A 72,089-nucleotide genomic window follows, 5' to 3' on the forward strand; every position below is an offset into this window, starting at 1 on the left:
CTTCATCCTTTCCTCCTCTGTTCCCTGGCCCCCAACCCCACCCGTTTCCCTCCTGTAAGTGAAATGCCTATCCTTCACTCCCAGTTGTTTCCAAGAGACTGATTTTACCAGAGCAATACATGTCTGTTTTGTTTGTTTGTTTGTTTGTTTGTTTGTTTTTTTTACTTCTTCCTTCTCTTCTTTCTCCTAATAGGCTTGGGAAGACCCTTAGGGATGTACATTTGTATCCAGATATCTGATGTCATATTATAGATATTGTTACAAAAAGTATTCACAGACAATAGCGCCTTCCTGAACTCTTTACTATGTCAACAAAGTTGTGTAAGAGCAATGGTGGCCTGGGTTTAATGAGGGGGTTTAATGGGTTTAAGCCCACCTACTGCCAGCCCTATGGCCTGGGTTAAATTCAGTCTCTTAGCACTTTTAGCACGACATTGAGAATAAAATACCTGCTCTAGCTACTTCCAAGGGTTTTTTTTTTTTTTTGAAATAATGTGTGAGAAAACCCCTTGTAGTGTGTTTATACATAAAAATAAAATGATCATTATGAAAACTTAAAAACAGAAATCTGAGTCATTAGTCAGTAGAAAAGAACTTTGGAAAATTATAGAAGCTTCCTTTCACCAAATATAGAACAGAGTTTTGTCTAGGTTACCTGGATAGCACTCACGATTCATTTTGCGTCAGAAGACCCTAAATTCAGTGTCAGGCTTCTTTTCTGACCATGAGTTTCCTACACTTTGTTTGTTTGTTTGTTTGTTTATCACCAGCATTTGCATCTGGCAGCCTTAAAACACCCACTTCCCGTGAAGCTGTGGTCTCTAATTCCACCCACAAATAAATGAGCTCCTTAAGAAGGAAGACTGAGGAGCACACGCTTGTCACCTTGGGCTGATCATTTAATTTCCCACGTGCAGCTCTAAGAAATCTCCTGGAACTGCAAGAAAGGTGAAGCCTGGGCATCTGGTAGCCAGGTCATCCTCTGCACCCTCTCCCCCACGTTTGTAGGTCTTTTTCATCCCTGCAGTGGGAAGGAGAGCTCAGGCATTCCCTGGCCCCACCGCCTCTCTGCAGCGCCCTTGATGGGTTTAATGAGGCGGAACACCGTGAAGGGGATGTGAACTGGTCCAAATGATTGATGAAGCCAGGGGCAAAGCCCAGGCGTTTCCAGATAAAGCCCCATACAGCCCATGATAAAGGCAGGATAGTGGCAGGGCTGGGCTCCTTCAAAAGCTGTGGCCCAAACGCATTGAGACGAAACAGAGAGGGAAGGTGCTCTGTTGTTACCTAATCAGTTCATGCACTAAGCCACCAGCCGCAGAGAGCAGAGGAGGGTTGCAGAGGAAGTGGGGAGGGTGAAAGGCGAGTCTCTGCTCCTTTTCTCTCTCTCTCTCTCTCTCTCTCTCTCTCTCTCTCTCTCTCTCACACACACACACACACACACACACACACACACACACACCATGGCTGCCTCTCACTCCTTCTCCCTTAGCAAAGACTAGATCAGGCTCAGCCTCTGCAGATATCTGGGTACTCTGTGTGGGACCAGGATATCCCCTTTCCAGGGCCCAGAGAGAGGGAGCAGAGGAAGGCCCCATAAGAGCAAAATGTAACTGGTCCGTCCTTGGCAGGCCATGCTTAGTGTGAGGGCAGCTTCTGGTTCCCTTCCTAGGAATTAGAAGGCAGTTCTCAAAACAGCAGTTTCTAGTCATTGAAAGTGAGGGAAAGAGAGCCAGAAAAGTCTCAGACCTACACAGGAATCAGAGTGAAAAAATATTTTTCTCTTTCAATGTTATAAACAACTAAACTGAAATAAGGGTCATTAGCTTAATGTAAAAACAAAACCAATTATTATTTTTTCTATACCTTTATTTTCTAAAGGATGGTGTCCTATAGTTTCTACAACAAACCAACCAACAAAGAAGGTAACAGCCATTCGGCCAAAGTTATTTGGAGCGTACAACACCTGGAGAAGCAGTAGTTGCAAAATGTCATAAATATGCTTATGGCAGGTGACACTCCAGTTAAGCTGCTTCTAAGCTCACTAAGGAACTGAGTGAGAGTGGCTTCCTGGGGCTGTTGGGGAAACACAGTATCTTTTTTCCTGCAAGGCATGTCAATTCATATGCACTTATAGGTATGGAAGTGTTAGGGAACATTTGCATCCAAGTAATAAAAGTTTTGGGTTTTAGTAGGGGCATACTTTTGACACAGTTGTCCATACATAACCTTTACCTGTAAGCTTTAGTCACTGCTAGAATTTGTCTTCAACTTCTTCAATGGCCATAACTATATTTTATGTTTAAAAGACTACTCCAAATGGTGCAGGTACCCATAAGATTTGAGAGCCCTGGAGATGAGATGGTTAAGGAAAGCACCCCCCCCCGCCATTTTTAAAAGAAACTCACCTGAACATTAGACTTCTACCGTAGCAGATAGCATTTGTATAATATGCAAATTTATTGTATTTTCACTATTTATGCCTCTCAAATACAGGTCATTCCTTCTTCTTTTGTCCCTGAGCTTTCAACTTAGAAGGCAAACTCCTGGGGTATAGGTATCTATTGAATTATCATGTATTGCATTCCAAGGAAGTAGAACTTAATAAATAAATCATGTGATTTATCTATTATCATTTAAAATAGAAAAGATGGAAAATTATGGTTTAGTACCTTTGGATGAGGAAAGATGTTTAAAAATTAATCTTTTCTTTGATCATAAAAGAGTACATAGTATTTTTAAAGGTTTCTGAACATAGTATTTTAAAATTCTTTAGAAAAGAAAATCTGAGGATCAAATTTCTTAACAATATTCCTTGACTATTCCTTTGAAAATCTTCCCCAATTTATTGTGTTCAAGTGAATCCTTTTCTTTCATTCTTGAGCTCCTGAATATTACATGCTCCCAGAAACCTTTCGGGGAAGAAGAGGCCTGGAAATTTTAATGTTGAACACAATTAGGAGCAAGTTGCAGAGGAGATTAGAGAGAAACCCTAATATCTTTTTTCTTTAAATTTTTTAAACATTTTAATCTTTTTTTAAATTTTAGATTCAAGTTAGTTACCATACAGTGTAGTATTGGTTTCAGGAGTAGAATTTAGTGATTCATCATTTCCATATCACACCCAGCGCTCATCCCAACAAGTGCCCTCCTTAAGGCCCATCACCCTAATTTAGTTCATCCCCCCCCCCACCTCCCCTCCAGCAAGCCTCAGTGTGTTCTCTAAGAGTCTCGTATGGTTTGCCTCCCTCTCTGTTTTTATCTTCTTTTATTTTTCCTTCCCTTCCCCTATGGTCGTGAGAAACCATGATATCTTAAAGCAACATTGGACTGCAGTCAGTGTCTTCTACATGAAAGCTTTGTGGCCATATCATGCGTCAAATCGGGCTGTAGCACTGAGATAGTTATCCATATAATTCAGCCGAATAGACATTTGTTGAGTGTAAACACTTTTCCCTAAAAGTAACTTTACAGTGATTTGCTCTTGAAAAGTGTACATCTCTACGCACATTGAGCAGAAAAAGGAAAGACTTTGAGCCCAAACTCTCTAATTTTTCCCACTGAGTTGATTTTGTTGATTAAATAATTGCTCAGCTCTCTCACCTTCTCCTTGCCCACGAACAAGATAAATGGCAAGCTTTTTGGAATAAAAAGCTGTCGTGTATCTCTGGGTCCTTAATATCAAGTAGAGTATCTAGCATTAATTCTAAGGGTAGAGCCAATTGAGTTTCCCCAAAGTTGGCCTAAATTTCTGACAGAGGGTCCCAGGAGCTTTAAGGGGAAGGAACTCCCACAGCGGTACTGGGGGACTTGAGGGCAATATATTTACAGAAATGACTCAAGATGAAGCACCGTTAACTTTTTATGCAATTGTTTTCTAATACACGTTGGAAATATGTATGCACCTTCCAGGTGGACTTTAATTAGTGGCTCTAAGAAAAGCTCTTATTGTCTTTTTTAATATTTAAAGTTTCTACGGTTTAAGTGGGTTTTAAGAAAAATTACAGAGTAGGTTTGTGCCCACGAGTGAATCAGCACTTTCGTACCTTAAATACTAAAAAGTAAAATGATTTCAAAATGGGAAGAAGATACAGGGAAATATCCCAGCATTACCTTAAATGTACATGATTATTTGTATTTAGAAAATGTCTTGTTGTAATCACAAGATCTTAATCATGAACAAATTTCATAATTTTTTTTTAAAAAGCCTCTACCAGACATTGTAAAATATGTCTCTATTTCGTTTCTTCTCCCACTTTAATTCAAGTTTTGTTTTTTCATTAAAAAAGAAAATAGTTGATTATTACCTCCTCATTTACTTTGTTTTAAGGAAGGTCAAGGGAATGAATCTAAAATTGCATTTAAATTTTGCAGGGGCTGGGTTTTTACTTAATTTTCTTTTCATGATAAATATTATTTTATTAGCTTGTCCAAGCATCATTACTAAGGTTATATACACATTTGCATAGCTTTTTCTTAATGCTTATAATTTTCCAGGAATATTTTATTAGCTTAAAAGTGCACAGTGAAAAATTTTGCTCTTCCTCTGAAAACCGGCTGGCTGTGGAATAAAAATGATGAAACTTTTTATGTGCTTAGTCCTCACTGGATCTCAAGGGAAATCTGGAAAGAAATGACGAAATAACTAGCTATAGTGACTGAAAAATTGCATTTGTTCAAATGTAGGATGGAATTTCATAAACATTGGGATTCACATAACTATTTATATGACTATAGAGTTTCATAAGCAGGAAGTATTGATGTTTGATATTTACATGGCTATAGTTTTGGTACATCTGTTTGATAGTGATACAGGTGGATTTTGTTTATATATTTAGATGAGGCCATAGATAGCTGCATTCATATTCCTTTTATTTTTATTTCTTGCAACTTCTATGGTAAAAGCAAATCAAAACAAAAGAACCTCCTGGTCTTAATTCAAGTCCAAATTCCTTAGACCTCTTGATAAAGCTGTAAGGGGTCATTAAGTTAAATACACTAGCAAGATAGAAAAGTTTGGCTCTTAGAGTCCACTATGTTTATCCATTTTGCGAATAGCAACATTTCTGCCCAGCTTCTAAAATATACTTTCAAATTAATTTGTAAAAGAGGTTAGTCATTATTAATGTCTTACAAAGACCTTAGCTATGTAGTTGTTTAAATACATCGTCCATTCAAACTTGGAAGCTTCACGTTCAAACGATTCATGTTCCTTTGAGCATATAAAACATGCCCCATAGTTTCAAAGGCCATCCAACTATTTATTGCTTTTGAAAAGAAATGTCACTCACAACCTAGTTTTCGAATATTCTAGATATACTTTTGTGAGACTCTTTATTATATGGTTTTCCCACAGGTCTTTAAAAAAACACTATCTCATTTTCTCCATAAACTATCTTCTCAGTAAGTCCTACCCTATTGATGGAAAATGTTTCTCTACATATTCTTGGTCTTTCCTGTGATTTTCATTACATATTCTGGTTTAGAAACGTCTTTAAAAATTTAAACAGTTCTTTAAGAAGAGCGCAGTGCCCAGTGGAAGTGAATAAAATGCACAACAAAGATTAGCTGGAAAGTGTTCAGTGTGCCTTGTATGCCTTGCTTTCTTCAGAAGCCACTCCTGTCAGTGGTCAGTTATAATAAAGGAAGAACAAAGTTCCTTGATGTATACTGAAAAAAAGCTGCCTGCAGTTCCTTTCAATTGCTCCGTTGGCCAGGCAGGCCGGCCTCCAGCCAGAAGCCAGCAGGCAAAATTTAACAGCCACGCTTCAAAATGTTAGTAGCAGCGATCAATGCGTCCATAACTCTTAGCCCTCTAGATATGGGGTCATCTTTCAATACTACCCCACTGTCATATACAACATTTGTCTTGTCCCACATTCAACTGATGGTGTCAAACTATGGAGTGACTATATAATACACATATACAATAGCACAATGAAAGCAATAATCTCCAACCCAGTTTCTTTATTTATTTGAGTGCTATTACAAAGTTTCCTGCAGTAAGGAGAAGCTGGGGAGGCTGCGACATGTTCCAGCCCCGCAGTGGCCTGCAAAGGACTCGAAGCCCTGGGGGGCTGAAGTATAGAATGCGATTGCTTTGGTGTTATCCAAGCATCCGGCTTTTCCATTACTTTGGTAGCCTGTTTTGTTTTCTTAAATTCTGGTAGTCACTACTTATATTACATAGAATCTATTTTCTTACTTGCAAAAGTATATTATGCTAATGTTTATGTATTATGGCTAGAGATACAATAGGTTATATAAACAGCCATTTTACTCACCTTGATTTTTAAGTTCAACGGATTCTTCAACCAAAATGAATCCTATATACAAAAGTACATCTCATCTTGTTGTAACTAAATCAGACTTACAAAATCACAGTGAGATATTGCAGGTATACTTGAGAATTTTTTTTTTTTCAAGTTGATTTTTCCTATGTATAAAAGCCTTCAAGAAAATAAGCTGGTTTTGGAGAATGATTGCATTTTTCTTTTGAATATACACCTGCCATAACGAGTGAAATGTCAACAAGTCAATAGAGAGCATTTAATTTTTTAGTCACTGGAAAGGTTGATGAGGCATTTAGACACGAGCCGGAATGACTGGATAAAATAATATTGGGAGGTACTGCACTCAATTTAGAAATATTGCACGAAGCAGGGATTTATTATGCTAAGCAATAGCAACCATTTAAAAGCCGTGATAAAACACCCTTGCGATTAGGATTTGTATAAAGCTGGTTAATTTTGTCAGACAACGATTTCATTTTGTGGTTCTATTGCAGTGTTTCTGAGCAACGGAGCCCACTTTTGCCATGGTGACGTTATGAGGAAGATGACAGAGAAAGAAATGGGCTTCAGGAGAGTGGTGTTCTTTTGAACAGTCAGAAGAAATGCTTTGTTCAAGAATGTATGCAGGTATATGATGAATGTGGAAGTGACCATCAAAAACAAATTGCATGGGGAGGGTGAAGAGAATCTTAACCCAGATGTGACAAATAATGTGTAATTCTTATCCCTAAGAGTCACTAAGAGCAGAGGGAGTCTCCTTTAGAGTGGGTTCAGAAAGATAACGAATCTCGTAAATATCTTCACAAAAGTCCATTCTCTTTCAACAGGCAAACAATGTTCTTTGTAACACAGCTACCAAGTACGTGGGGTTTTCAGCCACACTGTAATATTTTTATAGCCCCGCAGTCACCATCTATTCCATATACACAAACATCCGCGTACCCAGAAAATAATTGTGGATAATTCAATGTTCAGATTCGATAATGGATGCTCAAATAAATATGAGAATTCCAAGCAAATTTGTGCAAATGAAAAAAGATTTCCTCTGACATAATGGCATGGTGCAAGGCTGTGTGTAATGAGCTGTAATTTGTCTGGAAGAGCATTTTAAAGGGGTTGATCCATCCACTGGAAGGCCAGCAGCCGCTCCTACTCTTGCAACAGTGAGCTGGCCTGCCTCGTCTCAGAGGAAATTACACCACAAGCAGGCCAAATTTCTGACAACTTCCATAAATTATTTCAGATTTTCATATTTCAAATTTCATCTGCATTCATCATGTGAGTTTGACTGGGGAAAAATGTCTAGGAGGGGCTCTGCTAGCATTCAATGCAGCAGTCCCAGGAGCCTGCCCTGGGACTAGATAATTGAATTTCGTTTTGATTAGATTATTCTTGCTGCAGTCTACTGCCAATCTGAAGTATTGTGCCTTCTCTTCTACTTAACCTTCCTGCCCCGTGCCTGCTCCAGCCTGCATGCAGCTCTCTGTATTGCAGAATATATTTGAACAATCAAAGTTAGGAGTTATTATTTTGCTTCCCATTGTCCATCCTTATAAAAGCACACATCTTTCACGGGGCTCCCTCTTCCCAGAAATCAGATTACTTCTTTTTTTTAGTTTGTAATATTGTTTACCATTTTCAGTGGAAAGTGCCCTGTAATTTAGGTGGAAAATCTAAAATCATTACTAAATCTCAGGATGATGCAATAGCTCATAAATGAGGATCATCCTTAAAACAACTATAATCATCACCAGGCGATACACAAGAGACGGAAAACAGGTAAATAATGAATACACCCATCCATTAAAGTAAAAATCTATTGGAAACCAAAGTTGTTTTTCAACCCTTTACCTAATGGTCAATGAAGAAAATCCTCTGTAATCGGTCTTCAAAAGCAGGACATTAGAAATTCAGGATATAAACTCTTGTAAACATGCAAAAGCATAACCATGATTAACTTATAAGAAACACTGGTGCGATAACAAAATAATCTGGGAAACAGACTCAGTAAGGTTCTTAAAAATTCTCTCAAATTAAATTTGAATACATGAAATGATGATTAACAGTAAATATAGACCATGGGTACTTTGAAATGCATGATCACCATTTCCCCCTATTTTTAGAAAATGACTATATTTATGTAAGATTCAATAACCAAGGAACACCAAAAATGCTTGTCGCTTACTAAGTTAGAGGCAGGATTATTAGAAACATAGATAAATAAACAAAGCTAATGTTGCTCTTTAAGTAATATCTATCACTTCCTCCTTATTGAGTTATTTCTTTAAACAATATAAGTTTTTCTGATGCTATGTGTCTGAACTGAGGACTTTAGGTTCTTTATTGTTCTCCATTTTGATGAAAAAAATTGAATTGGGGTCTGTTATATTGAATTTTGTTCAGTAAATATACTGAAATCATATTTTTGTTAGATACTATCAATAAATCCAGTATAAGAAAAGTAATAAGATACAAATATGAACAGGACCTTTGCAAAGGAAATATTACAAAGAGAGTGCTCCCAGAAAATATATTAGGAAATGTGTTTTTTCCCTTGTGCCAGGAGAAAATGCAGAAAGAAGGACATGAAACTGTGTTATTTTTAATACAGATTCCGTGCTTGAAATAAAAACAGTTCTAACTGCTAGATCACATGGTTCAATAAAATCGTTTCTTGAGTATTGCAGTTAAAAAAGTACAGTAGAGGCACATATCTTTTTTTTATATCAGGAAAAAGATATCACACTTGATAAATAATGATGACTTCCCAGATTATAAAAATTCTGAAATTAAAAAAAATTTTTTAATGTTTAGTTTTGAGAGAGAAAGAAAGAGAGAGAGAGACAGAGCATGAGGCGGGGCAGCTGGGGGGGGGGAAGGGCAGAGAGGGAGGGAGACACAGAATCTGAAGCAGGCTCCAGGCTCCCAGCTGTCAGCACAGAGCCTTACAGGGGGCTCGAACTCTCGAGTCGTGAGATCATGACCTGGGCTGAAGTCAGATGCCCAACCGACTGGGCCAACCAGGTGCCCGAGAATTCTGAAATTTTTACTGTCCATGTTTAATATACCCATGTGGGTATATAAGTCTTTATTATTTCTTAAAATCAACTTTATAATAGCATATGTGGCTAAATCATCTATATGCAGAACCCCATTATATTCTGTCAGTAATACTTTAGGAAGAAAGGTACAAAGATTTAATAAAATCTAATCTAATACGGATAAATCTTTTGATGCAATAGATGGTTTTGTTCTCTCTAGTTTTTGGAGATGTTGAGGGTCAAGAGAAAAACATTGAACATGTTAAATGTCATCTGCCCCCCAACTTGTTTCATTGAATCAATACTTTGGGACAGGGAAAGACACTGTAGACTAAACTGACTTGAAGCAACTTCACTCTGTGAAGAGTCATAATTGACTTAGTAATCCCCTACTCTCCTGTGAAGTCAGATACTGGGTGTAGGTCACTTGGGAGGCTAAAAGTTGCCATGGTGTCTTCATTTCTTTTTTAAAGTTTATTTATTTTTAAGTAATCTCTACACCCGACGTGGGGCTTGAACTCATGATCCCCAAGACCACGAGTCACATGCTTTCCCAACTGGGCCAGCCAGGTGCCCCGGTGTCTTTGCTTTTATACATCAATATGGAAACAAGCAACCTAAACCCAGAAAACTTTACCGGCATTCACTATTAGGTTAGATCTTTGAACGTGGATATTAGTGGCAGTTGTTAAATAACTCTCCAATAAATAAAATGTGAAAAGAAAAAAAAATGTAACTCAGTATTTGCAGCTTGTCTTACGGTTCTAAAACTGGTTCTAATAAAATTAAATGCGTGCATTTTTAAAGTTCTATCTAATCACTCTCTTGAAAATCTTTGTGACTTAATGTTGAAGTCACTGTGCCATTTGGCAACGAAGACTGGCAATTAAGCTTTTTGTACCCAGTATTCAAATTTGAGAATGTCACTTTATTACTTTGATTTTTAATTATGGACCATGTCAGCAGAAAGCCTTCCATTGAGTGCAGTAAGAGAAAAAAAAAAAAAAAAAAAAAAAACCAACAACCTTCTTTCCTGGAAATGGCAGTCAATGAAGAGAAAAGCAGCATTCCTAGAAATGTATAATTTATGACTGAAGCAAGAGGCTCCTGTGGGGTGATCGTAAAGGTAGTTTTAAACAAGGATGGAGACTTGGGGGAGTATTCACATGGCTGGGTGCCTTTGGCAACAGGGTTGGCTTCTGATGCTGGGACTAGCCTAACCACTTCAAACCTTGTAAGCTGAGCTGTTGAAGAAATGCGATTCATTATATATCTACGTAGTAGAAGGGTAAATTATCCTTTTTGATAGGCAAGAATTATGTTGCTCCTAAGAAAATGTAAAGCCATGTTGGGCCATTGCCCCAGGTAGGAGCATTCTAGCTTTCAGTTAAAAACGTTAATGGCCCTCAGCCCCCACTCCCTATGATTTAGATGTTGCTACATTGCCTACATTGCATAACTCCCGCGGCCCCATTCATATTACATGGAGCTGTGCTCTTCTCATTTTCATAATATACAGTGAGAATGGCGCCCCCTAGTGTTGTGGAACAGAGAGGCTCCTGTGAAAGCCGTTCGTGTTCTCTGTTCTCTTCATACAAAGGAGAGAAAATAGAAATGGGAAGAGAGAAAGGAACGGTTGGATTCCATATTTTTCCCCCCTCAAAGGTAGCTCCTAGCTTGCTCTTCCCCACTCCATGTAGACTTTTCCAACATGGAGAAATACTTATGACCCATCTGGATCTGTCTAGATGAGGGAGTGGGAGTATGAGAGGCTAGCCCAGCTGCGTTCTGAGGTGATCCCTCATGTCTACGTCTTGTGTGGACTCAGAGAACCCTCAGTTGCTGAATCCGACAGGTATCTCTCCATGTGTCTGAGTGGTGTCGCTGCAGAAGCCCCAGAAGCTGAACAGACCAAAAAGTTCTTCTCGAGGATCAGAGAGAGGCTTTCTTATCTTCAGAGGGATGTATTTAGGCCAGAAAAATCTGGCTCCTAGCATGGAGATTTGGGTTCCTGGTAGAAGTAGCTCATTATTTGAAAAGATTGTCACCTAAGGAAATGTGGCAACTGATTTATGTTTAAACCTCTGGCTAAGAGAAGAGGCCATAGGGCGAATGAGATGCCTATCAGAAGAAGCAACCTTCTTGGGATTTACTTCCCTCATCTGTAAAATGGAATGACTGGATCAGATTATGTCTTGACTTGTGAAATGTGTTGAAAGTAATTGGAAATAAGTCAAAGTGTAGAGGTTTGTGAAGTTTAATTTTACCTTCAAATTAAATGCAAGCAATTTTGCATTCGTGTACTCTTGATTTGCTTTCTTGAAGAGAGGAGACATCATAGTGAATTACAGCCAAATGTCCTAGGAATGGAAGTGTGTCAGCCACGAGAGTATCATCTGCTGAGAACACAACAGTGTGAACACCGTTGATAACCAGGAGACCTCTAAGCATCTTCCATCAGTGTGTGATGTCAGTGTGACAATCAGTGGGCACAGGTCAGTTCCTCGACACATCTGTAAATCAGGTAACTGCATCTTGGGTATTTCCCTGCTCTGCTTTCCGGGCATTTCACTTGCCCTTCCCCCATACATCTATGCTATCTATCCCTTCTGTCTCTACCCTCAGCCTTCACCTTGCCTTTGCCTCTTTCTTTCGTCAAAATGAAATTGACCCACTGCATGTGGTATATTCCAGGCTAGTTTTGTAAGGCGTGGTTCCTGTAATCCTGGTAGTGCTCAGGATTATTTTGGATGGCCCCTGCACAGATACTCGAAAAGTAATCGTTAAGGCTTTCTTTTAAATTGTATTAGAAGCTTACTCTGTATATGACAGTTGTGATTCTGGGATATTATTGCTCAGGGCTAAGCTAAAGTAGGAATATGCATGTTCTAAAAATAAGTCAATTCAAATAAAATTAAATTGTGGAAGAAATCATGCAGGTGGTACATCAAGGACTGAAGTTGGGAAACCTTTGGGTAGATTCATTTTTGCTAAAGAAATAGAAAATTATTTAGGGAGCTTTATTCCTACCCCAAGTAATAGAAAATCTCAAAATAACAGTGGCCGTAGTAACAGAAATGGAAACAGTCTGCTTGAGGTTTTTCAGATCTCTAAGGTGATATGAATTTGAGCTACAAACTATTGTGAGGGCCAGCTTTTGGTTATGAAATATCAGGGGGAGATTTCTCCTTAACCTCTTCCACTCAGTGCCAAGGTTCAAGAGAGGCATTTTTCTCACCATTCTCTTTGAGAACAAGTTTATTTCTTTTTTAAAAAATTAAAAAAAACTTTTAAATTTATGTTTGAAGGAGAGAGAGAGACAGAGCATGAGCGGGGAAGGAGCAGAGAGAGAGGGAGACCCAGAATCTGAAGCAGGCTCCAGGCTCTGAGCTGTCAGTACAGAGCCCGACGTGGGGCTCGAACCCACGAACTGTGATATCATGACTGAGCCGCAGTCAAACTGTGAGATCACGAGCTGAGCCATAGTCGGACGCTCAACCCACTGAGCCACCCAGGTGCCCCGAGAAAAAGTTTATTTCTAAGTTTGCTCTCGCTTGGGCACTTTGTCTCTCATACTCCATGTCCCACAAGGCCATGAGTCTCCAAGCCTCAAATCATGTGGGCTCAGCAGATACTTCCAGGGGGAATTTAACTTCAGAACCCTAAGTACTTTTCTGGATTTCTGCTTTCTCAGTTAATTTTGACCTCTGAATAGTCTTTACTTATTTTACTTATTGATACATTTAAAATTCAAAAAAAAACCTTATAAAAGAACACTCACAGATGGTTGGGGGGGGGATGGAAATTGGTACAACCACTTTGGAAAGTTCTTTGACAGCGTGTACTGAGGCTAAACCTAGGTGCATTTTAAGATATGTACCCGATAGAAATATATATTGCAAATTCATATGCAAAAGACAACTTGTAAGAATGTTCATTGCATTCTTATTCATAACAGACTAGGAAGTATACAAATCCTCATCAACGGGAGAATGGCTAAGTAGATAGTGGCGTATTTATCCTCTGCATAGTACTTACACCCCTATACAGAGCTTGGGAATGAACAAAGAGATTACATACAATGACATGCATGTGTCTCACAAGCATAACTAAACAATCTAGACACAAAAGAGAACATACAATGTGATTTCATTTATAAAAAAAATTCAAAATCAGCACATTGATCTATGCTGTTAGAGGTCGGGGTGGCGATTACCCTTGGAGGATTCGTAACTGGAAGGGAGCATAAGGGAAGTGTCTTCAACGTTGAAACCTATTTCTTGTTCTGGTTGCCCGTTACACAGATCTGTTCAGTTTGCAAAAGTTCCCTGATCTGCACACCTAAGATATCTGCATTTTCTGGAATATATGTTATACTTTTCTAAACAGGAAAAATACTTTATACATCACTTTGGATTCTTTCTAGTGGGAAGAGTGGCCAGGTAAGTGCCCTGCCATACTGCAGGTAATGAAAGGAGACAGTGTTTATTTGGCCTGTCATTGTATCACCAGCATCCAGCACAACACTAGACCCATAATAAGTGCTCAATAAATATTTTTAGAAGCCATACATTGGGGGCTCAGTGTTTTTAAACACCTAATTACCACTTGACCAGGTTTCTTTATTAAAAAAAAAAACAGGAAAGAACTGATATATGCCTTTAGAAATTCAATGCCTTATTTGAAAACATGTGGGCTGACCAGATTATCCTACTTTATTCACTCTCAGATGGTTATATGGCATAAAGTGAGGAAGGTTCAAATCGTTTCTCAATTTAAAAGAGAACAGACCGCTCCTAGGATTGGGTATGGATGAAAGGAATTCTAAAGTAAGTTCTTTTTATTTTGGATATTTTGCCCTTTGAGATGTCAATTTTTTGAACAAAGAGTAAAAGTAATTTCCCTAATGGGAAGAAAAGGAAAAAAAGAGTCTTTAGAAAAGTTCAAATTATATTTAGACATGAAGGACATTTACTTGAGGAAGTTAAAACTTATAACAGAAAACGTTATGGCTCTGCGGGGAAACCTCAGTAAGTAGCTGTGCGACCTTGACCAAGCCTCCCATCCTCTCTGTTTCCAGTTTTCTCATTAGTAAAAGGAGAAACAAGCTCTAGGTTTCTTTCAAAACTAAAATTCTATAATTGTGCAATTTCACCTAATTGTAGGACAAGTTGGCTTGAATTGCTTCAAAAACATGAATTACAAATCATTGAAAAGGAAAGATGCCTTTGTTAACCTTAACGAAATACAATATGATTTACGATAAATTTTATGTTACTTAGTAGAGGCCTTTTTAAAGGGCTTGCTTGATTAAAGAGGATTTATAACTAGAATATTAATTGTTTAAATTTTCCTCCGCATTTTTGCAAGTGCCATTGTGGCAGAAACCAGCTAGCTGTCCATTGAACCTGTTTTCTCTTCTTCCTGGGCACATAGCTGGACTCTGTTTCTAGCCTCCTTTACAGTGAGGCACGGTCGTATGCGTTCTGGCTGGCGGAGCATTGGCGGAAGTGATACCCACCGCTTCCAGGCCTGGCCCGGGGACACTGCATACCCGGGAGTCTCTAGGCTCCTCCCCTTCATCTGAAGCATCATAACCTTAGAAGCCACATGTTGACAATAAGAGGGCCACAAGGTGAAGGGATTCGGGCCCGAATTGTCACTTGGAGGAGAGCTGCTGAACAATCAGGATCACCTGTTTTGCCCTTTCCGAGAGCAGGAAATAAATATCCATCATGTCTCATTGATTGTACAGTTTGAGCTTCCAACCATTAACGTACGTTTAACTAAACAAACCCTCACAAAATGTGTCTTAAGAAGAGAAACTAGGGGCGCCTGGGTGGCGCAGTCGGTTAAGCGTCCGACTTCAGCCAGGTCACGATCTTGCGGTCCGTGAGTTCGAGCCCCGCGTCGGGCTCTGGGCTGATGGCTCAGAGCCTGGAGCCTGTTTCCGATTCTGTGTCTTCCTCTCTCTCTGCCCCTCCCCCGTTCATGCTCTGTCTCTCTCTGTCCCAAAAATAAATAAACGTTGAAAAAAAAATTAAAAAAAAAAAAAGAAGAGAAACTAGGGGTGCCTGGGTGGCTCAGTCGGTTGGGCCTCTGACTTCAGCTCAGGTCATGATCTCGGGCCCGTGAGTTTGACCCCCGTGTCGGGCTCTGTGCTGCCAGCTCGGAGCCTGGAGCCTGCTTCAGACTCTGTGTCTCCCTCTCTCACTGCCCCTCCCCTGCTCTCACTCTGTTTCTTTCACTCTTAAAAGTAAATAAACATTAAAAAAAAATTAAAAAAAAAAAAAAAAAAAGAGAAACTGCAGGGGCGCCAGCGTGGCTCAGTTGGTTGAGTGTCGGACTCTTGATTTTGGCTCAGGTTGTGATCTCACGGTTGGTGGGTTCAAGCCCCACATCGGGCTCCACGCTGACAGTGCGGAGCCTGCATGGGATTCTGTCTCTCTCCCTCTCACTCTGCCCCTCCTGTGTGCTCTCTCTCTCAAAATGAGTGAGATAAACCTTTTAAAAAAAGAGAGAAACTGCAGATTGAGGAGAGTACAAGTTCTCAGTTTATAAAAGTTCATTGAGCTGTACACACGCAATATAAATTTTTTTTCTGAATTAAAAATACTTTTCTAAAAGGGAAAAAAACCTTTAAGTTAAATTTCTGACTTTTGCAATCAAAACAATAAGAAAATGGCGGAGCTGACATTTATATTTCTATAAAGAATGGATTTGTTAACAAGATAAAGTATTGCTTTCCCAACATTCTCCAGGAACTGGACCAATGTTGACAATATTAGCATTAGGAAGGCACCAAGGTATGGTGGTGAGACCAGAGACTTTGGATTGAGTTAGGTTGAATTCAAGTCCTGGTTTTACCACCCAGTGCCTCAACTTTCGCATCTCTAAAATGGAGCTAATAATATGCGCCTTGTTAGGTTGTTAGTAGTAGAACGTATGGCTAAAAGGGTGAAGTTGGGGTTAGGTTGTTTAGGGTTGAATCCTGACTCTGCCATGTACTATTGGGCTTGGGTGAAATACTTCAATTCTCTATGCTTCAGTTTCTTGATCTGGAAGATGGGGACAATCCCTTGGAGAGTTCATGTGAGAACAAAATGAGTTAATACATGCAAAATGCTTATAGCAGCACCTGCCACAAAGATGTATGTGTTTGTTTTATTGTTAGTGCTGCAAAGATTAACTAGAACATGGACAAAAATTTCCCCTCATTGTAGACACTCATTAAATGCAACAATGCATTATTCAAAGATGGTTGGCAACACTTGTTTGTACATAAAAATGACACTAGCTTGGTTTGACACTTTCCACATGCACAATACACCATCATCCAGAAATTTCATTTTAACCCATTTTGGTTTATCCAATATGTGCTGGTCCGATGTGAAATAATTTGATTCCATTATTTAACAGGTTATTGCACTGAGGAAAAATAAAGCATATGGAAAGAAATCTGTCTTTTCCAAGACCAAGAGTTGAGGGCTTATGTGTCATGTTTCCCTCCTCATGTTTAGCCCTATGCATCCAACTCTTATGATAAAGGCCAGAGAGGCTTGCGCCCTTAGCTGGGAAAATCGATAGACTCATCCTTCTGATAGGCCAGACTATCCTTTTTGATTGTGTCATTTATCAGTAAAACTTTTTATTTATTTATTTATTTATTAAACGTTTATTTATTTATTTATTTATTTTTTCAACGTTTATTTATTTTTGGGACAGAGAGAGACAGAGCATGAACGGGGGAGGGGCAGAGAGAGAGGGAGACACAGAATCGGAAACAGGCTCCAGGCTCTGAGCCATCAGCCCAGAGCCTGACGCGGGGCTCGAACTCACGGACCGCGAGATCGTGACCTGGCTGAAGTCGGACGCTTAACCGACTGCACGACCCAGGCGCCCCAAACGTTTATTTATTTTTGAGACAGAGAGAGACAGAGCACGAACGGGGGAGGGTCAGAGAGAGAGGGAGACACAGAATCTGAAACAGGCTCCAGGCTCTGAGCTGTCAGCACAGTGCCCGACGCGGGGCTCAAACTCACGGACCGTGAGATCATGACCCGAGCCGAAGTCGGACCTTAATGGACCAAGCCACCCAGGTGCCCCTAAAATTATTTTTTTTTAATTTAAAAAGTTTGGGGTGCCTGGGTGGCTCAGTCGGTTGGGCGTCCGACTTCGGCTCGGGTCATGATCTCACGGTCCGTGAGTTCGAGCCCCGCGTCGGGCTCTGTGCTGACAGCTCAGAGCCTGGAGCCTGTTTCAGATTCTGTGTCTCCCTCTCTCTCTGACCCTCCCCCGTTCGTGCTCTGTCTCTCTCTGTCTCAAAAATAAATAAACGTTAAAAAAAATTTTTTTTTAACGTTTATTTTTGAGAGAAAGAGAGAGAGAGAGAGGAGACAGAGCACAAGCGGGGGAGGGCCAGAGAGAGGGGGAGACCCAGAATATGAAGCAGGCTCCAGGCTCTGAGCTGTCAAAACAGAGCCCAGCATGGGCCTGGAACTCACAGTCTGTGAGATCATGACCTGAGCCGAAGCCGGACGCTTAACTGACTGAGCCACCCAGGCGCCCCATCAGCAAAACTTTTTAAAGCATGCACTCTCAAAATCATATGTAAATGATGTCCACTTAGTATTCATATGAAAGTATATATATTTATATACCACAGACTACTGTTCTTTTATAGTATTAAATCACAAGACATATACAAAAGTAACAATTTTAGCATGAGGAAACAAAAGTCGCCTGTAGCACAAGATACATTGCTCATCCTGATGACTTGATACTCTTCAGCAGCCAGTATCTCAAGGCTCAATACATGCTTAGGGTGAGAGTCCGTGTTAAGGAGAGTGTATGTTAACCCATACTGAAAATAGGATATTTCTTGATAATTTTAAAATTGTTTAGCTGACTTTTGTCAGGCCTGATTATATCATCTTAAAGACAAGACAAAACAAAACACCTGTTGTACCTGAAGAGCCTTTCTAGTAGAAGCAGAGTGAACGTTGCCATTTTCAAATTGTTTGTGCCTGGTTTGTTGGCACGCCCTTCCGTTAGTGATTTCTCCCTTTAAGGTACATTTCCACTTTTCTAGCTGAATTAACACTAGAAAATATCATTCGTGGTCTGTTAAACTGGGCATACGGTAAATTGCAATATGCTTCAATATACCATCAGCAAACAATCATGAGAAGAGCCCTCTGAATGCTCTTGCCCTTTCCCTGGGAGAGACCTATTAAATGTAAGAATCTCTGAATGAGGGACCAAACACAACAGCAATGCCAACCCACATTTTACATGTTACTGAAGTTACATTTCTGGCTTTTAAAGTGAAAACTACGAGTACAAGCAGAGGTTTTAGTATTTTCTTCCTGTGTATCCAAAGGGTCACATGGGGCCCTCATCTCATTTTTGTCCGCCCATGGGGTAGACTGCCCTGATTCATTCTCTTGCAACATCCTGGCTAGGGAAGCAGTTGAAGAGCATTCTTCCATGCCAAAGAATAGTATCCTTCCATCTTTGGTAGCATCTGAAGAAGGTTTCTTTCCTAATGGGTGAGAGAATTTTACACTCTGCAGTATATATAGTACTTGTAGTTGAAATCTTAGCAATGGAGTAAGAAAAAACTGAGCCCCCCCCCCCCCATTGAAAAATTGACCCGTGGAGGCTGGTGACACAGTGGCCAAGAGCTTGGCCTCGGGCATCAGTCAGACGTCGATCCCAGTCCTGGCTCTAGTGCTTATCATTGGGTGACATGGGGTAAGTTAATCAATTTTTTTTTAAGTTTATTTGTTTCTTTTGAGAGAGACACAGATAGTGCAAGTGGAGGAGGGGCAGAAAGAGAGGGAGACAGAGTCCCAAGCAGGTCCCGCTCTGTTAGCACGGAGCCCGATGTGGGGCTCGAACCCACAACACTGGGAGATCATGACCTGAGCGGAAACCAAGAGTCGGAGGCTTAACTGACTGAGCCACCCAAGCGCCCCAAGTTAATCAATCTTAACTTCAATTTCCCCAACCAAAAAAGTGATAATACCTACTATATCAGTTAGGATAGATGATAGGTTTCTGTGTGTGTGTGTGTGTGTGTGTGTGTGTGTGTGTGTGTGAAAGAGAGAGAGAATGCTCAAACTTCAGTGGCTTAAAACATACAATTTTATTCCTTTTTCATGTACACTGGGTTCTGATCTCATGATCAAAGTTTCAGTTACTGCTATTAAGTCTGCTTCTAACCAGAGGGAAGGAGGAAAAGAAAAAGGGAAGCCACACCACTTTTCTTTTAAGAGTAGGACTTGGGGGGCACCTGGATGGCCCAGGGGTTAAAAGTTCAATTTTGGCTCATGTCATGATCTCTCAATTCGTGGGTTCCAGCCCTGCATCAGGCTGTCTGCTCTCAGTGCAGAGCCCGCTTCGGATCTTCTGTCTCCCTCGCTCTCTGCCCTTCCCCCACTTCTCAAAAATAAATAAACATTTAATGTAGCTCTTGGAGAAGTCAACTGTTAAAAAAAAAAATTTAAAAACCCAGCATGAGTCGGAAGTTGTTTAAATTCCATTGGCTGGGGCGCCTGGGTGGCTCAGTTGGTTAAGCGTCCGACTTTGGCTCAGGTCATGATCTCGCGGTTCGTGAGTTTGAGCCCTGTGTCGGGCTCTGTGCTGACAGCTCAGAGCCTGGAGCCTGTTTCAGATTCTGTGTCTCCCTCTCTCTCTCTGACCCTCCCCCGTTCCTGCTCTGTCTCTTTCTGTCTCAAAAAAAGTAAATAAACGTTAAAAAAAAATTCCATTGGCCAAACCTTAGCCACAGGGCCACAACCAACTGCAAAGAAGCCTGGAAAATGTGGTATTTGCTGATAGCCATGTGCCTAGCTCCTGGTTTCTAATTACTAAAGGAAGTCAGGAAAAATGGTCATTGGGGCACAACTGGCTGTCTCTCAAGTACCTGCCTCTTAGGATAGTTGTAGGGATCAAATAGCATTTAGCACAGAAATGGTCTCATGGCTAAGCAACAAACCCAAAGATTATCATGATCATCATCATTATTATTATTATTAATCTTTGAGTCTTTTTTTCCCTTAAGCAAAATGAATACTGGTTGACTGTCCCATTCCGTAAACAGCATTGAGTACTGAAGTATGTCAAGAATGTCCTGCCTATGTCATGAGTAGTAAGTATGGAAACAATAGTGACATAAGTGAAGGCACTTTATGATTGTTACTCATTTGCAACGAATCATTCATCTTACTTTCGTGTTGGGATTTTCTGAGTGGCCTAGTTGTATCACAACTAGAAAAAAGACAAAAAGAGAGGTTCTTTTACTGGGGCTACGAAAAATAAAAGTACCAGGAAATAGGCTGATGTGGGGAGAGCTTGAGGGACTGGGGTGAGAAGCAATGGGGCAAGATGGAAATGGCCCGGATTGCCGACCCAGGCACACCTCATGCATCGGTCAGCTTGTGCTGTGTAAGTCCCAGCACGGGGTTTTACGATATTTCTTAATTTCACATCTACAGGCTGGCAATAGCTCTGCTTGGTTTTGCTCACATATCTTCATTCTAGTACTTCTGTCTAAGGCACGTTATTGTGGCAGATGGCAGGAGCCTAAGAGGTCAAGCTAATAGTATGCAGGTGCATTTGGAGCTTTTTTGTTTGTTGTCTCCCAGGTTTATTGAGATATCATTAACACATAACATTATATAAGTTTAAGGTGTGCAATGTGTTGATTTGATACATGTGTATAGTGCAAAACCTCCATCCCATCCCATAATTACCATCTTTTTTTGTGGTGAGAACATTTAAGATGCACTCTCTTAACAACATTCAAGTATTTGATACAGTATTATTAGCTACAATCGCTGTGCTGTATATTAGATCCCCAAATTTGTTAATTTTAGAGCTGGAAGCTTGACTTTTTTTTTAGGTTTTAATTTATTTATTTTAGGGGGGAGGGGCCGAGAGGGAGAGAGGGAGAAAGAGAATGCCTAGCAGGTTCTGCATCATCAGAGTGGAGCCCAACATGGGGCTTGACATGGGGCTCAAACCCAAGAATCGTGAGGTCATGACCTGAGCCAAAATCAGGAGTTGGACACTCAACCTTCTGAGCCACCCAGGCGTCCCTGGAAGTTTGACTTTTCAAGATTCCACATATAAGTCACATGGTACAGTAGCTGTCTTTTTCCATCTGACTTATCTCACTTAGCATAATGCCCTTAAATTTCATCCAAGTTATTGCAAATGGCAAGATTTCCTTCTTTCTCAAGACTGAATAATATTCCACTGTGTGTGTGTGTGTGTGTGTGTGTGTGTGTGTGTGTGTGTATACATTTCTTTATCCATGCATCCATCGATGGACACTTACATTGTTTCCATATCTTGGCTATTCTGAGTGATGCTGCAGTAAACATGCGAGTGCAGATATCTTTATGAGATTGGAGCCCCTCTTTGGCTTTGGCATATCCACTCACATTTTTTGACTAAAGCGAGTCATATGTCCAAGCCCAAAGTTAATAGCATAGAGAAATATTTTCTATCTTCAAGGAAGCACTGTGAGGGTAGGAAAGGAATAAAGAATTGTGAATAGGGGCACCCAGGTGGCTCAGTCGGTTAGGCATCCAACTTCGGCTCAGGTCATGTTCTCTCAGTTTGTGAGTTTGAGCCCCGCGTCCGGCTCTGTGCTGACAGCTCAGAGCCTGGAGTCTGCTTTGGATTCTGTGTCTCCCTCTCTCTCTGCTCCTCTCCCTGTTCATGCTCTCTCTCTCTCTCAAAAATAAATAAACATTAAAAATTAAAAAAAAGAATTGTGAATAAATAATATGGTCTACAACTCCCGAGTCTGAATTCTTAACTAGCTGATATGATCAAGGCATGAGGCACTTAGTCTTTCTGAGCTTCATCTATGAATTGGGATGATACTCATAACCCATAGAACTATGTTCACTATATGAGATAACCCTATAAAGCAGAGTTTCCCGATGGTGTGTCACAAATGGATCACAAGAGTGGCATGATACTGTATTTTTCAGATGACAGACCAGCTGCATGAGGCCTGGAGCTTCCAGATCCTCTCAGCCTGTGCACTAGCTGCACAAATAGTATCATTTTCTGCATTTTTTGATGTGAAAAATGTGAGGAAGCACTGGAAACCAAAGCACCTAAATGGTGCCTGGCTCTTGGTTAAGTTTTAAACCAGAGGCAGCTGTCATTACTGATAAATGGAGAGAAGACTGGGGAATTCTGCGGTTTGGATGGCAGTGAAGACATCAGTGGGGATCACTGACAGCAGAGAATCTCGCCCTCACCGTGGCTTCAAAAAACTCTACTTGATGCTTTGCTGGTTTCCTCTCTGTGACCCTGTAAGGGTCGTAACCTCTCCTCCCCCACTCCAGCAATTTGAGAAAATCCTGGGAAAGAGGATGCGAAGACAATGTCCAGAGCCCGTGCTCTGTGTGACCAGAGTTGAAAGTTGAATCTAAAAATATGTCTTGCTATAGAACACCAATTGTGGCTGTTTCTATAGGCATTCCGCAGCTTATTACGAATCTACCCCAAAAGAATTCCTGGAATTGTGTTCGTCTGTGAGTGGCTGGGAAGACACAGCTCCATTTTTGGTCTGGCATGTGGTCGAGGCAGTCTTGCTTTGGTTTGAAGTTGGAGCTCCTCACTGCCTCTCTGCAGCCAGTGTTTGGGTCTTTCTCATTAGGAACCTATGCTGGCGGCTGAGATAGTCTTTCCTCACTGCCAAGGACATGAGTATTCTCAGTGTAGACCAAAAACTCAGGCAACAGCCTAAGTCATTTGAAAACGTCGCTAGTCCCCCCCCCCCCGCCCCCATCCCCAAAACGTCTCTAGTCCTTAGGCTACTTATATCGCCAGACAAAGCATGTGCCATTATTTTACTCTTATGTTTTTCCACTACCCCGCGTAGATATAGTCAGGGTCTAGTGTCCTAAAATAAATGTAGCAGTTGAGAATAACACAAAGAACCAAAGTTTTTAAACTAGAAAAGTCAAATCCAATTTTCATGTTATTTCAAAAACACAGCTTTGACACATAAAGTAATTTCCATAGCATGACTGACCATTGGTTTGCCTGACGTGGATTTAACTTTCTTTTATTCTTGACTTCAACAGACGTTTACTGAAAGCCTTTTATGTGTGAGATGCTGGAGATACAACAATAAATAAGGCATAGGCTCTGGCCCCAAGGAGCTTACATAGTGGGAAGAGCCTGTTAACTAAAATCAACATTATCCTGAAATCCTCAGTGTCAACCACTGCTCTAATATCTTGTACTGAATAGAAAAAACCGCATAACAATTCTCTAGTAATTAAGCGGCACTTTCGACACATTTCAAAAGTGTTGGTAACGAAGTAAATCCCTCTCTCCAAGCTCATGACTTGTAATGAGAGTCTCTGGTTATCTTTCTGTGGAGGAAGAAAAACACTTGGTCAGCAGTGTTGTGAAGGCAAGAGGGAAATGGACATTTTCATGACTGCTGATAGGGGTTTAAATTGGTTCAGGCTTTCAGGAACAGCAATCTGGCAATATGTAAATGCCCTACAAAGGAAGATTCTTTAAATTGTGGAACACTGCACAAGGGAATACTATGTGAACCATAAAAATGATGCTCCAGATAGATAATGGAATGAAATATGTTGTTGGGTGAGAAAAATGCAAAACAGGAGACACAGTATAATTCCAATTGTGTGTGTGTGTTAAGTATTTATATACATAGACCAAACCTAGAAAATGATAATGTGGGTGTGTTAAAGGTGGTTGTTTCTGAGTCTTGGGATTACAAGTGATTTTTTTGATTTGGAAAGTGCTTTTCAACACCTCTTGAATTTCCTACAAAGGACATGTATTGCTATCGTAATCAGAGGTGGCAGGGGAAGGTTTTGGATTTTTGTTGGTTTTGTTTTTTAAGAAATAAATAAAGTCTGGATCAGGTCATGTTTGCTCCAAGGCCCTAGGCAGGTGTGGGGAGGTGTGTGTGTGTGTGTGTGCCTGTATGTGTGTGCACCTGTATGTGTGAATAATTCCAAGTAAAAATATTTATAGTATGTGGCAGAATTAAAACCAGAAGCTTGGTAGTTGATGGGATTTCTACTAATGCAGACTTTGCCAAACTAGGCTTATGGAAGAGGCAGCTTCACATATTTTTTTTTAAATTTGTGTAAGCAATGAAATGAAGGGAAATTTAGCACACTCTCTGGGAGAGGATGAGCTCAGCTCTCCTAGACAAATCATGCTGTCTTTGGTGATTTTTCATTGGAAATCTGGAAAAGAAGCAGCTGGGAGTCTGCTTGCTGGGCTTGTGTTAGAGTTAGCTCATGTCTTCCCTCACATTATTGAATTTATGGAGTTCAAGAGAGCTGATCTTTAAGATTTCTAAACAAACTTGATTGTTTTTTTTTAATGTTTATTTATTTATGAGAGAGAGAAAGGCAGAGCATGAGCGGAAGAGAGACAGAGAGAGGGAGACACAGAATCTGAAGCAGGCTCCAGGCTCTGAGCTGTCAGCACAGAGACTGATGTGGGGCTTGAATTTGTGAACCATGAGACCATAACCTGAACTGAAGTTGGAGGCTTAACTCACTGAACCACCCAGGTGCCCCTAAACTTGATTCCTTTATTTTAAATACTGATTTTTTAAAAAAAAATCATCATATATTTTAAACATACTTGAAACAAATAGAAAACTATGGAAAGAGCACCAGCCTTATATACTGCCTTATTTTCTTCAGATGCCCCCCAATATAAATATTATAGATACAGCTGAAGCCATTATTGAACCCCAATTCTACTTCTGAACCTTCCTCCTTGGTGGTGACCATACTCATTATTTCAGTGGTTATCATTCCCATGCATATTTAGTCATTTTTTTCTACATATTTTGTATAAGTAAACATCCAAACTTTTTCTTCAGTTTTTACTCAACTTTTTGAGGGGCATTTTTTCTAAATTCCTGCAATTTACCTCTTTTGGTCACTGCTTCTGAGATTTATCCTTGTTTGTAGATGTCACTGTAAATTTATCCCTTTTGGCTGTTGTATAGTATCCCATTGTATAAATTCGCCACAATGTATTTTTCCCTTCTTCCATTGAGGGACCCTTGGGTTGTTTGCAATTTTGTTTTTGTTTTTGTTATTTCCAACAATGCTGCAATGAACATGGGTAAACTGGTGTCCTTGTCTAGGGTGTAAACCTACAAGCGGGATGTCTGAGGGTTCTTGCAAATCTTTGGAATCATCGGTCATTCTTTACATTCTTGCAAATCTGAAGAGTGTGATATGGCATCTCATTGTTATTTAATTTGATGTCCCTAATTAATACTGAGGATGCCCTTCTTTCTATATGTTTATTGGCTATTGAGATTTCTTCTCCTGTTATTGATGTTTATATTCTTTGATTACTTTCTGTTTTTAAAGGTTTATTTATTTTTGAGAGAAAGAGACAGAGCTTGAGCGGGGGAGGGGAAGAAAGAGAGGGAGACACAGAATCTGAAGCAGGCTACAGGCTCTGAGCTGTCAGCACAGAGCCTGAAGCTGGGCTCAAACTCATGAACCATGGGATCATGACCTGAACTGAATTCAGACGCTTAACCGACTGAGCCATCTAGGCACCCCTGATTACTTTGTTAATGGGTTGTTAGTCTTTTTCTTCTTGGCTTATTCTCATCTTAGCTTTAAATAAATAAGAGAAAGAAATCCATCCATCCATTTAAAATATTGTTTGAATGAAAGTTGGGGGCAGATACCATGAAAGAAGTATGGAAAATGCATAATCTCCTATATACAAATACTTGATGTATAATACTCTTTTTGATGATGAGAAGAAAAAGCTTCAGGGGTGCCTGGGTGGCTCAGTAAGTTAAGCACCTGACTTTTGATTTCGGCTCAGGTCATGATCTCACAGCCCTGAGACTGAGCTCTGCCTCAAGCTCCTCCGCTGACAGGAGGAGCCTGCTTGGGATTCTCTCTCTCTCTCCTCCTCTCCCACTCATGCTCTCTCTGTCTCTCAAAATAAATAAACTTAAAAAAGAGAGAGAGAGAAAGCTTCTTTTAACCTCAGGTGAGTGTTGTATTAGGATGAACCTTTTCTTCATTTACATTTTTGTTCTTGAGGCTTATATCAGACTATTGCTAATAATAATACACAATTATGTGGTTACGTTTATTGCTTCGTTGTCCCTTAATTGTCAAAATGAACACACCTTCTAGAGTCTCAAATCAGAAAATAAAGGAAGATGGCCACGCTCCCCCAAGGTTATCTTGCACTCATTATGCAGCAGCACATGTGGGATGGATGGTCAGGGGTGCGCAGAGAATGACTAATGCATTAATAAGGCTTACATGTACCCCCCGCCCCCCCCCCCATAATTGCATTCCTTTCATTAGCTTTTACCCAGCTGCTCTGAGTTGCACAAACAAAATATTGTGTAAGATCAGCCCATTGATGGTAAATTCAGAACAATTTTTGTAAAACTCTTGCCAAGTTACATACTGACCCCAGGGTCTTTAAACCAGCCAAAAAAATGTGAAGCAAAAACTGAATTAAATCTATTATCACAAATTTGTGCCCCCTAATCTGATGAGACTTCCAGATGTCCAGCCTGAGACCATCTGCTGAATGTCTGTGGGCACACACTCCCAAAACATGTGCATGGATAAGAGTAACAGATCGAGGGCTTGAAGCTCTAAACTCTAAGCAGTTCCTGCTCAGACATAAAAGCAGACAAAGAAAAACAAGTAAGAGAGGTATTGGGTTGTTGTTGTTGTTGTTGTTGTTGTTGTTGTTGTTTTAAACCATTATTTGGTTTCTGTTGAATCCATCAGTTGTTTTATTCTTGGAGTCAAGTGGCTTTTTCAACATATCATAAGACTGCCTCATTTCTCTCAAAGATTACAGACTGTGTGATTTCAAATATTTTAAAAAGTAACAACACTTCTGGGAGTCAGCTGCTGACTTAGACTTGGTTATTATTCTGGGTAGTATGTTTTGTTCATTATGGTATCTCTGTATTATTTCAGGAGTCTGAGAAAACAGACTCTCAGAAGGAGTTATACGTACAGAAGTTTTACTGGGGGGTTGCTCTTGGGAACAAAATTAGTGAGAAAGTAGGGGAAGCAGGGTTAGGCAGTGGGGGGTCAGGAGTTAGACTGAGGGGCAGGGGCAACAGGGGAGCCATTCCTGGGGAGCTTTACAGCTTGATTGGCGTGACAATTAATTTTATGTTGATTTGGCTAGGCTGTGGTGCCCAGTTGTTTGGTCAAACACCAGGCTAGATGTTGCTGTGAAGGTTTTTTTGTTTTTGTTTTTGTTTTGTTTTTAACGTGTAATAACATTTAAATCACTATGCTGGGGCACCTGGGTGGCTTAGTCGGTTAAGCGTCCGACTTCAGCTCAGGTCGTGATCTCGCGGTCTGTGGGTTCGAGCCCCGCGTCGGGCTCTGTGCTGACAGCTCAGAGCCTGGAGCCTGTTTCAGATTCTGTCTCTCTCTCTCTCTCTCTCTCTCTGACCCTCCCCCGTTCATGCTCTGTCTCTCTCTGTCTCAAAAATAAATAAAGGTTAAAAAAAATTTAAATCACTATGCTTTCAGCAAAATAGATTACCATCCAATAATGTGAATGGACCTCGTACTATCAGTTGAAAACCTTTAGAGCAAGACAGGTTTCCTGAAGAGAGTTTTCCTTAAGTCTGAAACACAAAAACCTTGCCTGAGTTTTCAGCCTGCTGGAAATTTGACCTCAAGACTGCAATATCAACTCTCACCTGAATTTTCAGCCTGCGTTACAGATTTCAGGCTGTAAACCTGACATCCCCCACTGTCATGTGAGTCAAGTCCTTAATTAAAAAAATTCTCTTTTGCTCTCTGCCCAGGACCCTAGGGGTCTATATTATGACTCTTCTATCGGGGTTTGCCATAGACTGCACAGTGTCTGTTTCCATCACAGTTTCAAGAAGTGTGAAGGGTCTGAAACTTTACCCTACTTGCATGCTAACAAGTTAGCCTGCCACCATTTCATGGAGGCTGGTAGAAGACATGAGGCTTTTGGGTCAGAGATGAAGAGTAGTTTATTCAGCTGTAGCAGTAGCCAGAATATTAGCATTTTTGAACTGAGTGTCTGAACCCCAATTCCCATAAGGTGTTGCAAAGAGTGTCACATCACAGTTGTATCCACAATGCGTAGGGGGACCCTGCATTTAGGGAACCCAAATGCTTTATAGTGGGCAGTAAGTATGCCTGTTCATTCCTCTAGAGAGAAGTACTATCTTTATCTTCTAAGCTGTTTGCTATACAAACATCTTTGAAAAGATTAGTCCAGAACAAATGGCAGATAGTGCATCACTCACCTTGCATGCAATAACACAAAAAGCCATGGAAAATTGTCTCTCAACACAGATATCTCTAGCATATGGTCGCCAGGTTATATGGCCCAAATGGCATGCTTCTTTTTTTTTTTTTTAATGTTTTTATTTATTTTTGAGAGAGAGAGAGAGAGAAAGACACAGAGATAGAGAGACAGAGAGACAGAGTGTGAGCGGGTTAGGGGTAGAGAGAGAGGGAGACACAGAATCCAAAGCAGGCTCCAGGCTCTGAGCTGTCAGCACAGAGCCTGATGTGGGGCTTGAGTCCACATGTTGTGAGATCATGACATGAGCTGAAGTCAGATGTTTAACCAACTGAGCCACCTAGGTGCCCCAAATGGCATAGCTTCTTGCACGGGGGCCTGGGTCTACTTCAGAGCCCTGTACTGCTCTGGGCTCTACCAAAATTGGCAGCCTTCCATGTCACCTGGTCAGCTAATTGGGGTAATACTCAAACATTTAGAATACACTTCTTCTAGGGGTGCCTGGGTGGCTCAGGTGGTTAAGCGTCCTACTCTTGGTTTCAGCTTAGGTCATGGTCTCATGACCCACGGGTTTGAGCCCACATTGAGCCCTGAGCTGACAGTGAGAAGCCTGCTTGAGATACTGTCTCCCCCTCTCTCTGCCCCTTCTTTGCTCATGCTGTCTCAAAAATAAATAAATAAACATTAAAAAAAAAAAAGAACACACTTCTTCTAGACCCCAAAAGACATGGGGTTTTCTTCCTAGAGGCAGAGGTAAGAGAGGCACACTGTGGAGAATATTTACCCAGATGTCTTGGACTACTGAACTCCTACAAAATTTTTTAACGTGTGAGGATTATGAATCTTCACAGGGTTTATCTTTGACACACTGGAATACATGGATCTTATGAAAGCCTCCACCACACTTATTACTTCCTGCTTATCTAGTCTGATGACCGTATGTCATTGAGAGAGTGGACCAATGTGATGCTTCGTGGTATCTGAGGATGGTCAGATACCTTTGGAATATATTATAACACAGGGCAGAAGAGTTGATATATCTGGGGACAAACCTATAAAAATACACTCTTATCCATCCCTTGTGTATGAAAATAGGTTTTGATCCCCCTTCCTTGTATGGATGGAAAAGAATGCCTTCATAAAACTGCTCCAGCAATGATGCTGCATTTGGCACAACAGCTGTCGCTGGGGCTACTACTTGATTGAACTTGCAGTTGTCCACTGGTGTCCACAAGGATCCATCTGGTTTTTGTAGGGACCAGACTGGTAGGTCGGAAGGTGGCACTAATCTCTACCATTCTTTTCCTGGGATGTGAAATTGTTTCGATGTTTTATTTTGTGTCGATGAGCCAGTTTCAGAGGTTTCCATGTATCTTTCTCCACTATGACAGCTCTTACACTGTTGGCCAAGTAACCCATATAGAACTCTGCCAATTACCAAGTGTGTCCATTGTATGTATGCATTTGGGGACCATGGATATGATGATCAGATGAATCTGTGGATTCAGTGGACTAAGTAACCAAACTCAGGCCTAACTTCCTTGGCTCCCATATGCTCCCACTCTAACGAGGCACCCCTGATAATGTTTCAGGTGCCCAGGTAGAGTCCATAAAATGTGGAGGTTTTGTCTAACAGTCCTCAAGAATCTTGACTTTTACCTTTGCTTAGTGTATGGTTACGTGAATGAATGGTCATTGGTCCCTTCAGGTAAGGACCAAAGGAATCCTTACTGTATATTATTGCCATTCTGTTGCCAGGCCTTTTCCCACGGGACCTATTGTCTTCTGTAGTCAATGAGTTCTGGATTGAGAACCGGCTCAATGTTCAAAATCAGGTGAAGGATCATGGCTAAATATTAGGGCAGCTTTCTTTAGTCTCCTGATTATCTATCTTTGATTTTTTAAATTTCATTTTATAAATTGAGCAAAATCCTCGTGGGCTACCCATCTGCCTTGTCCCTAGGTATTCCGTATCCTATTAACCATCTTCATACATCTCTGAGGTCAGGCCTTCTTTGCTGCCAATCTAACCTTGCTGCCTATTATGATATGTGCACTCACTTTGCTTCTCATTTTTAAGTGCCACTACCTCGCCTCTATTATTTTAGGATTCTATCACCCTCAATGCTATCGATGAGCTCAGTTCGCGAACAACATGGTCTACCATCGGTTATCACCTATCACTTGGAGATTGGCAAACTACTGCACACGTGCCAAATCCAGCCTATTGCCTGTTTTGTAAGTAAAGTGTTATCGGAACACACAGCCATGTTCATTCACTTACATATTGTCTACATTTGTGCTACAACAGCAGAGTTGAGTCGTTGTGGCCGAGACCGTATGGCTTGCAAAGCATAACATATTTATTCTCAGTCCCTTTGTAAAAAGAGTTTGCTGATCTCTGCTATGGAGGACAGCCATCTCAATAGTGGTGGGTGTCTGTTTACTGCTGCATTGGTGATTGCTTCAGGAAAGGGGTTTCCTCTGGGTTTTCCCATGGAACACTGGCAGCTGGTAGCTTATTCTAAGGTAGAATACCTTACCTCTTTTTTGAGCCTTTGCTTCACTTCTCCTTCTGCCTTCAGGTGTCCCTTAAGGACCCCCTATGGGTAGAACCTAATAGGAACAGCTGCAGTTTGTAGTCCCTATGAAGCAGAAATGTATTTTGCAGGAACCCAAATGAGAGTTTAGAAAGTGAGAAAAACAGATTAATAAAGAGCCCAAGAAGCAGAATGTGAGTGGGGAAACCAGTTCAGAAAGCTTATTGAGGTAGCCTGAGGAGGCGATGGCAGTAGAAACGGGGGAGGGAATGGATTCAAGGCACATTTGACATTTATGTTAACAGGGCCCTGTGCAGAGAATAAGAGGAAGGGAGGAAACAGGGGGACTAACTAACTGGATGGTGGTGGCATCTACTGATGTCAGGAATGCTGAGAGAGGAGCAACATTGTGGGTCAGCAGTTTTGTGGTAAGATTTGAGCTGGCCTTGAAGGACAGGCAGAGAGCAGCTGGGAAAGGCAATCCAAGATGGCAGGAAAGTCAACAAAGAACAAGTTAAAAAACAAGCGCCCCACAATTGTGTTTAGGGGACAGTGGGTCTGCCAGTTTGCCTGGGGAGAAGATGGGCACAGAAGAGGAAGGCCAAACCGGGTTGTAACCACAAGCTATTGAGGCCCACGCAGCCACAGAGCTATCAGCATGGCAGGCCCTCAGGACTTGCACTGACCGTTAAATATTTAGCTTTTGTTTTTCTTTTTAAAAAGTTTTGTGGAGAGATCGTCAACAAACATACAATTCACCCACTTCAAAGGATATGATTCGGTGGTTTTTAGTATATTCAGAGTTGTCCAACCATCACTACAATCTAATTTTAGAATATATTCCTGACCGCCATTCCTGAGAAACCCAATCCCATTAGCAGTCTATGCCCATCCCTTCCTCCCACCCCCAGCTGTACTTTCTGTGCCTATAGATTTACCTATTCTGAACAATTCTTATAGATGGAATCATACAATATGTGTTCTTTTGTGTCTGCCTTCTTTCACGTCCCATGTTTTCATGGTTCTACATATTTAGCTTTGAGACTCATGTGTGTGCTCCGAGAATGTATGGCTAAAATGAGGAGAATAAAATTTGAATCATTTCATCCCCAAAGTATATTTCAAGTTTTTCTAATGTTTGTTTCTTTGAACCATCTACCACGAACAAAAACATGATAAAAAATAGCATTCTAGGGGCGCCTGGGTGGCGCAGTCGGTTAAGCGTCCGACTTCAGCCAGGTCACGATCTCGCGGTCTGTGAGTTCGAGCCCCGCGTCGGGCTCTGGGCTGATGGCTCAGAGCCTGGAGCCTGTTTCCGATTCTGTGTCTCCCTCTCTCTCTGCCCCTCCCCCGTTCATGCTCTGTCTCTCTCTGTCCCAAAAATAAATAAACGTTGGGAAAAAAAATAAAATAAAAAAATAAAAAAAAATAGCATTCTAGGAGCATTAAGAAAATGTTAACGAAATGGCGAGTGAGAGAAAAGGATGGGACTTTAATTCTTGAGTTTTACTTCATCTCATGTTTTGATGAAGATGTTGCATTTTGAGAAAACCTAAGAATCTGCTCTCTAACTTTATGTTAGATTGTTCAGTCTTTCTTTGGCAACTTTTGATGAGTAAGTTAAGACTCAGACTGACTCAGTTTGATCTTGGCTCTTTACATATTTGCCGTCACATATATTGACCTTGGGCAAGTGAGTCAGCCAGCCCTTTTGTGTCTTAGAGGCTTATCTGTAACATGAGGAGAGTAAAAGGACTTTTCTCCTAGGGTTGTTGTAAAAAGTAAATGAATTAATATAGGTAAAGTATTTAGAACAGTACTTGGCACGTAGCAACGCTGTGCTATCATTCAATGCCTTTGACATTTATGCTTAAAGAAACCGTTTGCCTCTTCCTCTTCTGCTCCTGACAGGTATGTGGAGGAAATGAATAATCAGTCCAGATGGAGGAATCAATTCATTTTTTTTTGTTTTTGTTTTTTTTTTTACAAATCTCTATTGCAGAGCATAGGCTAAGGTAGTGGATATTATTGCCTAACCCAATATCCATTTGCCCTCTCTTCCTTAGTACTAGAACTTGAATTCCAGGCTTGGACAAAAGACTGTATTTCCAAACCTCTCTTGCAGCTACATATGGCTTTATGACTATATTCTAAATTTTTTTTAATGTTTATTTATTTTTGAGAGAGAGAGAGAGAGAGAGCACGCGAGCATGAGCGGGGGAGGGGCAGAGAGACAGGGGGACACAGAATCGGAAGCAGGCTCCAGGCTCCGAGCTGTCAGCACAGAGCCCGACACGGGGTTCGAACCCATGAACTGTGAGATCATGACCTGAGCCAAAGTCGGACACTCAACAGGCTGAGCCACCCAGGTGCCCCTATGACTACGTTCTAGATGCCGAAGTAAGCGGAATTGTTGTGGGGGCTTCCAAGCTGCCGAACAGTAGCTGCCTCGGCTTGTCGGGGCTCCCTTGTCCTTCTACCCTCCTGTCTTCTAACCTTCAATCTGATGTGATGGCAGTCGCTCCAGCAGCTACCCTAAATCAGGAAGGGAGAAGCCGTTTTCTGAGAATAGCTGCAGAGAAAGGAGCCTGTGTCTCTGAAGACAGCATAGAACCGCCGTCTGTATCAACCTCATACCGTTTGACTCCAGAATTCATTAACATGAGTTGAAATCAACTTTTGGGGGGTGAGCCACGGTAATTTTGCTTGTTTGACATCTGCTATATGCAGCTAGCCTCTCCTGACGCATAAATGCTAGTTTCTGTGCTCATTGATTAATTGATTCTTTATTCATTCAAATGTTTATTGAGTCCCTACTCTGTGTGGTAGGCTCTGAAGAGTTAAAGCAACCTCCTGAAATATTTCCTTCTCCAGGTCACTGGTCTCATGGAGCTGAGTTGTGGCTCCTATAAACCCAAATAGAATATTACACAAAATGATTATGTGTGTGTTATAGTATCTTCCTGCTTTTAAAAATGGAGCTGTCTAATGATCTGAAAATCACAAGTTCAGAGAAAAGAATGAAGATGGACTGGAAGGACCATTGGTGATGTAATTGTGGAGTGCAGAGAGTTCTAGAAATTTGTTTTGAGTTTGCTTCCTGCTCCTTGGCTCTGAATTCTTCTCTGCCTTCCGCCTTTTGTTAGAGATGACATAATCTCTCACTCCCACCAGCCAAAAGTGAGTTGCCCTCCATCTCTACAACCATGAAAGTTCCTATAAAACCTCCTATATTTAAGATGAAGGGGAATCAGAAACCAGAGTATACAAAAGAATCATGATGACAACAATCATACCCTCTCAGTTCTCAAAGTAAAAATCACCAGACAATCCACTAGGCACAGACAGCTTGTAGTCATCTCTTGATAGGCCAGGCTATTAATAGACATATTTAGGTTAGGTCTATTCACGCAAAAGGAAACTGAGAGTTGAAATTATAAAGCTTCAGGAACTCATGCAGTAACTATTTATTGAGTGTCAACTACAGATTTGGCACCAGAGATGGGGGAGGGCTATAAAATCAGAATGGTCCTTGCCCTCTTGTTGCTTAGAGTTTTCTATAGCTCCCCTCCTTCCCTGACGAGAATCATTCACATCCCCACTCCATGTGCATGAATCATGCGGAATTAGACTCTTAAAATGGAGATATAAGTGACATGGTCTCAATTTGACCTTTGACCCAGTGTAGACTCACTGTTAAAAATAACAGATTTAGGGGCCCCTGGCCGGCTCAGCCAGTGGAGCATGTGACTCTTGATCTCAGGTGAGTTTGAGCCCCACGTTGAGGGTAGAGATTACTTTAAAAAAAAATAACAGATTGGGGCGCCTGGGTGGCTCAGTCGGTTAAGCGTCCAACTCTTGACTTCAGCTCAGGTCACGATCTCACAGTTCCTGAGTTTGAGCTCCATGTCGGGCTCTGCGCTGACAGTGTGGAGCCTGCTTGGGATTCTCTCTCTCCCTCTCTCTCTGCCCCTCTCCCGTGTTCTCTCAAAATAAATAAGTAAACTTAAAAAACAATAACAGATATATTTTTCCAAAGAATGCCCCCACTTTACTGTATATAAGCTGTGTTATATGTAAGTCTTAGGGCGATATGAGCCACCCTTGGAGAGTTCTGTACAATACACATTTATTTACTTCTCCAGGAATCCACTTTCCCCATGCAAATTAAATCTGATGTGTCTCTGGGACAAATACTCAGTATTCTTTTTCTCCCCCTTACCTTTTGGAACATCCTCACCTGTTCAATGTAAATCATATTTATAAGGCAGCTTTTGTTGTTGTTGTTGTTGATTATTTTGTTTTTCAATATCTGGAGTATAATTGAGATAAAATGTGGGTCACTGAATAAAAGAGACGTGTATTTTTCCTTCAACAAGCAGCCCTTTGATCTATTTAAATTCATCAATAATAGATTAAGCACATTACCATTTTATCTATTTTCCACAACCTCAAATCAGTTTGAAACTTAAAAAAAAAAAGAAAAAACCCATATAACTCTATTTGTATGTTTGTATGTCTTTCAAATAGCATGAATTTGACAGGTTGGCATTTCTTTAGAATTCTGGTATGGGGGAAATTGTGTTTAATTGATGCGATAAAAACAAAGAGAAGTAGCCAAATTAAAAGGGCTTGCTTCTCTTTTAAGGAAAGAAGACCGGACGTAATATCAACAGTTGTATTTTTCAGTTCACTTTGTCTCGTGTTCTCCCTCCCGCCACCAATCTAATTTACTTTTGCATTAAATAATTCAGCTCCTTTCCCTTTGTAAGGGGTTGTATTTAGGGAGACGAAGACAAACTGCTTAGACCTTGAAACCACATGGGCTCCTCGGGTAGATGGCATCTGTGAGGACTCAGAACTCTCTCTACATTCTATAGGGAAAAAACAGAGCCAGGTGCATTTCTTCCCAAATCAAATTAGCTGCAAGATGCCACATCCAATTGTGGCAAATTGATGTGAGAGTTTGTGATGTCTGCAGCCGCTCTTCCAGCAAAGGTCACCACGAAAAGGCACAGACACCGGGCGGGGGTGCAAGCAACTTGTGCTCAAGCCGCTCTGACAATAGCAGGGAAGATGTAAAATGCAATCAGCTTTTTGAAAATTGCAAGAGAATCCAGTTGTAAGTATGTATTCTAATTGGATTTACTGTGCCATCATTTACCTCTTTAAGGATGTTAACATAACATTATGTTTAATTGAAAAAATGGGTAGTTAACTATTCAGAAGAGACTCTCCAGCCCCCTGTATAAGCCACAGTCGACTCAGGCACAAAATAGAGGATGCCCTAATCACATCGCCCGTTTTCACATTTCTTAAATAAAATTTACTTATTTACCAGCGAAAATTAACTAAAAATGTTGACATGTGACAAATTTGCCCATCTTGATAGTTGTTTTTAAAGATCTCCCCTGACATTAACAAGTTTACATCATGCTTTATGACATTTAATTAGTCATATTTTATTTAATTAGCATGGTAAGACATCTAAAGCAATTCAGATGTTTTCCGAAATGCCCAAACAGGAGGCAGCAGTTCCATACGTTTTAAGAGACCAGGCATATATCCGCTCAATCGTCTACCCCACAGTCTGCCCTCTTGGCTAGATCTGGTGGGGCGCTCTAGCTGAGAAATGGGAATATTTTAAGATTTCAACAAACTATTTCAGGACCCTCAGCAAAATCTGGTTGTAAGGTGCACATGCTCGTCTAAGCCAATTTAACCCAGGACATGTCTCTGCTTGAAGGTAAGAATAGAGTTATCTGCCGCACCTGGTGGGATCATAATATAACCGGATTTATTAAAGAATGAATGGATAACTAAGTATGTTACTTTGGAGGAGATCATTTTATGCAATGCAATCCTTCCTTCTCGCTACGTTCTTTTCAACTCCTCACATACTTTCTTTTCACAACTACTGATGGTTTTCAGAGCGCCAAGACCCTGCTGTGAATCCAAGTCTTGAATATACTGAACATGTATCGAGCACTTGTGATGTGGCAGGCATCGTGCTGGGCACACTCATGCACTTAATTCTTCCTCACATCCTAGGGAATAAGAAGCCTTTAGCACTCCCATTTGTCACATGGTGAAATCAAGGCTTGGGGATGCTTCCTAATAGCTGGCAAATACGTGACAAAGTTAGGGGTCAAACCCAGAGCTTCTTGTAGTAGAGCAGGTGCCCTGCAGAATATCACCCTGTCCTTCAGAGGGCAGATTTGTGCTCAGAGGCAACTCCTCAGCCACGTCCTCAGCCAGGCTGCTCGATTCCAAATCCAAAGTGTGAGATCTAATTTGTCCACATCTCAGCCTAACTCTTTGGTGGTTAATTGTGGCCGGTCCTATTCCTTTAAAAAATATCTAACACTAAACGATTCACAACGCCATGGAATATTCGTAATAAAAGTACCGCGGAATATTTGTAATAAAAGTACCACAGAAAACCACAATGGAATGTTATTTCTAATTCTAAAATGTAAATTCTGCTTCCCTCCTACTGTAGCCTGGTAATAAAACCAAGTCATCTACCCTGCCCTGGTTTGCCTAGGTATAAGATTTCATTTTAAATGCTTCTGTAAACCTGAATGGTGCGTCCAAACTTAATGAATTTTTTTCTGTCCAGACATAAGTGGGTTCAACTTTTTAAACTCCAGGAGGCAGAGAATCACCTTTGTTTTATGCTTTCTGAATTGAGGAGGCCGCGATACAAGAGGAATCCGGAATTTGTTCAGCCTTCACCTCAACCATACAAAAACCTCAAGGGGGGTGTTTAAAAAATGTCCACACATATCTGTTTCAGATTTGAATTGCTTATAGTTGAAAGTGAGATAAATGTAACTGTAAAGCATTTAACTTAAATATTCCAGTGGATACATGCCCCCCATATCTGTGGTTTCTCCCACTGTTTCCAAACTACCCCCCCCATATAGGGAATGCAGATGTAGGTTTTATGCTAAAATAGCAGAGCTCTAAGTGCATTAAGAAAATCATTTCAATATAGCATTTACTGATGCAGACGACTTCTAAAATGAAACAAGGCAGATACAATAGCAGAGGCGCCACAGATTGAATAAATATCACTTAACCAATTACCAATTATCCATGGTAATGAAGAATGAGGCAGAGCCCTGATAAATTAAAACCCCAAATAAACCGAATGTTGGTTTAACCAATGATTCTCCCCCTTTTGCAAGAGAGTCTAAGGAACAACTATAAAAAGACTGATCTGAATTTTACTTCCTTGCCCGTCCTCTGTCCGCCCACCCTCTGACAGTGGCTCTGATGGGCAGGAAAACGGTCAAAGGGCAGACAGCTGGAGGGAACTCAAAGGGAGTCGGGGGGGACCCACAGAGTGGAGAATCTGCCCCTGGATAATTGAGAGTTGATTGGATACACAATGGCCTCCTATTGTCCACTTCTCATTTCGGATAAGGGGCCAAAGCCAAGCCTGACATAAGTAGCTCTTTCCTGGACCTTCCTCTCCTGGGCCAGCTGTGAGCATTCATGGGTGACAGCCGTATTTGGCCCATTCCTTGCTTCACTTCTCTCCCCTCTGAGGAATCACAGATTGAACTAGAAAACTCTGGCCCTACCAGAAGTTTGGTTCTTGCCATTTTGCATAACCTCAGTCCGGGTCAGAGACTGGAAAGGACTGAAGATGGCTGCAGAGAAATGTTTTCCAATGATCTGATACCAGGAGCTTCAGACCACAGCATCTCACAGGTCTCTGTTTTGTCCCTGACTTCCACGATGTCTTCCTTCCTTTCTTCTCTTACTGGCGCCCTATGTTCCCTCATCTGGATTCCTTCCCCCACTCGATTAACGCTTTGGTGTTCCATCTTGTCACCCTTGTCCTTTGCCTGATCTCTACTTTGTTGGTGGCCTCATTTCTCTGAGCCTCACCTACATCTTGCGTGTGACTGGGGTAACAGCCAGTTTTCTGATGCTCTAAGCACCTTGCCCAGGGTGAACAGGAAGCTAGGAAGCGACTGTATAGTGATAGCATTTGCTAAAACGTCCGAGCCGCTCAAGTGCTAACTTGGCCTTCTCAGCCCAACCCTTAGGATTCCCTCCATCAGACCCCCATGTTTCAGCAACAAAAAGGTTAAAGGTGAGCACAGCAGGGGATCTAGTTGTATCCATTCTATTTGGTTGGTGCCATCGCCATGCCCCTTTGGAAAGACACGCTCTCACATGGTGCCATAGCTCAGGTGCACTCAAAGGTAGCCCCAGGAACTCACAAGGCTAAATGTTTACAGGCAGCAGTAGAGGAATAAGTATAAAATGTTAAATATTTCGTCATGTGCAGGCCAGAAGTTGCTTTCGGGGACTAAGAGCAGGGTTCTGACTTGTCAATGGCAGCAAGTGTTAGAACTTAACATAATTTGGGGGCGCCTGGGCGGCTCAGTTGGTTAAGCGCCCACAGGTCATGATCTCACGGTTCTTGAGTTCGAGCCCCTGCTTGAACAGTGCAGAATCTGCTTTGGATTCTCTGTCTCCCCGCCCCTCCCCTGCTTACATGGGTGTGCACACTTTCTCTCTCTCTCTCTCAAAAATAAACATTAAAAAAAAGAACTTAGTATAATTTGAGGAAAAGATTTCCGCTTATTTTAGAATTCCAAAAATTGTTCACAGATCCATGCCTTTGTTCATACTCCTTGCTCTACCCGGAATGCCCGTCCCAACCAAGTGCACTTGGCAAGCTGCCACTGATCTTCTAAGACTCTGCTCGTGTGTCACCTTTTCTGTGCAGTCTCTGATGACTCTTGTCTCTCTTTGAGGAGTCAGATGCTTCCTCGTGTTCCCCGAGAGGCTTGTACCTTTCTCTCTTAGAGCCCGGATTGCCTTATGTTGGAGCTATTTCTTGACCCCTCTCTCTCCTCCACTAAGCCAGGATTTCTCAGCCTGGGCAGCACACGGCCAGCACCTGTAGTTAGTTCTCAGAGATTCTGATTTAACTGGGAGGAGGTGAGACACGAGCGCTGAGGGTTTTAATACTTCCTCAGGTGACTGGGACATCGAGCCAAGTTTGAGCTCCACTGTAGTGGACAGTGAGCTGCTGGAGGGTAGTTACCGTGTGCCATTCATCTTTATAACCTCTGTCCCTGGCACCGTGCATGACAAACTTTAGGTGGTCATTGAATGAATGTGTACCTGCATTAATTGGCTTGGTGCTGGGTGATCTTTAAAGGCCCTGCGGCAGAGGCCTTTCCACCAGTATTTATTGGTGGAATATAAGAGGGACCAATATTTATTTTCCCTTCTCTGGAAGGTGAGATCAAATTTTTAGCTGCAGGTGCCTGGCTACTCAGGAGAAAGACCACATTTCCCAGCTTCCCTTGTGGGTAGGAGGGGCCAAGAAAGTGGTTCTGGTCAATGGGACGTGAGCAATAACAGCGTGTGCAATTTCTAGGCTCTGCCCTTGAAAGACTAGTTGTACCCGTCTGTGGCCTCTTTTCTCCCTCCCTGCTGGCTGGAATGCTGCCCAGGTGGTGGGCCATCTTGGACCATGTGCATGAGAGTGACAGAAGAGAGGGGGACCTGGTCCATTACGTGTGGAGCCATCATGTTGCCCTAGAGAAAGATGTAGGCTGAAATCACTATTATTTGTGGTCTCTGTTACAGCACTCAGCTGTTAGTGCTTGGCTAACTTGGAACAATTTTATATTTTACTACCACAGCATCTGATACTTGAACTTGTCTGCACTTCAGTCTGGCAGCCAACCCTACCATTCCATGGCAACCTTTACTCGGGGTCTGTGATGACTCCCCATCACTCTTAGGCTAAAAGACCAAAATCTGTGACACAGACTGCAAAGCATGGTCTCTGCCCACCCTCTGCTCCCCTGCGTCTCTCTGTCCCTGTATCATTGGCCTTCTCTCGGTTCCTCGAATGAGCTGTGCCTTCTTCCACTACGGGGGCATTGTATGAGCAGTTCTATCTGTCTGGAATGATCTTGCCCCGCGCTTACACCTGGCTAACTCTAGCTGAGCCTGCTGTCCTTGAGACCTCAGCCTTCATGTCCCATCTGACCTTTCTGACTCAGGAACCCCATATCATACATGCAGAAACTCTGAGAATTCACCACAGTTTTGTGATTTTGCATTTACTGGGATGATTATCAAATTAGTAACTGTCTGTATCACTAGACTACTAGCTTCACAGGAGCAAGGCCTGTGGTTGTTTTGGCTCACCATTGACACCCCAATGCCTAGCATAGAGTGGAGCATATAGTAGTTGCTCAATAAACATTTGTTACCTGAACAGATGAATATACGAGTAAACCCAAGGGGACAATTTTTCTCTTCTATTGCGGAACCAGGCAGAGGCAGGAAAGATGGAATACATATGGTTAAAATGTCAAAAGAAGAGGGACTTTATTTCTTAACACTCTTGCCAGACAGCATCAGCCAACCATGATCTGGCTAGAGGAAAGTTAGCCAAGTGTGATCTCACTAGCCTCAATCCCAGATTAAGTTGTTCTTGGCATTGTTGCCCCTGGCTCAGAAATGGGTAGACTGGCTCAGCTCTGAGTAGCAGCATTTCCTCCTTGAGCTACGATGAGTGGCAAAGCATTACTTCTTACTCTATCCTGTTTGCAAACTCATCTGCCTAAAAGCCCCTGCTCTGAGCTCCCCTTAGAGAGTTATGAGCTCCTATCCCACACGGTTCTTGCCTGGAATCACTTCCTCCTGTCCCCTTTCTAAGTACCCAAGTCCTACGCTTACTTCAAGGCCTGAGCTTGTTCTACCCTTCAGGGAGATTCGATGAGCTACAGTAACTGGGGAGCACTCTCCCCCTACCCCTGAACCTCAGGAGTTTTGTTGGAAGCATTCAACCAGCCCTTATTATAAGTTGCCTAACAACATTATTTTTATGTAACTATACAATGTCCCCAAACAGAATATAAGTTCACTTGGGGTAGGAATATGAATCTTTTATTCTTAGCACCAAATCACAGGGGTTACTGCCTAGTAAGAGTCTAGTGAAGCATGGATTGTTTTTTTTTTCCCCAAATATATGAAATTTATTGTCAAATTGGTTTCCATACAACACCCAGTGCTCATCCCAAAAGGTGCCCTCCTCGATACCCATCACCCACCCTTCCCTCCCTCCCACCCCCCATCAACCCTCAGTTTGTTCTCAGTTTTTAAGAGTTTCTTATGCTTTGGCTCTCTTCCACTCTAACCTCTTTTTTTTTTTTTTCTTCTCCTCCCCCATGGGTTTCTGTTAAGTTTCTCAGGATCCACATAAGAGTGAAAACATATGGTATCTGTCTTTCTCTGTATGGCTTATTTCACTTAGCATCACACTCTCCAGTTCCATCCACGTTGCTACGAAGGGCCATATTGCATTCTTTCTTGTTGCCATGTAGTACTCCATTGTGTATATAAACCACAATTTCTTTAGCATGGATTGTTTTTTAAGAAGAAGTGGAGTGGGGCGGGGGGAGGAAAAGGATAAGGATGATATGACGAAGTATACATTCTCTCCTAAAGGGTATTGGCACCTCGCTAACCTGTAATCCTGTACCCCAGAATTAGGGCAAGAATAGAGCGTACAGGGGTCTTAAGAAAATATTTCACCCCAGGATTGAAAGTGAAGTCGCTTCTAGCCCAACACACCAGGAGACCTCTAATTTATTCACAGCCAGGGTAAAATAGCTGAGATCTGAATCTCAAAATTGCCCAGGGCAATGAAAACTAAGTGAATTGAAAAAGTCTCCTTTAACTTTGGTTGCCCCGGAAGAAAACAACCAAACCAGTTAGGCTAAAAAAAGCATTAATCTTGGGTGCTAGGCCCGTGTTCTGTGGTAGTCACTTGGTGCCTCAAAGCCACTCACATTTGACCTACCTAATTAAAATACCAAATTTTTTTTTAGGGGCACCTAAGTGGTTCAGTCGATTAAGCGCCCCACTCTTGATTTCCGCTCAAGTCATGATCTCACAGTTTTGATCCAGCTTCATATGGGGCTTTGCCCTGATAGGGCGGAGCCTGCTTTGGATTCTCTCCCTCTTTGCCCCTCCCCTGCGCGTGGGCTCTCTCTCAAAAATAAACATTAAGAAAAAATCCCAAGCTATTTTCTTCTGAACGTGGATTGGTGTGTTTGTTTGCTTTGGTCTGTCCTTCCTTTCTTCCACGCATCAGCCAGCCAGCAAAGAGATACTGAGAGTGACCCATATGCTAGGCACTAGGCTAGGCATATGATATAAGGACAGATCTTAGTAACTGCAGCCACCAAAATAATGGCTGTTTTTTGAGTGTTTACCAGGTGACTGACGTACACAGGGCTGCATTTAACCCTTCCAACAACACTTGATGTACAGCACCATTGTATGTCTCACCCCGTTTCTTCTTCACTCATCTTTTTTTTTTTTTAATGTTTATTTATTTTGACAGAGAGAGAGAGCGTGCGCACATGCACATGCGTCTGCACACATGAGTGGGCCAGGGACAGAGAGAGAAGGAGAGAGAATCCCAAGCAGGATCTGCACTGTCAGCTCAGAGTCCGACGCGGGGGCTCGAAGTCACCAACCGTAAGATCCTGCCCTGAGCCGACATCACGAGTCCCCCGCTTAACCGCTTAACGGACTGAGCCACTCATCTTTTTAGTCCAGCTGTTGCCATGACAACCAGTTTCCTATAGGTGTGGCCCGGCCGTACCTTGTTTCAGCTGCATCGCTCATGTCGCGCTTTCTGCGGGGCTTCGCTTGCCGCCGCCAACGACTGCACCTGTGTAACTGCCCGGGCCTTTCTGATGGGAGCTCAGAGTGAAAGTGTGAGCGTGATGCCCACGGGGCCAAAGCCACGTGGGTGACAAATGCTCCCTCTTCTGTCCCTCAAAAGGACAATTCCGAGGTCATCCTACACATCCTCAGAGGGTCCTCAGCAGGATGGAGCCCCAGCTGCACACAGACACCAGCTCAATAATGTATGACTTTCTCTCCTTCCCTGTTTTACTCTTCCTACTCCCCCTCTTGTTCCCTGGGATCGCTCCCCAATCCCCCCAAGCCCTACTTGCTTAAGTCTTGTATCAGGCTTGCCTTCCAGGAGGGAAAGCTCAAAAACAATTAGTATGCACATTGCAACAGTTGAGAAATGCAGCGGTGGCCCCAAAGATGTGAAATCCCAAATCTCTGCTCCCTGTAAATGTTACCTCTTTTGGAAAAAGGGTCTTTGCAGTTGTGATTAAGTTAAGGATATTTAGATGCAAGATTATCCTAGATTATCCATTGGGCCCCAAATGCCATCATATTCATCCTCAGAAATGATTCATGTGACGAGGCAGAGGGAACTCTGATACCCAAGGAATAGGAGGAGACAATGGGGCCACGGTGGCAGGGACTGGAGTAATGTGATCACAAGTCAGCGACTGCCCACAGCCCCGGGAAGCTGGGGCAGGCACAGAGAGAACTCTCTCCTGGAGTATCCGCAGGGAGTGTGGTCCCCTGACACCTTGATTTCAGCCTGCTGACACTGATTTCCAGCTTCCGGCCTCCAGAACTGTGAGAGAATAAATGTTTGTTATGTTCAGTCACCAAGTTTGTGATCCTTTGTTACAACAGCTGCAGGAAATTGATAAAGACGCTGAGGTGTATAGACCGCAAATAATTTGCCTCCGGTTAGTAACCAGCAGAGCCAACATTCAAACTCAGTTCTGTCTGAGTCCAATGCCCAAGTTCTTAATACTTTGCTTCCTCTCCTCTCCACATAGAGAAGGCAGACAACTAACCAAAGAATCATAGCTGCTATTGGTAAGGGCTACAATGGAAGGAGGTGGGTGTCTGGAAGGTCTGGGGAGAAGAAGGCTTCCTAGTGGCAGCCAGGAAACCCTTGCGTGAAATGGATCCCTTCACTGGGGCACACACCAAATGGATTCCTGTCCACCCGTTTCAAGCCACTAATTCTTTCTTTCATTTCCTCTGATGCTGGCTGAAAGCCAGATCCCCACCAGGTCAGTCCAAAATATTTGTTTGGCTTCTCTCACCCTGTTACCTAGGGTGGGCTGAAATGAATTCTCCACAGGAAGGGCTTCCCACAGTTCTAGAAAATTCTCTAGGCTCCCACTAATGTAAGACATTCTGTCTTTGAAGCCTCCAAGAGGTAATGTATTTGTGGACTCACGAGCACCTCCAAGGCATGCCCCACATAAAAATACAGGGCCCATCAAATGGGGCTGAGAACCTACAAAAAGCATGTGGGAGTCCACTCTGGAATGGCAGATAAGGGGACAAGAAGTGGGAACGTATGTGTAGCAAACAAGGAATTTTGCTGGGTTTGTTCAATGGTGGATGTTAACTCCCTAACTATGACTTTTCTAATCTGATCATTAAGTCGTGATAAAGTCATAAAAAATCCTAACCATTACCACTTAACATGAAGCATATTTCACTCCTCCAATATTTCTGGGGCTACTTCCTCCTCTCACCCAACAATTTAACTCTGAAGAAATTCCTTGGGTGAGGTGATGAGAGAGCCCTGCTTGATCCTTCTCAGGGTACTAGGTTGGCATTGTGAGGCTCTCTTATTCTATAAAATTTATCAAGCACCTTCTGGCAAACACTGGACAAATCTCTGGGGGTGCAGAGATGACTACCTCAGGAGTGTTCACAGTCCAGGTAGCAAGACGGTTGGATATACAACATTCACAAAATGATACTAAAGGCACGCACGTGGTGATGTAGGAGAAGAGAAGAGGGACACCCAGCTTAGCATGAGAAAGCTCAGAGAAAGCCACTGTGTTGGGTCTTAAAGTAAAAGACTAGAGTTACCCAGGTGGAAAAGGGGGAGGGTGGTGGTGGGGTGATGGGAGGAAGGGTGAGGAAAACATGTCAGCCTCGGGCTGCTATAATAAAACACCACAGACTGGGTGGTTTAAACAACAAGCATTTATTTCTCATGGTTCTGGAAGCTGGGAAGTCCAAATAAAGGTGCCAGAAGTTTCGATGTCTGATGAGAACGCTCTTCCTGGTTTGCACACGACCACCTTCTTGCTGTATCCTCTTCTTATAAAGGCACTGATCCAGTCATGGGGACACTACCCTCATGACTTCATCTAACTCTAATCACCTCCCCAAAGCCCCACCTCCAAATACCAACACATTGGAATTAGGACTTCAATGTATGAATTTGAGGAGGAAACACACATTCAGTGTGTAGCGTGCAAAAGGAAGGATGTGAGAGCAAGAATGAGCCAGCCAGACCCAGTTGTACTGGAGCACAGGGTATGTGTGCATGTAGCTGGAGAGGTGAGCATGAAAGCCCATATGCCATGTTGAAGTTAGACTTTGTTATGAACGTAATGAGAAGCCATTGAAGGATTAAGTCAGGACTGACACGATCAGATTTACCTTTTAAATGATCACTGTGGCATCAGTGTGCCGAATACACTGGAGTGAGGCCTGACTGGAGATGGAGAGGCCAGTTAGGGAGCTACGGCAGTGATCCAGGTGAGAGATGATGAAATGAGCGTGACAACAGGGGACAGATGCGAGAGCAATTTAGGCTACAGAGCCAGCAGGAGGAATTGGCCTCAGACAAGCCCTGGAAGCTCAGGGACGAGCTGAGGATGACTTCTGGATCTCCAGCTTGTGCCAGCTGGTGAATGAGTAAGATCTGGGAGAGAGGGGAAATAATGAACTGTGTAGGGAATATTCTGAATTTGAGAATATTCCCCATCATCCCGAATGGAGATGTTTTTCAAAAATCAGTTCTAGACCCTCTTCTCTTCCTAATCAATACCCTCTTCTTAGGTGGTATCATCATTTGTGAACATCAGCTGCCATCTCGTTGTTGATAACTCGAGTCTTTAAATTCTGCCCAAACCTCTCTTCTGAGCTCCAGCTTCCTGGATTCAACCACTAGTTAGGTGTCTCTTCTTGGATGTCTCATCTCAGAGTTTGAGTGGCTACCTCCCATTACCAGGGCAAAATCTATTCGAAAGCTGTGCTGTCCAATACAGTAACGGCTAGTACTACTGAATACTATTACTGCGGAGTACTATTGAGTACTTGAAACGTGGCTAGTCCGTTAAGAAAATGAAATGAGGCACAGACCAGGAAAGCATGCTTGCAAAAGACATATCTAGATAAAGGACTATTATCTAAGACATACAAACAACTCTTAAAACACAACAATAAGACAATACAACCCAATTAAAAAATGAGCAAAATTGGGGTGCTTGGGTGGCTCAGTCAGTTAAGTGTCTGACTCTTGATCTCTGCTCAGGTCTTGACCCCAGGGGTCACGGGTTCAAGCCCTGCATTGGGCTCCATGCTGGGCATGAAGCCCATTTAAACTAATTAATTAATTAATTAATTTTTAAAAATTAAAAAATAAGCAAAAGACATGAGCAGACACTTCACCAAAGATATACAGATGACAAATAAGCATACGAAGAGTTGTTCAACATCCTATTATCAGGCAACTGCAAATTAAAACAAATGTGAGATACCACTATGTACCTACTAGAATGGTTAACATTCAGAACACCGACAACACCAAGTGCTCATAAGGATGCAGAACAACAGGAGGTCTCATTCATTACTGGTGGGAATAAAAAATGATGCAGCCACTTGGGAAGACAGTTTAGTAATTTTAGGAAATTACAATCCAGAAGTTGTGCTCTTTAGTGTTTACCCAAATGATTTGAAAACTCATGTCCACACAAAAACCTGTACCCATATGTTTACAGCAGGTTTATTGATAAATGCTAAAACTTGGAAGCAACCAAGAGGCCCTTCAGTAGGGGAACAGGTCTGTAAACTGTGGTACACCCACACAATGGAATATTATTCAGTGTTAAAAAATGAGGTATCTCAAGCCATTAAAAACATGGGAGAAACTTCAATGAGCGTTACTAAGTGAAGGAAGCTAATCTGAAAAGGCTACATACTATATGATTTCAACTATATGACATTCTGGAAAAGGCAAAATCATGGAGACAGTAAAAGGATCAGTGGTTGCCATGGGTTAGCAGGGAGAGAAGGATGGATAGGCAGAGCACAGAGAATTTTTAGGGCAGGAAACCAGTCTATATGATACTATAATGGTGGATCCATATCACTCTACATTTGTCAAAACCCACACAATGTACAACATCAAGAGTGAATCCTAATGTGAACTATGGACTTTGGATGATGATGATGTATCATTGTGGGTTCATCAATTGTAACAAAATGTCACTCTGGAGCAGGTTGTTGATAGTAGGGGAGGCTGTGCGAGTGCCAAGTGCGAGTGTGGAGTCAGTAAGTGGGGAGTCTTTATACCTTCTGTGTGATTTTGCTGTGAATCTAAAACTGCTATAGAAACAAAGTCTATTTTTATTTATTTATTTATTAAAAAAATTTTTTTTACATTTATTCACCTTTGAGAGACAGAGAGAGACAGAGCACAAGTGGGGGAGGGGCAGAGAGAGAGGGAGACACAGAATCTAAAGAAGGCTCCAGGGTCTAAGCTGTCAGCACAGAGCCCCAGGCAGGGCCGAACCCATGAACCACGAGATCATGACCTGAGCCAAAGTCAGAGGCTTAACTTACTGAGCCACCTGGGTGCCCCAAAGTCTATTTTTAAAAAGTGACCAGTCCAAATTGAGATGTAACTATAAAATGGACCCTGGATTTTAAAAACTTACACAAGGAAAAGGATGTAAATATCTTATTAATAATTTTTATGCTGATTACATGATAGGAAGAAAATATTTGGGATATATTAAGTCAAATGTGTTATTGAAGTGCATTCACTCTTATTTTTAATTAAAAAAATGTAGCTACTAGAAAATTCTAAGTAGTATGAGGCTTATATTCTATTTCTCTTGCACAGTGCTGGCTTAGACTATGAACAAACAAGCACTAGAAACCAGGACTCCTGGCTTCTAATCCAGGATGAACCATTCATTCAGCAAACATACTTAACGTACCTACTCTGTGAGGAATAAGAGAGATGGTCCATGCCCCTGTGAAACTTACAATCTTTTTCTGACTTATTACTGAGATCAGTATAAGAAACAATTTTGCAAAGTACAAAGCAGCATAACAATATAAAAAATAATATGAATATAATTTCCAAGTAGAAAGAAGACATGCTCTAATTTCTAGATGAGAGATATATTAGGAACCTTTGTATGGGTAGAAAATCATGCAATCAGTCCAATAATTGTGAACAACTAAGTGACCTTGAAATGGCATTGAGGTTATACCAGAGGATAAAAAAGAGAGGTATGAGGTCTATACAGATCGTAATTTCTAGCAAAATAAATTCAAGTTGGGACTCCCTGAATTATACATAGCCAAAGGAGTCCTGCAGAGAGAGTTTGCATGTTGACTAGTCTTTGCCTTGGTAGTAAAGACAGAGGTTGGATTTTTGTCAACTCTTCCTGGACCAGTGTTGTTGGGAGAGTATGGCAGGAGCAGGCAGGGCAGAAGACATGGTTAAACAGGCCATGATTTAAGGGCAGCTTAAGTCACACATAATTGGCAAGAAATGGCAGAAGCAGCAGTCACATAGCCGGGGCAGCTGCGTTTTGAAGGGTAACTCACTTTGAACCAAACCTTTGGGAGGCCAGGGAACTAAGGAGCAGGTGACCAGTAGCTCCAGTATGAATGCATTGAAGGGTGGGGAAGGGGAGGCCAGGACCAAGCTTTACCGAGTGCTTAGCAAATGCTTACCTCAGGGACCCTGTGCCCGGGGAGGAGGCCTTCAAGACTAAGCCTCTCGTGTTGTAGATGAAAGGAAGGAGTGGCAGGCAGAGGTGAACTAGGCACCAGGTGAGCTCCTGCTTTGTACCAGGTCCTGAGCTACCGTGGGAGCTGGGAGGAAAGAAGTTGGTCTCTCCTTCTTGGCTGTGAGGAGATCCCATTTTTTTGGCAGAGTTGTTTCTACATTGGACAGTCTGTAAAATGATTAGCTTAGAAAGTACATTGTACTATTTAAAAACCAATTTTGATAAAATTGTCCAAACTTTTATGCATGGTTCTGTAAAGCTGGGATGGCTAAAAGAATCAATTTTAAGAGGACATTTTCTACTTCAAAACAAGCAACAAAAAAAAAGGGAACAAAAGGAAAAAACCCGTTGTGCTGCAGCGGGAATAGTTCTTTATTATTTGTGAATTTCCCCCCAATTCAGGTTCAGGCTGGAGTTTACATAGTGATTAAATATGTAAGATGGGTTTTAGAGTCACAGGCCTGGTTTCTTTCTTTTTTTTTTTTTTTAATGTTTTTTATTTATTTTTGAGAGAGAGAGAGAGGCCCACAGGGCACGAGCAGGAGAGGGGCAGAAAGTGAGGGAGACACAGAATCTGAAGCAGGTTCCAGGCTCTGAGCTGTCAACACAGAGCCTGACGCGGGGCTTGAACCCACAAACGGCGAGATCATGACCTGAGCTGAAGTTGGACACTTAACTGATTGAGTCACCTAGGCAGCACCCCCTTATTATTTTTTTAATGTTTGTTTTTGAGAGAGAGAGAGAGAGAGAGAGAGAGAGGAGTTGGGGAGGGGCAGAGAGAGAGGGAGACAGAGGGTCCAAAGCAGGCTCTATGCTGACTGCAGACAGCCCCTCGTTGTGGGGCTCAAACTCACGAACCACGAGATCATGACCTGAGCTGAAGTGGGACATTTAACCGACTGAGCCACCCAGGTGCCTGGGTTCCAACTCCAGTCCCACAGCTTGCTAGCTGCGTGTCTTGGAGCAAGTTGCTTTATTTCATTAGGCCTTTACTTCATTTGAAAAATGGGGTGATGATACCTTAAGAGGCTATAAAGTGGATCGAATTAAATAATTGAGTATGCTCAAACTCAAGGCATAGTATCAGGAAGCTAGTAATGCTCAATAAATGGTAGCTATTTTTATTATTGGTGGTGTTGTTAACATTTAAGCAAGCCTAGTATCTGGATTTTTCCAAAAATTCCCCTCCCTCTCTTACATGCATTCGACACACTTACTCATATGGTGAATGTTTCAGAAACAGAACTGGGGCTGGAAAGCCTTAGACCTCCATCAGTTCATCAGTTCCCTGTGTGTCTGTCTCTGTCTCCCCACGCTACTCTCTGACAAAGGTCAGATTCTATTAGTGAGAGTTCCTAGAGACTTAAATACATTTTTTTTTGCACTTGAGAAAATGACTGCATTGACTATTAAATATGAAATATAGGTGTCATTGTATGTGACGTAGAATTTTTTTTTTTTTTTTTTAACCAAGGACCTCTGTACCTAATGCGGGGCTTGAACTCATGACCCTGAGATCAGGAGTTGCAAGCTCTACCGACTGAGCCAGCCCAGGAGCCCCCAGAAGCTTTTTTCCCCCATTTATTCCACAAATATTTCCTGATCAGCCACCATGGGTCAGGCACAGTTCTGGGCCTTGGGGATATAGTCGTGAAGAAGACCCAAATCCTTGCTATGAGGATTGTCTATTCTAGGCAAACAAGCATGGGGTGTGATGTCAGGGGCTCTGAGAAGCAAATGCAGCAGGGACTAGAGAATGACAGGGTGGGCTGGTTTTGAAAGGATGAGCAGAGAAGCCCTCTTTGGGAAATTACATTTGAGCAGATGAAGCTCGCGAACAATCCATGGAAACACCTGGGGCGGAGTGCTCCCGGCAGAGAAAGCAGCAAATGTGATGGTGAGGTAGTTTTTGACTGCGACCGTATTCGTCGAAGTGAAATTTGCCTCTGTGAAGATGGCTGTGTCTATACTCCTTAGAGAATTTGCAGTGCTCATATGGGATTTTCAAGAAAAGTAGAAATTTGGAGGATAATCGGTGAGAGGTAGGAGGAGAGTCTGGGAGCATGGGGGGAAGGCTTGAGGGAATAATGAGGAGAGATCTTTAAATGGCTGTATCTCAATGGTCTCATTCTCCAAAAAAATTTTTTTTAATGTTTATTTATTTTTGAGGGAGGGGGAGGGGCAGAGAGAGAGGGAGACACAGAATCCGAAGCAGGCTCCAGGCTCTGAGCTGTCAGCACAGAGCCTGACACGGGACTCGAACCCACAAAACGCAAGATCACGACCTGAGACCTGAGCCGAAGTCAGATGCTCAGCCGACGGAGCCACCCAGGCGCCCCTCAATGGTCTCATTCTGAGCGTCTACATCAGAGTTCCTTAATCTTGGCACTGATGAAATTTTGGGGGGATAGCTCATTGCTGGGGTTGGGGGAGATGTTGTCCAATGCATTTGCAGAATGTTTAGGAAAATCCTTGGTCTCTGCCCACTTGGTACCAGTGACATTCCCCATTTGTGATCCAAAATATCTCCAGACACTGCCAAACATCTTGTGGGGAGCAAAATCACCCCTGCTTTAGAGTCACTGGGCTATATACATATTGGTGGAACGAGTATTTGCAATCTCTTTACTTAAGACGTTTCATCATGGGAAGTTAGGTCCCACATTTAATTCCAATTTGCTTGGGAGGTTAGCTGTGCATATTGAACAGCTGCGCACCCAAGCGTTCTTCATGTATGAGCTTATCCTGATGACAGAAGTATCACCAGTGCTGTTTTCTGTATCAGGAGACTGGGACTTCTGGAAATTGAGTGACTTATCCAAGGTCACACAGCTAGTGAACAGCAGAGCCAGGATTCAAATCCAGGTTTGTTTGACTCCACAGACCTTCACTGATGTAAACCCCTGAGAACCAGATCAGACTCTCATTTTAGAAGCATGACCCCTCAGCTGTTCTCTAACCCCTGGCTACAGACATTCAGGAAATACTCACCGAGTGCCTTATTTGTGCCAGACACCGTTCCAGGTGCTGATTTTACAGCAGTGAACAAAACAAACACCCCTGAGCATCCGGGGCTTTCATGCTACTGGGGAGAGACACACACGACAGAAAAGACCTAGGTAAAATACATAGAATGGTAGATGAGATCATTGCTATGGAAGAAAGTCGAGAGTTGCAGTTTTACGTTGAGTGCCGAGGGGTGATTTCCCTGAGACGGTGCCACTTGGGTAAAAACCTAAATAAAGTGGGGTGATGAGTCATTTGGGTATCTGGGAGGCTCTGCATGTCAGGCAGAGACAGCAAGTGCCAAGGCCCTGGGGAGGTAGCAGGAACAAAAAGGAGGCTATAGCTGTTGGAGCAGAGAGAATAAGGGAGAGGGGCTAGGAAGTGGGTCAGAGAGGTTGCAGGGGCACCGGAGTCTGGAGGACCCTAAAGCCCACTGTAACAATCTGGCCTTTACTTGAGTGAGATGAGAAACCACTGAGGAGAGAATTGACGTAAATGATCGTTCTGGGTTCTGTCTTTGAGAAGAGATTACAGAGAATCGTGGTGGTTTAAAAATATGTGCTCACAAATCTTTTTTTTTTTTTAATGAGAATTCACAATGGGTTTTTAAAGTTTATTTATTTATTTTGAGAGAGAGAGAGAGAGAGAGAGAGCGAGCAGGGGAGGGACAGAGACAGAGGGAGAGAGAAAATCCCAAGCAGGCTCCACAATGTCAGTACAGAGCCTGATGCAGGGCTTGAACTCACAAATCCCAATATCATGACCTGAGTGAAAACCAAGAGTCGGACACTTAACTGACTGAGCCACCCAGGTGCCCCTCTCCTCCCCCCCCCAAATGCTTTAATGCTCTTCTTTTCAAAGAATGGAGCCTAATTTCCTCCCCTTGAGTGGGGACTGCATTTAGTGACTCACTTCTCACATATGAAGGTGGTGGGAGTGATGGTGCGTGACTTTGGAGATCAAATGTAAGGTGTAGCCCAGCCTCCTCCTTGCTCTTTCTTCATTTGCTTGTTCTGGGGGAAGCCAGTTGCCATGTCATGAGGGCCCTCAAGCAGCCTGTGGAGAGCCTATGTGGTAAGGGACTTCGACTTCCTGTCAGTAGCCAGAACTGAGGTCCCGTGGTAACAGCCATGTCGATGAGCCATCTTGGAAGCAGACTCTCCAGTCAAGCCTTCAGATGACATCTTGATGCTAACCTCATGAGATGCCTGGAGCCAGAACCACTCAGCTAAACCACTCCCGGATTCCTGACCCATACAGACTGTGAGGTAGTAAATGCTCATTTTAAACTGCTAAGTGTTTGGGATAATTTCCATGCAGCAATAGACAACGAACCTAGGAAGCAAAGGCAGAAGCCAAGAGACCAGCTAAGAGGCTACTTCAGTAATCCGTGTGAGAAGGTGACTTGGACATGGTGAAGAACAGTCAGATGTGCAGTTAGACTGGATGTGGAGAGGATGACAGAGTGGTCAGGCTTTTAGCCCGAACGACGGGAAGATGAAGAACATTTACCTGAGCCCTGAAAATTATTGGACACATCCAGTCATTCTTTCTTAGAGTATTTTCTCTTGGCTTCTGTGATGCCACACGGAATCTAGTTTCCCTTCTATATCACTGCCCCTTTCACTGTCTCTTGCTCATGTGTTCTCTGCTCAAGCCCTTAACGCTGGAGTCCCCCAGGACTTGATTTTGGACTTCATTCTCTTTTCACTGTACAGTCACTCACTAGGAATTTTCATCCTCTGTTAAGACTTTAAATACTATCCTATGACCAATGATTCTTATTCTTCCGGCTGTGTCTTCCCCATTGAACCCCAGACTCAAAAGCCCCATCGCTTATTTGACATCTTCATGTCTGTGTCTAATGGGTTCTGGATTTTAATATGACCAACATGGCAGGGTGTCCTGCCATCCCACTCTTACTACAATTATCTCCATCTCAATAAGTGGAACCACTGTCACCCTAGTTCAAGTTCAATGGATAGTGGTCCTTCTTGATTTCTCTTTCTTTCATTCCCACCTTCAGCCCATTAGGAGATCGGAATGACCCTATATCCCAAACATATTTCAAACACGCGTAATACTTACTCCTATGGCTGCAGACACGACCCTACTCGAGGCTACCATCATCTTTCACTTGGTCTTGTTCCCCCACCCTCCCACGCCAGCCAGGGTGACATTCCAAGAACACAAATCAGATTGAAGAGCTCCTGTTCTTAAAACCCTTCGATGGCTTTCCATTGCACTCAAAATCAAATTCAGACGTGTCATGGCTAACAAGTTTCTACATGAAGTTGGCCCTGTCTATCTGTGACTTCATCTGCTACTACTTTCCTCCTTGATTTTTCTCCAAGCCCCCTGACCTTCTCTCTGTTTCTTGATGATGCAAAATTCATTCCTGGATCAAGACATTTGCATTTGTTGTTCCCTCTGCCTGGAATCCTCTTTTTCAGATATCTGCATGGCTGTAACCTTCCTGTCATTTTGGTCTCATACCAGTGTCACTTTCTTGGAGAGCCCTTCCCCGAGCTCTAAATCTGAGTAGTCTTCTTCCAGTCACTTCTTGTCATTTCGTCCTTTTCAGTTTTCTTTATAGAACTTACCTATCCAAAAGTATCTCATCTATTCATTTGTGTACTTATTTCACTTCAGTCTTCTCTTCTCTGGATATGTCGACCCTGACCTTAATGCTAACCCCTATCTCTCTTGTTCATTAGCATATATATCCTGAGACCCTATCACAACACCTGGCCATTGCAGGTATTAGATAAGCCACTGTTGAATGTATGCATGAAGGAATAGATAAATGGGCTAACAGAGAAGAAAAAACCCAGTCTTCTTTACCATCTCTGTCTGAATTCGAGGTGGAGGTAAAGAGGAAGGCCTTTGAGTTTCGCCAAGTCCTCTCCTATCTCAGGGCCTTTGCATTTTCTGACTTCACACACCTGATCCCTTCCTTCTCTCAGGTGTCTGCTCACCTTATTGAAGAGCTCTACTGACCACTCTTTTTTTTTTTTTTAAGCTTATTTATTTATTTTGAGAGAGAGCACGAGTGAGGGAGGGGCAGAGAGAAAAGGAGAGAGAGAGAGAGAGAGAGAATCCCAAGCAGGCTCCACACTGTCAGCGCAGAGCCTGATGTGAGCCTCGAACCCATGAACCATGAGATCATGACCTGAGCCCAAACCAAGATTTGGACGCTTAACCGACTAAGCCACCCAGGCATCCCTCTACTGACCACTCTTAATCACATAGATGCTCCTATCATTTATTTCTAGTAATTTAAGGAAATACTTCAACACTATTTTCTCCGAATATTGCCCCAAATATTGGAATGTTTTTTACTAAGTTGATGAAATTAATTACTAGGTAGCCTCCCTCAGCTGGATGCTAAAGCAAGTTGCTTCAATCATTTGCCACTGCATTACAAGCCATCTAAAACTGCCAGTGGCTTAAACCAGTTTATTTTCTCATGATTCTACAATCTAGGTGAGGTCCTATGGGGCAGGCTGATCTACGTGGCTGGTAGGGCTAGAGGCTGGGGGTCAGCGGTGGGAGTGTCTACCTGAATGCATTAGTACTCCTCCACCTGCCTCTTCAGGAGGTGTTTTGCAGCAAGGCAGCTGGGTTCCAAGAGGGAGCTGAGTCTATGAACTCGGAAGCTGCTGATTACTTGAGATTCAGCCTTGGCAGTTATACCTTGTCACCTGTGCTACATTTGGTTGACAAAGTCAGTCACAGGGCCACGCCAGAATCAGGCACAGGTAGGGGGATGGGAGGAATGGTCTCCACCTCTCAATGGAGGATTGGGAAAGAATTTGTGGTCATCTTTAATCCATCATCTTTAATCAATTCAGAAAGGCAATCATTTTGACCTCAACTCTTGTTGATGGAAATGTTTCTAAGAAAATATTAGTCCTACAAGTAGATTATAATGGGCCTACTGTCCTCAATGGTTAAAGGTCTTTTGGAAACTCAGGGTTTCTGTTCTTCATTTCAATGATTATTTCTAAGTTTCGGTTCTAGCCCCAGCTCTGTCACAAGCGAACTAGTCTTATTATCTTGGGAAAATCACAGAGGATTTTAACACTTGTGTTCTTACCCACAAAGCGAGGGTATGGAGTTACACGAGTTCTATTTTCATATTCAGTTCTAAAGCACTGTGATTTTATCATTTCTCGTAGAAAGTACAGGAGATTGGACTACAACTGTGATAAATTCAAGACATACTCTGTATGCCCAAATTTCTTGTAAGAACTTTTGTTTGCTTATGTATGTTATTTCTCAGAGAATGGAAGTATATAGCATTTGTTAGATGGCTGAGGGGGGATAATTTTTTTTTTCTAGATAAACAAAGTGAACAAGTTTGTTGCTAGTTGAACCACTCTGAGGGAGGATAATCATTAAGTTCAGCTAATCACGTTATGGTAGACAATGGTAGGTGTCCAAACCCATTTTCTCATCTTCTTGGACACAGAGCAGAACTGGATTTCCCAGCCCTCCTTATAGGTAGGCGTGGCCATGAGACTGTGCTTTTACCACTGAGATGGGAGTGCAGGTCCTGTATGTCCTTGTCCCCGTCTGTAGGCTGGACTGAAGATAACCTCCTCCCTGAGAGTGACCTTGAAAGCCCCTTCTGGAAGATGGCAGAGTCTCTATCATTGTGTGTCCCTGGGCAACTGGGGGGTTGGGGGGGAGGAAGGGCTGACCTGTTCACCTGCCCATTACTGTAGTAAATGAACTTTGTTGTGCCTGAGTACTTAAAAAAACATTTTTTAATGTTTATTTTTGAAAGAGAGAGAGAGAGAGACAGAGCATGAGCAGGGAAGAGGCAGAGACAGAGGGAGACCCAGAATCCGAAGCAGGCTCCAGACTCTGAGCTCTCAGCACAGAGCCCAACACGGGGTTCGAACCCATGAACCACGAGATCATGAACTGAGCCAAAGTCAGACTCTCAACCAGCTGAGCCACAACCAGGCGAGTTGTGCTTGAGTCTTTATTATTGTGCATGTTTATTTGCCACAGCAGTTTATAATACATATATTTCACTGTTTTTCAAGATGCTTCAAAATATTTTACTTCCACTCTATTGGCTACAAAAGAGAACTAAATACTTTTCTGTTGGAAATCTTCAAGGTTAAGATGATGTCCACAGTATCCTAGGTATCTCCTGAAGCCAAGTCTTAGATACTCAGCTATTTTCAGAATATGCCTTGCTAGTGTTCTTTATACCCCTCCTCATCCCTGCCACCCAGACTTCCCATCAGCTTTTAGTTATTTATTTAACAAATATCACTTTGGGCATCAATTATGTACAACCAGTGTCATTGTTGCAAATAGATCAAGCTGTGCCCTTATAAGCTTAGAGGGGGTTAGTGGCTTCAGGAGGCTTCTTGGTCAGCCATACTAACTATCCCAGTGCCGTCTCGAAACCCTCCCCACCCCCACCCCCCCACCCCCCCGGTCAATAAACTTGTGCTAGTAATTGTGTTTACCATATAGTTGAGCTATCTCACTGAAAGTTTTTAAAAAACTATTTCTAAAATGGGTCACATATTCTTTTTTTCTCAACTCTGTACAGAATGCAATTCAACCTCGTTATCACTATAATTGCATTGTGTGGAAATACAGTAATACATCAAGGGGCAGTGAGGTGCAGAGAACTATTTACCCCATATAAGATGGCCTCAGATTGCCATGCACTCTGAACCCTTGTGTCTTCATCTCTGTTGGGTTGTCACCCTTCCGCCAGAACCCATTGTCACCTTGCAGTTGGCTCCACATAGCTACGAAAACTGAAAAATCTTATTTTCTTGAATGGGGGGTTCTAATAAGAGTGACAAAGTGAGAGGGCGTGTGGCTGTTGGGACCTTGGCTGGGTGATGGCTGCTTCGGCTGCTTAGGAAACTTCCTTTATTTGTTGCCTCCTGAGCTGTAAGCAGCTGAGGTCGATGGGTATTTGATTTTTGTACCTGAGCCAAAATCTCGCCTGATGTTTGCTTTATTATTCTTTTATCCTTGTGTAGAGATGTTCACACTTTGCAGAGAGGGGGATAAAGAAAATAACAGTTCCAGTGCTCCATGAAAGCTGATGTCCAGGGAGCCGGCCTAGCCTGGGGAAGGCTTTCCATAAGGAGAGACCCTGGGGCCTCAGTGGAAGAATTCCAGGAGGGGAGTCTCAGGTGACTCTGATGAGGGTAGTTTTGCCTCGAAATTTTAAGTTGGGCCTAAAGTCCAGACAGATAGGATTTTGCCTTCTCCCTGGGGATTGTGGTAAATAACTGTGGCATTGACTTAGGGGAGACACAAGTGGTCACACTGGAAAGTGGAACTGTAGTTGACTCTGAAAACCTACTTTATGGGTTAACCAGTGCCCAGTCAAAATGACTAATAATTCTGGGACTATAATTACCCACCTGTAGGCCTTATTTTTGTCCTCCAAACTTTCTGTTTTTCTGTATTTTACAAATGTTTAATAATGAGCATGCATTCCTTTTATAATAAAAAAAAATCCCATTAACTTAATTAGAAAAAAATTACCCACCAGGTGATGGGTGTTTTCTCATTAATTTATCATCAGGCATCATAATCTGGCTTCGCGATCTCCGCCCACCCAGGAACAGTTATTTTTTGTGCTCTCCATGGCTGACCCCGGGGGCGGGGGGGGGGGGGGGCAGGGGGTGTGGTAGGGCAAGGAGGTGATAGGAAGAGTGAAGGGAAAGATTGCTTCCCAGAGCACTGTCTGTGAAGGCAGCCCCATTGCACCTCCTTCTGAGTGGGAGCAGGCGCACATCAGCAAGTGACTTTTGGTGACTTCAAGGGGAGAGGGGAGGGAAGGAAGCAGAGGTTCCACTGAGGGTGGGGGGGAAGCTCTCTGAGTGGCTGGTTTTGTTACACTACGTGCACCATCACCGATGGCCTTACATTTGGAGATCTGGGTCTGGTCCAAACGGGAGGCTAGAAGAGAAGTCTAAAACTGTGCTGCCCGTCTCAGGCAGGTATGGTTCCTGCAAAGGTGCCAGGGATGGAGCAGGCAGCCCAGCCTCCCCCACCCAGAACCATGTTCTAGCTTCAGCTGCTGGGCTATTGGGTAGATTTGTTGGGTAGATCCGTTCGGGTACTTCCAGAAAGGTCACAAAGCCTTCCTCTGGGGTAGCCCTGACGTCGGTGTTTGGGGTCCCGAGTGGAGCCTTGGGAAGACCTGACGTGATTTACTCAGCGTAAATCAAATCATTCATTTTACTTTTCACTCATCTGAGAGAACGACGCGATCCTTGCCAGCTGAGTGTCCCGAAGAAAACGTCTTTCATTTCTCTGAAACGGGGTGCGATTCAGGGATTCTAATATCGCACACCACAGGTGGGGGGAAAAGGAGTTTAGTCACAGTTGGTACTGAGACTCAGAGGGCTGCAGATGAGGATTGCGGAGACAGTGCAAAAAGAAAATATACCATCCAAGGGGGAAAAAAGTATCTGGAATTTGGAAGAATGTTCATACTCTGAAAGAGACACTCATGCAGTAGGTATAGCCAATGCATGACATCTTCATAATAATCATTCCATTAGTGATTAACCTCACATTGTGCTTCAGTTAGTTAATGGTAGCCTTTTCCTGTTTCTGGCTCTGGTGTTTAAAGGCAAAATGGGCCCTTTGTTATGCCCTCAGAGGAACTATTTACACATTTTGATTTGGCAAAGAACAGCTCATTTTTCTGGGCCCTTCTGGCTTTTTTATTGGAATATGCAAGCAAAACTGGCTGAACTTTCAAATATCGGCTACAGCCTAATAATCACTGGCGCATTTCTTGCTTTGCTCTTCTCGAAGGGCTATATTTATTATAAACCAAGTCAACATTCTGCTGCAGAAAGGTCATGGTCTCACTGGTACATTGGCTTGCTTACCAATAGTCCCAGAACCAGAGCCCCTCTGACATGGATCATTCAGCTTTGCAGGCATCCTAAGCTGGAATGTAGTTCTCTCCCCCAGAGAAGGGTCCCCAGGCATCATGGGGCGGGGGAGGTTGTGAGCAAAGTCATCAGCCCCTAAGAAGGCATCCTGACCTCCCCAGGACTGAACTTTCAACCTCTTGAGCTGACAGTTAGTGGTGGATGCACAAATTTTGTTTGCGACTAATTGCAGCTTGTAAATGGAGCATTGTGGCCCCGGAAAAGAGCCAGCGGTCTCTCTCCTCAGGGTCACCCAAGTGGAATCTGGACACAAGAAAGCCTGTCCCCTAATGGGCCTCCTCCCCAGCCCTTCCCAACCTCTGGGCCCTGGGCTCTCCTCCTTCATCAAGTTGAGAGCTAGAGGGCACAGCGGGGGACTCCTCTCCCACTCTTCTCCTCCAAATGCCAGGCTATTCATAGCAACTTACAGCTCCCTCAGGAATTCCCACAGACCAACTGGCCAGAGCAGACTATTGTCTCCCCACCCGGCAGCAACGGTATTTCACAGACCCAAGGACACACACGCCATCTCAAAGCACAAAACGCCCGGCAAACCATCCGCAGGGGGCTCACCAAGGAAACCCCTGGAAGTTGAGAGGAGGAAAAGCAGAGACAAGTAGCAAGGGCAGATAAGATTTTCCAGCAGACTGCTTATTTTTAGTTTCACAAAGCAGCTGTGCTTTGTAAATGACGAATAAGCCGGACAGTGGCTTAGAACGTGCAGCTACATTTCCATTCATCGGAGGCAGGACGAGGGCTGCTCCCGGCATCCATCCGCAGAGCACAGCTGGCTGCAGTGTGAATCGTGGATCTCACGGGCCAGGCGAGACCATCGGCTCTAAGACAAAAGGGGTAGCCAAGGGTGACTGTCTTTGTTTTCTCTGATAGTCTCATTGGACTGAGGTGGTAGCTAATATCATCCTGTATCCTTGGACCATGAAAAGAACATAAGGAACTCTGTGAAAGTGGAGAGTGAGCTTCCCAGGCAAGCATCATATTGTTCTCAGTTAATCAAATTTGTCAAATTGTTCCCAGTGCCTTAGAGCTAAAGGGTGATACTTAGGACCACAGTAAACAAATCCCCAACCATCTGCTCTGACAGCTGTTGGACCTTGAGCAAGAACTTGTACCCGTGGAGTCTTTTGAGAGCCCCTAGGCAGGGGATGGACTCGAACGAGCCAATCATCAAGTGGCCAAAGGTTAAAACCACCAGCAGCCCTGGGATATCTACACCCAGCTAGAGGGGCTCCTAGGAATGAGCTATGCGAACAAAATTTCTCTTTCGCCGAAGCCTCCAAACACCCCACTTTCTGTGTCTGCTGGATATTTCCTCAATACCTTCAGCCTAGCCTTAAAAATCGATGCAGTTAGTGAACTGCTTAGTTGAAACTGAACACGTCTATCGATGCTGCAACAAGAGCTGTGCACTTCCAGCCAATTTAAAGAAATCTGCTTGGATGATCTGTTCGATTCTACGCTTTCGAGGGCAAGGGCTCTGAGGATTAGCTTGCAGTTGCAGTAAATCATTTCTATGAAAGTTGTTTGCTTCTAACAAGTTAGTCTCTGTGTGCCAATTCCATTAGGCCAATTACGTTTCATTAACAATGTTAGAATAGGGTGACCAACTAGCCCAGTTATCCTGAGACTGCCCCAGTTTTAAAACTAAAATCCTGCATCCTGGGAAATGGCTCATTCCCAGAGGAACCAGGATGGGCTGTTACTATCTACCAAGGTGTTTGTCTGCCAATAAGTCAAATTCTCCTAGTGAATTTGAAAAGGGCAGCAACGTAACGGTAACAATGTAATCGACTCTGAGTTTCTGCGTTTAAAATCATCTTAGGGCACACACTGAAAGGGGGATGTCTGAAAGTGTTAAGGGGGGTCTGGCTGCTGGGGGTCTATTTATTTTGTAGTTATCCAAGCGTACAGGGACCCTTTGTGTCACCTGGCGGGCGAGGGAGCTTAGCACCCAAGTACCCCACGCTGAGTCACTACATGTGGGTATTTAATATCTAGTGTTTTCATCTTTCTTCTGTGTCCTCAATTTCTGATAAGGAAACAAACTCACAAGACAGATTTTTATAAATGTTTTCTTGGGACATTTTGTATTTCCATTTGTACACTTTTGGGCACTTGGGAAACGTATGAGAAAGAGATAAGATAGGAACAAATATTTTAATTGTGTAAACCTCTCTTTTCTTTTACTGCCTTCTTAGGAGATCAAAGTCATTTTGTATGTTACTACCTATCCATATCTAAACTTACACTCGACTTTATGTATTCTACCCAATTTGACCTAAGTCAGTGCTTTAAAAATTTTTTTTTAATGTTTATTTATTTATTTATTTATTTATTTATTTATTTAGAGAGCGAGAGACAGAACACGAGCAGGGGAGGGGCAAAGAGGGAGACACAGAATCCGAGGCAGGATCCAGGCTCTGAGCTGTCAGCACAGAGCCTGACACGGGGCTTGAAATCACGAACTGTGAGATCATGACCTGAGCCGAAGTCGGACGCTTAACCGACTGAGCCACCCAGGCACCCCTGTCAGTGCTTTTTTAAACTCAAATGTGCCAACAGACCACCTTGGGGATCTTGTTACATGGCAGATTCTGATTCAGTAGGTCTGGGGTGAGGCCTGAGAGTTTGCATTTCCAGGTGACGGTGATGGTCGAAGGGCCACAGTTTGAGTAGCCAAGTCCTAGGTGACCAGATCGAACTTTGCTCTTCCCTTAGGAAAGTTTTTAAAAGGGGAAGAAAAACATTTTAAAAGGAGTGGAGGGAGGAAATTGTGCTTTAGATCTTCACAGATGATGCCTGTTGAAACAGAGAACTCTGTGTGCTTAGCAGGCAAACAAATGCAATTAGAATCGAACCCAAACATCAGCGTACCTAGGAAAGGAAGGCAGATGGGAGGAAGTGGAGGGCAGTTAGGAGGGCCGTGGCAATTGCCGTGTCTGTGGCTGGAGGGGGGCCACTCTTCTTCAAAGTCCTGGCACCTGCCTTTTCTTCCACCGCTTTCTTTCCTGGACCTTAGCAGCCAGGCCTTTCCTTCCGAGAGTCGCTCAAGTGTAAGCAGTACTTTTGGTATGAGGCAGGGAAATGTTTCGTTCTCTTTCAATTGGTTGCAAGAACCCTGCAAAAAGATCCATTAAAGATGAAAAATGAAGCATGCTCTGAAAAATGTACCAATCTTTTCATGTTGCTTATAGTTTATTGTGTTTCTGAAGACACAAAAACAGATAATGAAATGCATAAGTAAGTAGAAGAGGAAATATCATTAAGTCAAATGCCTGACAGAAAATGGATTCTAGTAAATCACATGCAGTTCTGATATTGTTTTACAATAAAAATTGTTAATGCAATTCAATGAATTGCTGTTGCTCACAGCCCCGGTTAATGAGATGACACATTTAGGGGCGGAAAAGGAATTCTGGGATTAAGTGTTTTAATTATTTAAGAACAAAATATATGTGCCTCCGAAACGGATGAGGTGTTATTCCCCAAATTGCATCACTTCTGACCTTGGGAGAGTTTCCATCTTTTTCCTTGAAGAGGAGGATCGAATGTGGAAGATTAAATTGTCACAAAGCACCAAACAGACAAACAAAATCTTCCAACGTGTGCTTATGTTCCATGGGAAGTATGCAGCCAGGGCTCTCTCCAGTATGACTTGTACTTACTGTCCTTTCGGGGGGTTTTCTGTTTAAAATAAAAACCCCCTTTTTCTTTTTTTTTTTTTTTTTTTTTAATTTTTTTTTTCAACGTTTATTTATTTTTGGGACAGAGAGAGACAGAGCATGAAGGGGGGAGGGGCAGAGAGAGAGGGAGACACAGAATCGGAAACAGGCTCCAGGCTCTGAGCCATCAGCCCAGAGCCCGACGCGGGGCTCGAACTCACGGACCGCGAGATCGTGACCTGGCTGAAGTCGGACGCTTAACCGACTGCGCCACCCAGGCACCCCGAAAACCCTTTTTTCTTATAGGTCATCGCAGCAGAAATGACCCAAATCATGCTCCAGGTTGCTCTGTGTGTTCACAACGGAGGAGTGTGTCATTGGAACAAAGAGATTTCAAGATTTTCCCCTTCCCTAGGAACCTGCCTCTGCTCAATTGTCTCCCTTATTGTTGTTTCGCATGGCCAGCTGCACATAAGCGTTCCTTTTGATCTGATGTCCTCAGATGCCCTGTTGCACGGTGACATCCTAGGGAGCGGAGCTGTTCATTTGCTCGTCACCAACACAGTCCAGTGCACCGCACTCCAGTTCAGCTGGACAGTGCTCCGTGCTGCCTTTGTGTCTCCAAAGGGAGGAAATTCAGTCGCATCTTAGGCTCGATTTCCTCTCCCTTCCCTTCATACGGGTGTGTGTGGGCTGCTGGAGGGGAGGACGAAAGGGGGACATTGAAAGAGGACCAGTTTTATTCTTGTGGCCACGTTCATGTTCACCTCGGCTCGGAACCTCGCACACACCTCTATCTCCTCGAGCCTCCACAGATTGGACTTTGTCACTGCTGGCGAGCATAGCTCACAGGCGACGAGATTGTTTAGCGTCCCTCCTGGTTTTCTTTCCTTTATTTTGCTCAGTCATTTGCACAGCTTCGTGTAATCATTCCATTTATATGTCGTTTGCGCGCTTACCCCTGTAACTTTCCCCCCGCGTTTTCCTGTTCGCGGCTACTCATCTGCACATTTCCTACGACTGCCCAGTCACATCTGACTCTGGGCTCTCCGTGCCTGAGGCACGGGCTCCTTCGGTCACTCAGACATTGAACAAAGCATCCCCGAGTGCCTTCTATCCAGCAGGCACTCTTGTAGGTGAACAAAACGAGGTCCTTGGCTTCTTTCTTTCTAGTGGTGGGTGGAGAGAGCATCAAACAACAAGCAAATAGAGGGGTACTACCTCAGATGGTCGTAAGTATTAGAGAGAAGGATGCACGAGGTAAGGGAGATGAGTCCTGCAGGGGGTTGTGGGTGTGGGTAGTCAGGGAACCCCTCATCTGGGCTGGCTGGCTGGGTTTCACACAACCCCAGGGGTTGCCTTTCCCCTTCCGGCTGTTACACATCCATGGAGTTGTGAACATTTCCTAGCCGACGGTACCAAAGTGTTTGAGGATAGTGGTGGGCTTTGATAAGGGTGACATTTTAGCAGAGACCTGGGGAGAGTGAGGAAGTGGGTCACACACCTACCTGAGGGAAGAGTATTTTAGGCAGAAGGAACAGCAAATGTGAGGCCCTGAGGCAAGAACAGTTCTTGGTGTGTTAGAGGAACAAGGCCAGCGGCTGGAACAGAATGACTGAGGGGCCAGGTGGTAGGAAGTAAAGTTGGGGTGGAGGAGGGTCGATTACAGGGGGTCTGGGAGACCACTGTAAGGCTTTGTCTTTCATTTTAATGGAAACGGAAAGTAAGTGGAGAGTTCTGAACTGAGGAGTGACATGATTTGATTTGTCAATTTTAATCATCACTACATTGAATGTATATATTCAATGTAGGGGACAAGAGTGCGAGAAGATAATGATGAAGCCATAGTGATTCTGATTGCTGAAGATGGTGATTGGCCCAAGGTGGTTAACAGTGGAAGTGGTAGGTAGGATATGCTTGAGAGAAGCCTTTGATATGATTCTTAGGATCTGCTGACTTCTTGTGCATTGTGATGAGGGTCCCTGTTTTGCATGACAGGTCCATTTCACCAATTAATATCCTACAGAGGAAATGGCAGAACCTCAGGGTTGGAAGGGTTTTTAGAAGCAGGACATCTAGGGGCGCCTGGGTGGCTCAGTCAGTTAAGCGTCTGACTTCGGCTCAGGTCATGATCTCACGGCTTTTGAGTTCAAGCCCTGTGTCGGGCTCTGAGCTGTCAGCACAGAGCCCGGAGCTTGCTTCAGGTTCCGTGTCTCCCCCTCTCTCTGCCCCTCCCCTGCTCATGCTCTCTCTCTGTCTCTCAATAATAAATAAACGTTAAAAAAAAATAGAAAAAAAAAGAAGGAGGACATCTTGTGGAAGAGAAGTGAGAACAGAGATACTTGCCCTGGTCTCCAAGTTGCATGGTCTCGAGTTTTGATGGGGCTAGATAAGGAATACGATTGATGCTTCATAGTAAATGCCGGTCCATGTGGAATTCAGAAGTCCCACACTAGTAATCTGAAGGCGGAGGCTGGATCCTAGTGTGAAGTGGCACAAAATTTGAAAACTGCCAGTCTCACTGAATTCTCTTTTGGGGCCGTCTGTTCCAACTTCTCACACATGCAGGGATCCGCTGCCCAGCATCCCAGAGTGCATAAACCTAGCCTTGACAACATTTCCAGTAGCAGAGTGCTCATTATTCTATGCACTCACCCTGTTGTTGGACAGCTTCAAGCTTCTGGAAGGTTTCTCTTGTACAGGGCTGAGATCCTTTTCTACCCTTGCTGCCCTCTGGAGCTATGCTGGCCAGGAGAGGCAATGCAGTTGTATCGGTTAGCAGCATGGGCTCTGGAGCCAGATGGTCGAGGTCAGAATCCATGTTCTTTGTCACCTTGAGCAAGCTACTTAAGTCTTCCATGCTTTAGTTTCCTCATCAACAAGGTAGCGTGTCTAAAGCACTTACAAGAGGACATGATACAGAATAAGTGCTTAAAGCATGGTAATCATAATGACTCATCTTGTACATTGATAAGAATGTGAGAACCTGTCCTTCACAGATCTCACGACGACGTAATTTTCGTGTTATTTGCCAACTGTCATTAAGTTCTGTGGCCCCACATCATCCCTGATAGCAACTTTCAGTGAAATCTTACAAAGGGGGCTGGTGTTCACCTTGGGCAGCAGGGAAAGGGGAATTACTCCTTACTCATTTGGGCTCAAACAGCAAGAAATCTGTTGGTTGGTTCTCTGGAATTTAGAAGTTAAGTCCATCTCAAATATTGATTCCCAAACCCCGTTTCACTTGGTAAGAAGAAGTCTTTCAGGACGCACTGAAGCAGTGTGGTGAAAAGTCTAGGTTTTGGAGTCTGATTTTCAGCATTTGAATCTGGACCTCACACGTATTATAATTATTGATAATTTATTTAATAATAATGCTAATTTTCCTTAGGTTTGCTATGAAGTTTTTTTTTTTTTTCTGTGAAGTTTAAATGAGACAATTATACAAAGTGCTTAGGACAATGTAGCAGATCAAGAAACATGAGCAACAATTTTAAGTTATGGAAATTAATTTCCAAATGAAGTCAATTCTTAAAAATGACCTGGTTTGAAAGTAACCCAAACCACATCTTGTGGGCTTCTGAGTCCATGTTAAGGAGAGAGGAAGAAAGGAAAATCAAGACTTGCTGCTCCTACCTTCTTGCCAAAGTGCACGTCTTGGGGCTCAAGGAGGTTCACTGTTGGAACCACACAGAGCTGACTTCACGATCACGAGAAATGCAGGAGCCCCTGAGGTCGGCTTTCCTGATACCCACCCATCAACTGAAAATGTAAAAATTTGTTGGAACTCGTGATTTGGTAGCAGGTATGTTTAAATAACATTTTTTTTTTTTTTTTGCTGAAAACAAAAATAACACATTTTTATTATAGAAACAGGAAAGCATGAAATAACACAAAGAAACAAATTGTATATATTTCTATTACCTAGTAGTTGTCCCCTGTGAGGTTTTCTGCACAGCATACTAGGTGGGCAAGAGTGGGAAGCAGGGCTGTGTCTGTCTGGCCTATTTCCAAGACCCTAGCAGGGGACTCAGGGCCTGGTACACAGGAGCGCTCAATAAAGAATGTTTGGATGAGGGGCACTTGGGTGGCTCAATCAGTTGGGTGTCTGACTCTTGATTTTGGCTCAGGTCATGATCTCATGGTTTGTGCGTTCGAGTCCCACATCAGCCTTTGCACTCAGTGCTTTGCACTCAGTGTTTTCTCTTCCTCTCTCTCTGCCCCTCCTGTGCTCTCTCTCTCTATTGAAATAAATAAGGAATAAACTTTAGATACAAAAAAAGAATGTTTGGATGAATGGCATATTATCATAAGAATTAATGTATTTCTGTCCCCACCAGGGATTCTAATTGCCAGGTAGATTTTTTTTCTTCATGGTTGTTTTACTTAATTGGGTCCCCTAAAATACTGAATTTGAAGCAAGCAGGGAATATAAGTAGATCCTAAATGTGCCAAGAATCACAGGTTCTTGTTTTTCCATCTAATGGTCCATAGCCTGAGAAGTGCTCATATGAATGGATCCAGAAGGCTGACCAGGCTGATCTCAAGTGGGTGGACCCTGCCCTGCCTTCTCATTTCTAGGCTCCAAAGGGCAGTGGTCCCTTAGCCTGGTCCCACCAGAAATCTCTTCTCCTGAGATTTTTTATTTTTTTAAATTTTTATTTATTTAAAAACAAATTTTTTTAATGTTTATTTATTTTTGAGACAGAGAGAGACAGAGTGCAAGTAGGGGAGGGGCAGAGAGAGAGGGAGACACAGAATCTGAAGCAGGCTCCAGGCTCCGAGCTGTCAGCACAGAGCCCGACGCGGGGCTCGAACCCACGAACCGTGAGATCATGCCCTGAGCCGAAGTCGGACGCTTAACCGACTGAGCCACCCAGGCGCCCTGAGATTTTTTATTTTTTACCCTGCTCTCAATCATTGGGAAAGTTTTACAAAAATCTCAGAGAATTTTCTCTCCCATTCTGACTCAACTTTCCTTCCGATTGTAACAGGTACTACTTGTCGAATACTTAGAATAGGCCTAGTCCTACGGTAAGACACAAATGGGTGGTCTTCACAACTCTGTGTTGGCTCTCACTATTCTTATTTTGCTGACGAAAAAAAATGGAAGCTTAGAAAGGGGAAGGGATTTGCCCAAAGTCGCACAGTTTGTAAGCAGCAGATTCTAGTCTACGTCTGCCTGAGTCCCCAATCCCTGCTTCCACCGCCTTGATACACGGTCATTGGAGTTCGTGCAAGTTTGCGTGTGGTTCTCTGCATTTAGCTTCGTGTTATAAGCCTTTACCCAAACTATTCTATTACCTTCGGCATTATCATTTGAAATGTCGAAATCCTATTCGGAGTGGATGTACCCTAATGTCCTCACCTGCTTGCCGCTCTGTCGAACACCTGGGTTGTACCGAATGTCAGAGCAGAGATGCTCAGAGTTTGAAATTCAGAGAGTCAGGAAGAGTGTCTCGTTGCAGAGTCCCAGCAATGAGATGGAGGGAAAGAGAAAAACCTGTAGTGTGAAAGGACCAGATGGAAGCTGGATGCTAGGAGACTTGAGGCTAGCTAGGACCCAACATTTGGATCCCAGGAAATAACAGGAACAACGACTAAGAGAGCTACAGAAGAAGGAAAGGGAAGGTTCTAGACTTTTACATTTTCTTATATCTGGTTTTTGCCCATCTGGATACTTCATTGGGCCGAACGGTCCTTATTATCTAAATGACATGACCTGGTACAAGGGTTTGATCATCAGAGGCTGGGCCTAAGTGGGAGATAGTCTCAAATTTGAATCTGCTGCTATGATCTCTCTCTCCTGTGAAGAATCTGGAGGATGACTAGTGAGGGGTAAAAGAGGCTCTTTTTCCTGTCCCCCCCTCCTCCCCTTCCCGGGGCTGGGGCTTTCTGCTCTCGGAGCCCTTGGCCCTGTCAGTGATTGTAAGAGAGGCTGTGCAGACTCCTGCTTCAGACACTGCCTGGGGCAGAGCACTGGACGCCCAGCCCCAGCCCTGCCTCATAAACAATGAAGAGCCTTCAGCTTCTCCACCCCTCCCCCAGCAGTCTGGGGCTACCCCTAGTGGCGTGGGGGCGGGAGACCAAGTGAACCCCAGTGCAGGAGGGCATAAGGAGGGAGGTAGAAGGGCACCGTGAAAATCAGACTTCTTTCTTGAACTCTGAGTTAAAATTCAGCCCTGCCATTTATCTGTGTAACTTTGGTTTGTGTTACTTCGCCTGGTGGAACCTCAGTTTTCCCGTCTATAAAATGGTGATGGGGATCCCTAATTTACAGAATGCACTGAAAGAATTCAGTAAAATTGAACGGTTGTGTTTGCCAATCAATACATGGGCGCTGATATTGATATTGCCCGCCTGGGTATCCAGAGGAGCTACTTTCTTCTATTTTAAAACACGCCTGTTTTGATGTAATATTCTTCTACTTAGTTAAATGGCTTCAATTATGCCTAGATTAATTTACTAACCCTCCCTTCCCTTCCTCTCCCCCAGAGGTTTTGTTCTTCTAGGTTCATGGTTTGGAGAATGGAGATGGAGGTCCTTTTTGTTTGAAGGATACTGGGGCCAGAGGTGACCCTCGGGTGACCTTCTGTTCTAGCTGGAGAATCTGAGTGTGCAGGAGGCACAGGAACCACGTGTGACTTTTTTGTTCATGAGTATCTAAAGGCACGTGTGAAGAAGCTATTCCAACATTTGCAAGGGAGAGAGTGCAATTCCCCTTTCTCAGGACAAGAGATTCTGTTGGCATTATCATGTTTTTAGTCTCGAGAGCCCAGAAGAAGAAAGTGGGGATCTGGGAGGTAAATGTGACCAGTAATTCCCAAAGAATTAACGCTACTCTGTGATCCGTGTGGTTGTTATTTGCAATACAGAATGACTGCAGCGGGTTTAGAACAATTTGGAAGAAAGAAAGAGAAAAGAAAGACATAGAAACCAGGGACAAGATGGTGGGATATTCTCTCATGAAGACTAAAAAATAATTCTCACCTAAAAGCGGATTGAAATGGCTGCTTGCAGCCTTTGGGAGAAACCGTGCACGCAACACTCGGAATATAATTACTCCACTTGGCAGTTCAAAATGTGTCTTGTATTTTAAATAAAACACCTTATTATGGAAGGAGAAGAGTTAGGTCCCAAAAGCAGGAAGTGATGTGGGGGTTAAATTGTGCCTGTTTACCAAATGTCTGCTTCATCTTTTTATTCCTTTACGAAGTTCTTCAATTCTTAGACGCTCAGAATTTTAGGGGGAAATCCTGTCATTTCTCTTGTGACCATGGCAAGCCACTTCTTTTTTCAGAAGGTGGATTCAGACAACTGCAACTGTTAACACTTCAGTGTAGAACTTGAGGACAAAACTGAAGAGAAAATTAAAGTACTGAATTGTTTCCAGACACTATTTGAATTTAGGAAATTTTAAATCACCAGTAATATCCCTGTTGAATTATTCGGGAAGTGATGGGGTTTACCTAAGTCTCAAAATTGTGCATGCAGTTCGTTTGATTGCTATGTTGATGTTT

The sequence above is a fragment of the Herpailurus yagouaroundi genome, unplaced genomic scaffold (assembly GCF_014898765.1).
Source record: "Herpailurus yagouaroundi ecotype Mexico unplaced genomic scaffold, PumYag 28, whole genome shotgun sequence".
NCBI lineage: Eukaryota > Metazoa > Chordata > Mammalia > Carnivora > Felidae > Herpailurus > Herpailurus yagouaroundi.